We start from the raw sequence: 72,089 nt of genomic DNA, 5'->3' as shown, positions 1-72,089 counted from the left end.
CAAAATTGGAGTCTCGGATGGTTGATTTGGTTGATGGAGGGGAAGAATTTAAGAGGTGTTTTGTTCTTCATGATATGTCTAGTTTTTTAGCTCCTACTACTAATAGGACTGTTTCATTGAAGTTGCTGAAAGCTGTTGAAGAAGTTGATGAAATTAAAGCTTTCGATTGGTGTTCATATATTTTGAAAAAGTTAAAGAAGGCTGTTCAGAAGTATAAGAATGATGAAACTGCTCAAAATGTTAGTGGTTGTTTGCTGGCTTTGCAAATTATGTATTTTATCGTTTAAATTTTCAAGGTGAAAAGGAAAGTAGTACTCTTCCTTTGAATCAACATTGGACGGATGCTAAGATTAAGAAGCGGATTAATTTAGAGATCAAAGCTGGTGGTTATGGGCAGGGACCGTTGGATACTTTTACATATCCTGTGTCACAGCCTAATATTAGGAAAATTATTGTTAAGCAACCTTGTACTTTGGGATATGATCAGGGTGCTTCTACAAGTGGTACAACTGGCCGCATTCTTACATTTGAGCTTCCGGAAGGTATTATGACTGTTGAAGAAATTAACGAAATTTCACCTGATGTAAGTGTTCTGTTTTTTTTATATATGTTTAGTTATTATCCCTTTATGTGCACAAAAGTTACCCTTTATGTGTACAAAAGTTACCCTTTATGTGCATTAAAGTTACCCTAAATATTCAGTTAAAAGGGTTACTTTATGCATATAAAAGGGTCACTTTATGCATTTAAAAGGGTCACTTTATGCATATATTCTGAATATTTACTTTTTTTTATTATTTTTATTTGTAACATTTGTTTAGTTTCTTATTTGTTCATATGTTTGTAGGTTGTTCATGAAACATTTACTTTGGTTAAAAGAAATATGGATGTTTTATTATTGGTTCATTCAACTGGTTTTCAAACCTTGAATGAGATGGTTTCTTCTCGCGGAAGTGTTTCATTATCTTTTGATGATGCTGTTTCAGTTTCTCAAACTGAACAGCTACTCTCTGATCCTCAGTATCTGAAGATTTTAGATGGTTTAATTGATGAGTGTAATAAAATGAAGTCTATACATGAGATGTTTCGTGGTTTTTATGAACCTACAGAAGGTGATAAAGAAGTTGTTCCTGAAAATGAACCTGCACAAGGTTTCAATGAAGATATTCCTAAGGATAATGGCAATGGTCATGGAAAAAGTGTTAATGAAGGTCGTAATGGTGCTGGACCTTCTGGTATTATTCCTGGTCCTACTGAAAATGAACCTGCGGGACGTATCATCAGAACGAATAAATTTCTATGTTCACTGGACTGTGGGCCAGTAGGTGTGCATGTGCCTTTTGTGACTCTGTTTTTGCAGGGTAATGCTCGGATTTACAGGAATTAGCCTCAGTTACATTTGGAAGTTCTCGATTATTGTTTGCTGAAGGATGATTCAACGAATAGGAAGTTAAGTGTCATTTTTTATGATAATTATTTTTTTATCTGTTTTTTTTTTCCTCTATTTTTTTTTATGTTGATCTTATTTTTTATTGTTTTAGTGAGAGCCTTGTTACTTTTGGAATGATTTTTTTAATTCCAAGAGAAGATATGGTGTCCCTTGTTGCTCCACTTAGGATTCGATGGTGCATTATTGATTTCTACTGTCTGTATTTGAATTAGAAAGCATGTTTTAAGGCTTCTGGTCCTCAAAAATTCTTCTTTGGTGTAAGGCAAAGTGTAAGTAATTTAACACATTTACTTTATATATATATATATATATATATATATATATATATATATATATATATATATATATATATATATATATATATATATATATATATATTAACGAGATCTTATACTTTAATAGTTTGCATTCTTGCATGTTTGTGAAAACATTGGCAAAGGTGACATTTCTAGTGCTGTTAAGGATTTGCACGATCTATGGGAAGGTTGGGTGAGCTATGAGAATCCCGAATGTGATATAATGGATGCTGAACCGGTATATTCATGCTAAACTTAATATCATAACTTTAAAAGAGTTTTGTTTATGATATGCTCTGTCTAAATCACTTTTAATTTTGTTGTTTCAGATCTATTTTCCTATTCTTATTGAGAATCACTACATTTTGTTTGTTATTGATCATACAAAAGAGTTGGTATATTATTTGAAAACATTATCTGTCGTGATTCTGGTCTTGATTATAGAAAAGAATTGTCTTCACACTTGGTATGTTTGTGTTGATTTATTGTTATGTTTCTGTTGATTCATTGTTTCCATTTAAACTTTTTTGATTTTAATGTATTCTAAACTTTTATATTTTATGTCAGTGCGTGTTTTCAAATGGGTGCTTTTCTTGGCAAAAGAAATCATCCAAAGAGTTCTCAGCTACCTTCTTATGGGTTTCAAATTGTTGAGTTGGAATGGAGAAAAGATAAAGTTGACAATTTGGACTGTGGGGTCTTTGTCATGTATCACATGCTCCATTTTGTTGGCAAATCGTTCAAATTAAATGCACTCAAAACAGTAATTATTCATATATTTTGTCTGTAGTTTTTTTCTTTTCTAATGCTTTTATTAATTACATATTGATAATTTTTTTCCTGTTGTGAGATTGTTGGAAGGAAATTTTTGCAAGGAGTGATCTGTACCACACTAGTGCTGTGTGATTTGAATGAATCTAGGAATGATGTGTTGTCAGAATCACCCAAGTTCAACAAGAAAAGGAATGATTCTGCTTATGTTAAGGGAATTGAAGAAAGATTAAAGGCTGCAATTGCTGAGAAGAAGAAGAAAGACGCAGAAGAAAGAAAAATGGCAGCAGAAGCAGCAGCAAAGGCAGAGGCAGTAGAAGAAAAGACCAAAGGAAAAGGGCAAAAAAGCAGACAAAAAAGTACACTCCTTCTAAAGAGTTAAATGATTGTTAACTATTAGTTGATTAGATTTAGGAGTACTTTTTGAACAATGAAAAAACTTAATGTATGTGCATACATTAAGTTCAATGATGTAATTAAACTTAGTGTAAAGTTTTTGGTTGGTTTTTTGGAATACTGATGTATATGCATACATCAAGTAATTGAAAGGTTCATTTGTATGTTTTTTATGGGGTCACTTTTGTGCATAATTGGTGAACTTTGTAGCACAAAAAGGATTACTTAGCTTCTGTGGGTAGAAAGAATAACTTTATACATGATAAGGGATACTATTGTGGGTAGACAGGGTAACTTTTATACATAAAGATGGTAACTTTTATTGATAGGAAGGTAAATTTTATTTATAGAAAGGTAACATTTACGCAGGAAAAAGGTGGATTTAGTGGGTAAAAAGGGTAACTTTAGCCATGAAAAGGGTCACTTTTATGTATAAAAAGGGTCACTTCTATTCATGAAAAGGGTAACATAAGTTCATGTGCAAAGCTGTGTAAATGGTCACTTTTTTATGTTAAAAGGTTCACTTTTTTCTGTTAAAAGGGTCACTTTTTGCTTGGAAAAGGGTCACTTTTGTAGTTTGGATCCTCTGATCTTGATTTAAAAGGTTCACTAATTAAAGATATGCTAATAATAGTGTCAATCACATTTTCATTAAACTAGTCATAGAGTAAAAAAAAGAAAAAATAGTTTTACAATACAAAGTATATTAATTTTGAAAAAAAAATGATCTAAAAAAGTTCCTAAAAGAGTCTCAAGTTAGGTGTTTTTGTTCTAAATTCTGAATGTGGAGGTGGCAGTGCTGGTTTTCTTTTTCTCTTGCTTTTTTCAAGACCTCCTTTTGCTCTCTTGCTTCTTCCTTTTGTTACAGCCCTTTTTGGATCAAATATTGTTGGTACACTTGTGCTTGTACTCGATGCCGAACAAACATCATTATTGCTGTGAGTGTTGTCTGCCACATAAGGAATATAAGAAGCAGCTTCTGCACTTTCTCTCTGAGCAGCACTAGCAAGTAAGTCTTCCACCATTTTAAGACTATTTCTGAAGATTTCTTCCATAAATGCTCCTGTCTCTTCATTTTCTTGACTCTTTAAGATTAGATTGTAGAATTTCCTCATCATTGTTTGCCTCCATGGTATATATTGTTGTGTAGGATCCTGATCCTTCAACCGATCCCATGCCTCTGTTTTTGCAAACTTAGTCCATCTTTTTGAAACAAACTTGTCTGGTATTCTTGTTAATGAATGCAAGTGTAGAATTCTAATGCAATGATAACATAACCATCAAGATGCTTCAAAATTTTTGCAAGTACACCATACACTCTGGCTCTCATGTATATAGTTTACTTGATGTGTAGACCATGACTTGTCTTCTAGGGCTACCTGATAAAGTAGGCCTTCTTCATTTCTTCCTATCATTTGAACAGTTGTTGCCATAGAGTATCCAAACTCCTCTTCAAAATCTCTAAAGAGTGACAAAGTGAAAACCTGTTCACCAAAATCATTTAGCAACATTTAAACTGCTATAACTTATGTGTAATTTATGTACTTATCAATCAAATTTTTACCTTTGCAGCATGCTTTAGCATTCCAGACAGTGGCAATGAAGTGAATGCTATTAACTTGCTACAAGTAAACTCATCATATTTATCTGTGCTTCTCCAACGATTGGTTGTCTTCTTAAATATGGTATAAAATTCTGTCAAGGTATTTGCTTTACTTGCTCTGAATCCTATAGCATGATTTGTGCTTTCACTCCTTTGTGACGATAAGATTCTTGCTGAAAAGAAATCTCTTCTAAGGGCAGGACACTTGTAGGCGTCGTTCGAAGTGCGCCTACGTTAAAGCATGTGGTGAATATGCATGGCACTCTTAGGAAGTGGAAATTGACATATACGATTAGGGACAAGGAAAGTAGGGAGCCGCCAACAAGTTTTTAAGGAACTTGTAAACCGTTCACGGATCATAAAAGGCAACCACGAATAAAGGGACAACGATAGGCAACAACGATTGAACCATGAAGGTTACACCCCATTCATAAAACATGAGATTACTAACTCCATATGGTTCGGAACCACGAAAGGAGGATCGGGGATGATGGTACAAAGTGAGTCATGGAGTCACATTTGTCCGTATTGGCCTCTACTCGATTCTTATAGTGAAAAGTGATTCCTGTGATCTCAAAGACATACAAACAAATATTCAATTTGCTCCAAATTATTATTAAGATAAATTGGTTGAATATTAATGAAACACATTATTCTAAAATATTGTGACCACTTGAATTATAACAAGATTAAAAAAGAACCTAAACCGGTTGTCCAAATTATCTTATTAGGCGTGATTTTCAATTACATATTCCCTTTAACATGCAATATGGTGATCATAATAACAATAATAGAATTAACATTAATATTGGAAGCAATTCAACAATAATATTAGTCAAATAAAATCATAACCCTAATCATGATAATAGCAATATTAAAATAAGAGTAATTAAGCGAATCAATTACTCACTTTTCCGCGTTTCCTTGAATTGCTACATCATGAATAAACTGTTAGTAACTTCAATTAAAATATAAATAGAATTGAAATAATTAAATTAAATAAATTTAGAGTTGATTTGGTCCAAACCCTCACTTAATTATAACTTTCCCGCCTTGGTTTAAATATAGAACTTTGGGTATTGTATGGACTCCTTAGAGCGCTTAGGGGAAGTATTATGAGAGAATAGGATGGCTAGTGTTTAGGCTAAAGAGGGAGAAAAGAATTATTTTGTGATCAACCTTGTTGATGATTGAAAAAAGGGGAGATATGACCTCTATTTATAGAGATAAAAGAAGGGTAGAAAAAAGAAGGGTCGAAAAAACAAGATAAGATCCGAATTAAATCGGATTAAAACTCGATAGACTGCAGTTTTTACGGTTTTTGTTTTTATCATATCTTTTGATAGAAATCGGAATAAGATAAATAAGATATCGTTGGAAACCTATTGAAGTCTACTTTCTAAGACAATTAGAATCAGATTAAAATATTTTGTAGAAGAAAAGATATGGCCGAAATAGTGAGACGGTGTCAGTTTAATTTGGATAGAGTTTGATATCTTATTCATATCTTTTCCGTTATAGCTCGGAATTGATATTATAATATATCATTGCACATATAGTTTCAAGGGCTATCCAACCATATAAAATTTGGATAAAAACTATGAGGCACAAAAATCATATCTGACTATCTTTGAACGTCTTTCAATTCAGATAGAAATAGGATTTTCAAAAAGAAAAGTTTTATTCAATTTCAAACTCTTTAATCTTATCTTTTCAAAAAGGATAATTAAGATCTTTTAGAAACTTATAGAAGCTTCTATTTAATACTAATTGGTTTAGTAATGGGATTAAATAATTTGGACCCTCCACATGATCATTGGGTCGTAGGTAAGGTGGGCTTAGGTTTGGTTTGGGCTCAATTTAATATTTTGGCCATAACTTATTCGTTATAACTCGGATTTGGGCTTATAATATACCGTTGGAAAGCTCTTTTCAATCCTCATCCAATTATTAAATCACTGGACCCATATAATGGACCAAAATAAACTGTACTAAACGTTTTTATAAAAGGACACGAAATGAATGATTTTAAAGGACACGAAATGAATTATTTTAGGTTTAAAGGCACGAAAAGAGGAAAATAAGTTATGGTTTGGGGAAATGGGCTAGGAATTGGGATGTTTTTATGAAAAGGAAATATGGATTTAAGCACTCCAAGATCAAATACTCAACCCGGCCAATAATGGCGGTGAAGGGTTGTTCCTCATCGGGTTTGGTTTTGGGGAAACATTTTTAGGTGTCTACAACTCCATTTCTCTTTCAACTCGTACACTCTTTGGTACCAAGAGTGTGCTGTCAACTCATATTTCTGCATCATTGCCTTCCATTTTGCTTCAAATTCTTGTTCTGTCACACACATCTTTAAGCACTAGTTGAATGCATACTTGAATTCTTTGTCTTTTTTAAGAGCCCCAAATCTGGTTATGGCATTTTGTTCCAAATGCCAGATACAAAGTCTATGCCTTGTATTAGGAAGCACCTACATTGAAAATAAAGGGGTCACTTTAGGCTGTTAAAAGGATCACTTTATGCAGTTAAAAGGGTAACCTAATGGGAAAAAGGAAAACATTATTGTCAGAGTTTAAAATATGTAAAATGTCAATATAAATCTTTTACCTGCTCAATTGCATTTGCCATTGCTTGGTCCTGGTCAGTTAATATTGAAGTTGGTGTTCTATTCTCCATAACTTTCAAGAAGGTTTCTAGTAGCCACACAAATGAATTTGTTTTTCCATCCCCAATAAAAGCACATGCAAACATACAATTATGCCAGTGGTTATTTATGCCAACAAATGGAGCACATATAATATTATATCTGTTGGTTATGTATGTTGTATCAAATACAAGCACATCTCCATATATCCTATAGTCTTCTAGCATCATTGAATCTCTCCAAAAGATATTGGAAATTCTTCCTTCATTGTCAAACTTCACTCTAAAAAAGAAGTTTGGATCCTCTGATTGTTCCTGATTTAAAATTTTCACTAAAGTTTGAGCATCTCCAACCTTAATTTGTTCCATTCTTAACCTTGAGCAGAAATTCAGGTGATCTACTACACTATGACCTACATTATGTTCTCCTCCACCCCCTGTAGCCATGTAATTGTAAGTGTCCATTGTAGTTAGACCTGAAGATTTCATTATTATAACTTGTAGACACCCATTTGTGTCTCCCCAAAACCAAACCCGGTGATGAGTACCTTTCGCGTCGAATCATAATCGAATGAAGTGAAAGTGTGGAAAGTCTAGTGTTGCGGATAGTTTTAATTTCTTTTCTCTTCTCTTTGTTTTTGAAAACCTATTTTTAAAAAAAACCAATCCAGTTTGGTTGGTCCATGATATGGGTACATTAATAGTGTAGTTGGATGGGGCTTGAAAAGAGCTTTCCAACGATATATTATAAGCCCAATTCCGATGAATATTGAGAAAATTATGGCCAAATTACTAAACTGGGCCCGGTTTGAGCCTTATATGCGGCCCAATGATCTAGAGGAGGGCCTAATATGGATTTATCATTCCTACTGCAATTAGGAATGGTTTTAGTCTTCTAGATTCTTCTATAAGGTTCTTTTCATTCCTGATTCAATTAGCATTGATAAATTGACTTTTGTTGACTTTTTGGAATTTTAATTAGAATAAAAGAGTGTTTTTGAGGAAAATACGATTTTATCCTCCTGTACGGTTAAATTTTATCTGATTTTAGAAAACGCGTTGAAAAACTGATTAGCACCTAACGCCAGCATTAGTGCCTGGCGCTAAGCTTGGCGCCTGGCGCTAACTTCATTTTTTCACGTCAGAACTCTGGTTTATTTTTCTATCTTTTTGGCTGATTTTCTCTATAAATAGCCTCCTAAAAACTCTGTTTTCAATCATTAATTCCCATCTCTAATCTACAATCAACAACCTCTAATCATCCCTATTCTCTTCTCTCTCGAAGCTAAAACTTTCTTTCTCTCTCTTTTCTAAACCACCCTTTACACAAAATTCCGCATTCACAAGACCTAGAAACACCTAGCATAATTCGAAGTTGCCTTCGCCCTAGATGTGAAAGGTTTAATTTCTGAGGGTTTGGTCCCAAATCTCTCTTTCAATTATTTAATTTAATTGTTTTAATTATTATTTTCCTTGAAGTTACTAACGAGTGTATTTTGTTATTAGAAAGAGGTACGAGGCATCCAAGTAAGTGCTTTAATTGATTTATTGATTTTATGATATAGAAATCATGCTTAGATTGTTATTTTGATTCCTAGTATCATGTTAGGATGTTTTATTGATTCCTAGTATCATGTTTAGGATGTTCCTAGTATCATGTTAGGATGCTTTCTTTAGTATGATATTTAGGGTGATTTGCTTATATCAATCATGATTCCTGCGATGCCTCCTATTTTCTTTCCTAATATCATGTTAGTATCATGTTAGGGTTAAAGCTTTGATCTTTGATGTTTAGTGACATGCTAGGGTTTGTTATTAATCTTGTTAGTATCATGCCTAGGATCTTGCTAATTTTATGCTTTATTTTTAACATGATTATTTTAATTGTGATTATTATGATTATGATTCTTATTATTATAATCGTTATAATTATTATTTTTTATTATTATGTTGCTTGATATATATATTTATTGCTTGATCATGTCTTTTATGCATGTTTAAAGGGAATTGGTACTTGTAATCACGCTTAAATAAGATAATTAATAATCTTGTTTAGGGTTAATATGATTATAATTCAAGTGATCGCCAATAGTAGATTTATTTGTGCATTAAATTCAACCAACATAGATAAACAGGTTTAGGGTTAACCTAATGATTGCATGTCAGTCAGAAAGTGCACATGAATACGATCAGAATAAAGTAGAGGCTTATTATTAGGGCAGGTTCAATCTCTTTTAGGTTGGATTTGTACCTTCATCCCCGAGCTACCAGTCATGGTTCCAGACCTAGTGGAGTTAACGATCTCTTGGATCGTTAAGGGGTGTAACCTTCACCTCGTGAACGGTTTACAAGTTCCTAAAACTTGTTTGCGACTCTTTTGCTCTATCTTCTTTCCCTTTGGACGCCACCGTACTTTAGTGTATGATTACAGTGGGGTTCAAGTTTGGGGATAATGCTTGAAATATTCCCTACATAACTATTTCAGCTTTTTCTTCTGTCATTTATCTTTTAGAACGATGCAAATAATGTCACTGTGACCTTGTTAGCTCATGGTTATGCTGAATAACATGAGCCACTACCTCAAACTGTCCTTCTTTATTCACTTTTGCTCTTATGCATGCCTTGCAATTCGATCTTGTAATGGCTACTTGTCTTGGCTTTCTTGTTTTTACATTCACATACTCTTCATCAACCATTTCAACTAAATATATAACTTTGCTTTCTTGTCACCTGAATTTCTCTTTCCTTTAGCAGAACACACATAATTTTTCTCAGTTACTATTTTTGTTTTTGTTCTGTTTCTAGTTGTATGCTTTCATATTGAAAACACCAGTATAGCAGCATGTTTTTCATACAATTCCAAAATTTCTTCAAAAGTTTCTCTTACCACACCAAGAAATGATCCTCTAAGATCTAAACCAGAAGCATGAATTGGATTTGTATCTGTGATTTAATACAGACATATCAGATAATAACCAGAGGCAGCATATCATTCAAATTTGAGGCAACAAAAGGGTAACAATTGTGCAAAATAGGGTCACTTTTATGCATGAAAAGGGTAACATCAAGGATACAAAGGGTTACTTTTTGCATACAATCTAATTCTCTGCATACAATCTGAGGGTAACATTTGTGCATAAATAGGGTCACGTTTATGCATGAAAAGGGTAACATTTATGCATTCAAAGGGTTACTTTTTGCATACAATCTCAAAAGTTTATAGAATTTACCTTCAATTGCATTTGATTTGGTTGTTTGTTCCGAATTTGAATCAATTGATTTACCAGGAACCACTTGATTTTCTGCATTGTCTTGCTTCTTCAGCATCGTCTCCATTGTCTGGATTGTTGTTATCGTCAAATATTGGTACGAATTCATCTCTAAAACTCTTAGTTTTTTCTTCTTCTATAATCAATTGATTTAAATCGATTTCAAATTCATTTTCAATTTGCCTATGTTTTTATAGCAATTCGTGGATGAGATTGCTGCAATTTGTGGTATCGAAAGTCGAATTCTCCATTGATGATCAAATTCTGCAATTTGTACGTTGTGATCAAATTCTGCAATTTCTCTCTCTTCAATTGATGATCTATCTCACTTTCTCTCTCCTCAATTGATGATCGAATTCTGCGTTATCTCACTTTCTCTCTCCTCCATTGTTGGTCTGCGTTTTTTTTAATTTTGAGGTATGAAATTCCGCAAGTTTTGTTATTTAAAAAAAACAACAAATGGGTGGCACGTGCGGGGTCCTCGATTTAGAATAAATATATTGTAAACCGGGGGCATGCAAATGGGATTGATAAAAGTAAGATGAATACTATGAAAGAGAAAATATGTGAGAAAATAATTATTTTTATTGGGGACCATAGAAGAAAGAGAATTGATATAATAAGTAGAGTGGGGTTTTAAAATAAAAGGGAGAAATGATAAAATATAGCATAAAGTTACCAAATACAGAAGTAATGCATTTAAAAATAAACACCCATAAAAGTAAATGATGCAAATTTTTTTAAAAATAGAGGGATTATTACGCTTGTCAATGCATGTTTATTTTGGGATCTTTTGACTTTTACCATAAAAAAAATCATGAAATTACTACCTAAAATTTTAAAAGTTTTATTTTACCACCAAAAAAATTTCTAAAAATTGTTTTTTTTACCACCTACCGTCAAGAAAACCATTAAATTTAACGATTGATAATTTTTTTTTTTTTATTTTTGTGCACAAAACATATTGTTCATAAGTTTAAGGGGGCATTTTGGTTCTTTGGGACCAATTTGAATTCAAAATTGACAAATAATAATCGAAAATGCCTCATTTTGCATGTTTTACGCAAACCGAGGTATTTTTAAACACGCAAAAGGAAGAATTTTCGATTATTTTTTTCAATTCTGACCTCAAATTGAATCTAAAGAGCCAAAATGACTCCCAAAACCCCTAAAAATGATGTGTTTGGCACGAAAATCGAAGAACTTAAAATATTCCGTTAGGTTTTTGACGGCATGTGGTAAAAAACAATTTTTAATTTTTTTTGTAGTGATAAAATAAAAACTATTAAAATATTTGGTAGTAAATAACAATTTTGTGATTTTTTTGTGTGGTAAAAGTAAAAAAAATTCTTTTTTTTTTTTTACACAGTCAACGCATGTTTTTAACGATTAACATATTTAATTATTAACATTGTAATTTGACTAGATTTGTTGTTTATCTATAAAGTCATATCCCTTTGTTCTCTAGTAATAATTGATATATTTGACTCATAAATTTTTTTAATACTTATATACTCCCCCGTCCTAAAATATCTGACACAGCCACATAGACAACATTGCACACATGTCAATACACTAATTCGACTTTATTTTAATAGTTTAAAATAATAATAAATAAGAAAAAAATTGTCAGGAACTACTTGCTTAACATGTCAGTTTGTGAACAACTATTCGCTAAAAAGTTTTATTAAAAAAACTACCCCTAAATTTAAAAAGTTTGGGTAGCACTACCCTTTTTTATTTTCCGAAAACTAATTCCGATGTGTGGGGCCCATCTATTATTGTCTCTCCAAAAAAACATTCCGACCCTCTTATATACTACCTCCGTTACAGGTTATGTGCAACGATTTGACATAAAGTAGAGAGGGAAAATGTCCAATCATTGCACATAACCTGTAACGAAGGTAGTATTAATCAACTCTCCTTTTCTTTGCAAAGAATCAATCCAAAAAAATAAATCTTTATGAAAATCACCACTTAAAGAAGGAAACAAGATTGAATTTAACAAATATTTGGTTTTCTGGATTGAGTTTTTGAAAAGAAGAAGGTTGGTTAATATATACGAGATAGAAAATATTTTTTTAAAGGATAAATAACATATGAGCCCCACTCGTTGGAATAAATTATCGAAAAAGAAAAAGGGTGGTGCTACCCAAATTTTTTAAATTTAGGGGTATTTTTTTTATAAAATTTTTTAGCAAGTAGTTATTATAAATTGACCTATTAAGCGAGTTGTTCCTAACAACTTTTCAAATAAATAATGTACAAAAATTAACTATCGTGTACATAATAATGTGCTTTTAAGTAGGTATTAATGTGGTATTTAATAATGTACTTTATTCCTGGGATTGTGGACGTGATGTCTAAATTGATTTGACAGGGTCTTCTCATTTGACGCAGTCGGGCTTCTCATTTGACGCAGTCGGGGCTATCTGACTTTGTTCCCGGACGGGCTGTGGTTGATGCTGCTCATCGAAAGTGGGTCAAGTATGAATCTACACTACAAGAAAATAACCCTTTTCGTAACGATTATTTTAACCTTTATCATCTATTGTAATTACAACAAAAAGCTTTCCCAACGAATGGTCATTCGATACAATATCCCCCGTTGTCTTAGCCTTTAGTAGTGGTTTTCAATATCGCTGGGGTTGGTCTCAATAATCGATACGAAAAACTACATCCAATTGTGCTGATTATTATAGCGATTACAATCGCTATAAATGTTTAACTCATTTTCTTCAAAAAAAAAAAAAAAAAAAAAAAAAAAAAAAAAAAAAAAAAAAAAACATGCATATGATGTTTACAAGATTCGAACATGCAACCTCAAAATCTTATATTAAATGTTTCACCAATAAGCTATGACATATTTTATGTATTCTTTGTCAAACAATATTTATATATCTAGTGTTGAAAAGGCTTTTCGTATCGATTTTTAGGATTTAATGGTAATTGTAAATGATACGATTTCTCAAAATTATATAAATGTGTAAAAATAGTGTGGATATGTATTATTATGGTTTCCGTATCGATTTTATATGGGAAAACCATGTCGATTGTAAAATGATACGACTTCCTTAATTATTTCACAAACATACTTGCATATTGTAGCGAATGTACAATCGCTACGAAATAATCGCTACGAAAAGACATTTTTCTTGTAGTGCTATTTTTCGAGCAATTGGATATGGATTCATTCCCTTCTCATTTTATTCACTTGGGGAATTAGACAAGGAGCTTGTTGCATTGCTGAAGCGGGTTCATAAGTTCTCGACGACTCAGGAAATCGGGGCTCGTGCTGTTGCTCATATTTTTACCATGATAGGTTTTTCTATAGCTAGAGGAGTGGAGGCCCAGATTGTATCTCGGCTTCCCACTAATTTTTTGAAGGTTGTATGAATTTATTTGTTTTTGAGATGTAATAATAATAATAATAATAATAATAATAATAATAATAATAATAACAATAATAATGTGGTGTTTAATTTCTTGGTGTTGTAGGGTATGAGATAAAATAACCTAACCAACCCCACCCACCCGGCCACCACTAGCACCCCTACCTTACCCAACCACCGAAATCCCCCTCCCCTAGCTCAACCATGTTTTCTAGGGTTTCAAAATGTCACTGTATAAACTCAAATTACCTTGCTTTTTACTCCGTTTTGCTTAATACAACAAACAAAGTCCTCATCTATTCAGAGATTATCCATTTATTCAACAGGTTTGGGATTGTCATCCTTGGCCTTTTTCTTTACTTTTAGCTTTGGCTCAGCCTTTCGAGGTCTGGTTTCCAAAGGTAATTTCTCAGTTTGGGACTCTTAAGAACTGGGGTGGTCTGGATAGTATCTTTGGTTTATTATGGGCCATTTGGTTAACTAGGAATAATCTTCGATTCCGGTCGAAGGTCTACTCTCCAGCCTTATTGATTTATTCCCTCGCTTTGGATGGGAAAGAGCGGAGTTCTGAAGCTCGTGCTCTTTCGTCTACCTGGTCTCCTTCTTCTCCTCCGAGTTTTTCTACTGCTTTTCTTCCTATGACTGGTAGGAATTCCTTTGCGGGTACTTATGATACTTATCACACTATAGATGGGGCTTGGGATCCTTATGATCACCGCTCAGGGGCAGGTTGGTTCTTCTCTAATGACTATTCTCTTCAGTATCTTGGTGGTGGGGCTCGGGTAGGATTCTGTAATTCTGCTATTCAGCCTGAGTTGTGGGCTTGCCTATTGGGTCTTAGTCATGCTAAGGATCGGGGCTTGTGTAACATTTGCATTATTATAGACTGCGGTTCGGTTCCACGGTTAATTTTGGGTAACCATATGGATGACATTTCTGTGGCCTGCCTTCTTGAATATCTCCGACATACCAAGTCTTTGTTCTCTGCCTGTGGCGTTAGGAAGGTTTCAAGATTCTCAGTGGCTTATGCTCATTTCCTAGCTGGTTTAGTGCGGACTCGTCAGCTTCTTAGACTTCGTTTTTAGTTTGTTTGTTGTTTCGTTCTTTGTTCTCTTTGTCAAAAAAGAAAGTCCTCCTTGCCTTGGTCCCCCTTTAACGATGTCGCTTTTCACCCAGTTGTACTCTCCTACTGCCTGGAATGAGGTACAAATTTGGGAAAATTTACAACTTTTTTGACCAGGAATTAGGAGAGAGAAGGGAGACAGGAGAGTGAGAATACTACAAGTGAGAAAGAAGGAATGGGAGGGAAAAAGAGAGGGAAGGTTTTTTGTGGGGCCCACATGGCGTCATAAGGTGTTTGAGAGCCAACTAGGTGGGAATTTTGAGTGTTTTAAAAAACAGTTGGTGGTAATTTAAAAAAAAAATATAATGTAGGTGTTAATTGCTAAAATGGAACCAATAGTAGGTGTTAATTGTCAAAACTTCCTAATTTTAAAGTTTAGTATTATGCAACATTTTTTATTCTTTACTACTAAACCTTTTAATTTTATTTAAATTATTATTGTTGTGCATCATTCCCTTCCTTAAATATAAGGCTAAACTTAAAAAAAAAAAAATTAATCACCAAAAAAACAAAAAAAAGTAACAAACTTTTGAGTGAAAATATTTTTATAAGGTAATGACATTACTTTTAAAATTTTAGTATATAGTAAATGAGGGAGGTAACGGAATCTCCTACTCCCAAGCAAATGTATGTGATGACGCTCTGTGACCTTATAGTCACAATGTGAGTCCCTCATCACCAGCTCCACCAAACAAAGCTTGATAATCTTAATATTATCTATTTGTCTACATGTCCAAGAGCTAAATAAAAATACAGTGAAGAGTTTAACGACAGTGTTGTGGATGGATTGGACCTACATACATCATGTTCGGCATTTTAGATCATGGTTTAAGAAGGTAAATAGTCGATACGGAGTAATAACTAACATATATTATTTTTTTGGTGTTTAGAGAGTCACAAGGACGGTTGTAAGAATCGATCCTAGAATCATCTAAAATCAGATAGAGCTCTAACCACTTTAGCTATCCCTCACTCTCATAACTAACACACATTATAAACATGTATTGTATGTAAACATGTTTAGTACCAAACCAACCAAAAGAAGACCAAGGAAACTGTGTAGTATATCGACTACTGTATGTAAACATGTTTAGTACCAAACCAACCAAAAGAAGACCAAGGAAACTGTGTAGTATATCGACTCTTGAATAATTAATCAATAACCTTAGCTTGTTCAAAGTTCCTAATTTGCTATATTTGTATACACTTTCTCCATTTCACCATATATGTATCATTCAATAATAAAAAAGACTTTTGACCTATAACACTAAACTATATATTTTTAAAATATTACATTGAAATTAATCTAACAATACTTAGGGTCTGTTTTTTTTAGCTTATTTTCATTTCAGATCAGTTGAATTCAGTTCAGCTCTAATAAATTCATTTCAGTTCATTTCTTAATTTCCTTCTCTCATAAAATTTTCAATTTAGTTCAGTTCATTTCAGTTCACTTTAGCTCAATTCAATAAATCAGAACATGCCCTTAAAATTGAGAAAATAAATGAAATTCCATCTCTTCTATCGGGTACCCTATGTCCCTACCCAACATTGTCTTAGCTGATACCAAAGACCGTGCTCAAGGAATGCATGACCAATAGTTATATCTTATATCCTTCTAACTTTTATTTAATTTCCTATTTTTTTTCTTAAAAAATATTTTTATTAGTGATCTACCAGTATTGGATCAACATACTAGTAAAGAAGTAATACAATATCGTTCTACAACGTTAGTGACAGTGGATTGGATCAACAGAATACTAAGAGAAGCCATCAAACAAACAGTATTGACCAATTGAAGCTAATTAAATAGCACAGAAAAACAAAAACAAAATCACTCAATTAATAATCCTCTAGAAATTACCGAGTACATCGCATAGCCACAAGCTTACAATTATTGGTACATGAGTTGATAAAAATAAAGACCAAAACACTCTTTAACCCAAAAACATACAGAATTCATGGCTCTTTATATTACCATGATTTAAAATTTACTACATTTAGTTTTTATGTATAAAAGAGTACAATAATACCATAGAGATAGAAGGTGTAGCAGAGGGAATAACACATAATCTGCCTTGCCCTTTTGAAAATTTCCTCGAGGCCCACTTCATTTGAAGCATGAAGAGATAATAAGATTAGAGAGATAGATAAAAATCGTCGGAGGAAGCGAATAATGCCAAAGGATCCAAGTTGCCCTATATAGAGTAGGAAAAAAGTCGAGCTCCTCACCAGATAAGGCTGGTGAGAAGCACAGTTCTTTATTTGAATCATTTCCAGCTCAAATTTCTCCTAGTCCATTACATGGATTAGGAGAGGACAAGAAAACATCAACACCGTCACCAGTACCATCCTCCGAAGGAGATAATACCAATACCTCCATCGTACACACACCCCGGCCAAAAGAGGCTTTGGCCAGGGTGGGACGACGGAGTTAGTTGTACGTGGTGAAGAGGTGTGTGTTAGAGGGTTTCTCCATAGAGGGATTGAGTGAAGATATATAAGGGAGGGAGTCTAAGTCTCCCCCTTGATAGGTCATGACAATGAGAGCAATGTAAAAGAGGGTGACAGGTGACTTATGTAGTGGTGTATAGACACTTTTTGGTTTAAAGTAATACATGAAAAAGCAAAGTGTTGAGAGAAGTGGGGTTTGCTACTTAGCATCTTCCCAAGCATATGCCATGTCCTATGACAACACCATTCTTCCCCTCAACTTAGCATGTGTACTTTATTTCTATTATTATAATTATTAATATTATCATTACTCCATATTACAAGTACGGAGTATTATAATTTGGGTTTTTTTTTTTAATTTTTAATTATTATAAATATTTCAACCCCCATCTTATTAAATTAAGTACTAGGAAGATAATCTTAGGATGAATTAGTCCAGGTCCAACATCCATACTATTTTGTTCATTCAAATTTTTTGTATCTTCATATAAACTGTAACAATAATTAAAACCCTAAAAATGAGAAAGTTGGTAGAAGTGGGTCTTATTTTGACTTCCAGTGTTAGATGACTCTATGACAGTAATCCTTAAAATAACTACCATGTAAATGAGAAAGTTAATAGAAAGTAGATTATTTTAAAGATGTCTACCATAGAAAGTGGGTTATTTTAAAGAGTCTTTATACGACGGTGATAGAAAATTTCGTTTGGAGACATTGGTTTTATACTTGTCTACAGGGAGTAGGATTTTCTTTGTTCACCACTAGATTAGTTAATTGGTGATATTTGAAGTTGTAATATTAGGTTAGAACGAGTTTATTAATTGGATTAGATTCAGTTAATGACATAATTGGATAATTCTCCGTAAATTATTCAATTTGGTTTTCATCGTACAAATTATGAGTTTGAATTTGGTCAATTGGGTGCCCAATGCGAGTTGGACTAGTTTTATCAAGTCTATTTATCACTAATAAGGAAAGCTAATAGAGTAAAATTTCATGATGATCAAGTGAAGTGGGGACTAGGACAAGAAAGCACAAGATGTGGTCCTATAACTGCAGCATCATATATATAAGTAAAACTAATCATCAAATAAGCTAGAGTATATAGAAAAAAAAACACATTTCATAAACTTTCTGGCTAAATATAAAATTGTATTTAAACCCTTTTCATCAGCATATTTTGCTGTTTTTGTTCCATTGAACAGATTTTCTCATTACTTAAGCATATTTTCTGTCGGAACTTTTTTTTTTATTACTAGTACGAGGGTATATCCTGTTAGTATTTAGTGCATTTCTTGATTACGTAATGACTTATTAATTAACAAAACAGAAAGCCCGTGCATTTTCATTAGAGCTTAGACAGTCCATGTGATATAATATATACTGCTCTCAAAAATGTCAGAAACGGCCCTGTAAATCTTAATTTGATGACTGATGGCCAATCCAAATCCGGCAGATTATGTGCATCTTTCATTCATTTTTTTATATGATAGTACATGTTTTTTTTTTTTTTTTAACAGAAAACGCGATCATCTAACCACTTTGTTGCCCTTTGGTTAGCACCATGAGTCACCGTCCAGAAGAAGCATCATCATTCCCTACCTTAACTGTTTGAATTTGAAGTTTAAACTGCATTTTTTAATATAGCTTTTGCCATGTTTCATGACTTTTTGTTGCTTTCGTTTGACTCATTTGTAAACTACTCTAGCTAGGTATATTCTATAACTACATATAAACTACAGAATAATTAACGTGCAACCTGTGTGTAACAGGGTTAATTTTGCTTTGAAAATGTGTTAGTTCAATAGGATTATTCTCTTTAAAAACAAATGTACTAAGACCATTTTGTACCATCAACTGCGGTACATAAGGTGCTTCTGGATGGACCATGGTTCACAATTGAATATTCTAGTTTTTGCTTACTATAAGAGACTAGAACAATGTGACAATGGTTACGAAGAAGGGGACACCGGCCACAACTATTTCCGAATAGAGGGAAGTCACATTAGATCCAAAGTCTGAAAACAAGAAGAACAAATTATTGGGGATATTACAAGTTAAAGATGCTATACAGACATATTTTAGTGAAATTGTCAAAGAAAAATCTTCGAACATTGAAATTAACAGTTAAAGTAGGTAAAAGTGATCTTTTTTTTTTCTTTGCAGTACAAATTGAGTGCAGTACTGACAATTGTGGCACTATAAAGAGCGAAAAAAACAGAATTTGCTAGTACATGCACATTTATTTAACAATTAAGGAAGGAAAACAGGAAGAAGAAAAAAAAAAGTTCAAATTTTTTATATGGTAGTAATTTATAAATTGAAAAAGAAAAACAAAATTCAACAAAAATTTCAAAAAAGAAAGAAATATAGCATCTTTAAAAGTTGGGTGAGATATACCTTGGTACCTTAGATGGCATATTACTTGATACCAGTGGAACCTCTCTGCTTATTCCTAATTGTATGCTTTATGAACCAAAAATGTTAAAATTAATCCATCAAAAAATGTTAAGCAAGATTATCTTTGAACCGTCAGCTAAAGGTCATTTTCGATTACACATCTTACAATATACTACTGGTATAAATAAATTACTTCTAGAGTCATTAATTAGTTGCAATAGCAATTTGACAAGGCTTAAAGTAGGACTATATGTGCTCTTTTGGCAAAAGCCAAAGGCCCAAAACGTCTTTTTTTTTTTCTTTCAAATCGTCACTAATATGAATAATACTTAGGTCCCGTTCTTTAGAGTTGTTCTACTCTGCTTTGCTGTGCTGAGCCCTGCTCTACTCAAATCAAATCTGATCTGCTCTGCTCAAAAGAAATCTTCTCTGCTGTGCTCGGCTCTGCTCTGCTGTGCTCTGCTCTATTTTTAAATAATAATTAATAATAACAACAATAATAATTAATATTGTATTGATGATAATAATTTATTATTTGAATAATTATAATAATTATTAATATTAAAAATAATTTTAATAATTATTAATATTAATAATTATTAATATTTATTAATCATAATAATAATATTTAATAATTCAAACTATTAAGAATTAATATGTAATAATATTATTATTAATAATTTCTAATAATTATAACAATTCTTTCAAAAAAATAAATAATAATAATAATAATAACAATTTCTTTTATAAACATTTGATATTAGAATCACAATGTGTAGAAACATTTTATGTGGGTATTGATTGTTAGTTTATTGAGTTGAATTATTTTTCAAATCTTTTCATACATATTAAAAAAAAATTTAAAAAAAGGTTGTTTTTAAGTAGTACTTTGTATATTATTATTATTTTTAGGGTAAAAAATATATGATTAAGACAAACTTATAAGTAAAATCATTATTACTCATTAAATCATTTTATTTTAAAATTTTTGTGAAATTAATATAAGTAAACCGTTGTCTTTTATCTTTCTACTATTAACATATGTTAAATATTGTACACATATATTTATGTTTTCACTCACCTAAATAAATGCACTTAATAATAATAATATTAATTTCTTCAATAATAATAATAATAATAATAATAATAATAATAATAACAACAATAACAATAATAATAACAATAACAATAATAATAATAATAATAATAATAATAATAATAATAATAATAATAATAATAATAATAATAATAATAATAATAATAATAATAATAACAATAACAGTATTAATAATAATGTTGAAATCTGCTCTGCTCGGCTCTGCTATCCTGACATCTGTTCTGCTCTGGTTTGCTGAAATTTAATCTGCTATGTTGTGCCCTGCCTAGAAGCTCAAAAGAACAGGGCCTTAATCGTTCCTAAATACTGTTTTACAAAGGCTTGCATGACAGGTATTACATGTGTGTTTTGATTTATGTAAAACTAGATTAGGTCATGTTTCATGCACGGTTATTGGGACAAAAAAAATTATGTACTTATATACTTATCAGTGAGCATATATTGTAATATTTCGTTTTTAGTCATTAACTTTTGTGGATATTATGTTTAATTTACCACATAAAAACTTATAGTAGATTGTTGTATTTTTTAAAAATATTTACAAATATTATATTTTGCTATTCTATTTTCCATATTAATTAGTTAATTGAATGTGAATATAAAAAAAGGTAAATATCATTTCTATTTATATAGTAGTTAAATTTTACAAATAATTTCCTTAAATAAATTTTCTATTAAATATTTAAAAAAAAAAATACTAAGAACACATCAGAAACTGTTGATTGATATTTTCATAACAATTATTTTTCCATTCTCTCTCATTTTCTGTTACATGGTCGTGAAGAGATGAAAACAATTTTCAAAATAGTGAAAAATCACACTATATATGGTGGAAAATATTCCATTTTTGTACATTTCCTCCTTCCTCTATACTAACATTGTACATCCATTCTCTATCGCTTTTCTTATAAAGAAACAAATAAAGAAAATTTGTAACTCTGGTCTTCCATAAAAATATGTTTTCTTAAAGAAAAAAAAAAAAAAAAACATGTTTTATCAAAAATGTGTTACGATAAACCAAACGAACCCTACATAAACGAATAGATTAATTAAGTTGGAAGTGGAATTAACATACATGGATATTATTAATTGTTTCCAGAAAGGAAAATGATGCAAATTATTAGGCTATAATTCTGATTTTGTTAGCAACAATAAGTCTATCTACACGTTAGTTAGTTAGTCACATATAGATAACATCGTCTTCACTGTCATCTTCATCGTAGAAAATGTCCAAATACTCATCACACTGTAAGCATTCAACATGTGGACAATGAAAGATAAATACATCTGCAGGATGAATTTCACCTGTAAATAGAGGCATAAGAGAATCAACTAATCAAATCAGCAAGATTAAAAGACAGATACTCCGTAATATAGATAAAAAGAGACGAATAAATGATTTCAATAACATACCGAAAATATAGGGTGCGGGAGTCAATATACAACAGTGTAAAACTTCATCGGGTGCATGTTTTAGATCAGCGAAAAAGAGTTCTGGAGAAGAATTAGTACCCTTAAGCCGAGCAAAAAAGTTAATATGAGTACCCCAACCAACTGATCTTCTAATAACGGTTTGTCCAACAACTTGCACTAACTCATAATCAACACCCTAATATAATTTAGAGGGGAAAACACAAGAAATAAACCAGTTAGGATTGATCCATATAAACTATTGTACAATACAAAATAGAGGATAATAATAAATAAATAAATAAATAAAAAGAATTGAAATAAATGAAAGAGAATAAACCTTCTCCTCTTTATAATATGCCAAAGCCAAGGTAACGAAGTCACTTTGATGAGTTGGTGATCTTGTAGTAGTTTCTTTTTTCATGTCCAAATCTTGAGGACTAACGATGGAAGAGATGTCAAATCAATAAGTTGAATAAGAAAGCAAGGCAAAAAATTTATATCTTAGTTGAGTAAATTTCTTAGATGCATCCTTAAGCTTCAATAAGATATATAATTAAATACGGTGTATACGGGAAAGCAAGTGAGAATATTTTATATACTCATAAAAGTAAAGGGGTCAAGGTTTAAACCTCCAACTTCATAGTCAAAACAAGGCACAAAAATATTATGTCAAGTTATTTTATTATATGCTACTTTGGACAGTAAAAATTTTATAACCAATAAATTGATAAGTCCTAATTTGTACACAATTTAGGTGCATATATATCTAAACCTTTTTAGCTCGCTCAACGACCTCAACTTATGTCTTCAAGGCGAACATTGAACTTGAGTTAGAATGAAGCCATACATTGGTCAAGGAATTGATGAATATGTTATTATTCCAATGTTTTGCATAATTGATTACATAATTAAGGGTTTGAAGTTATCCACAAAGTATGTAGAACATATTGTTAATTAGGAAGTTAGGGTGTTGAACTTAATGTCTATAATTTGCATAATTCTATATATGGATTGAAAGTAGGTTTGATTGTCGATTAGGTCAAGAAGCCATTGAAAACTCATAAGAGATTTTGGGTATTTTATAAGGTCTACCTTACCTTATGAGCATATGAATTATTGGTTGGGTAGGAATTTGTTGTGAACTACGAGTAATTATAGTGGTGATACTTAACTCTAAATGTTTTTATTATTTGATTTTCTTTCTTTAGTGGTTTGATAATTTCAAATCAGCCTATATTTGATTGACTCAACTACTTAAAATTCATAGCAACTCATAGTGATACTACCTTCTTTATGGATTGACCTAACTTACCCGAGTTAGGAGGATTTGTTAAATTTGTGTTTATATTATTTTTGTAAGGTGTGCAACTGCCCATCTTAAACAAAATTAACTATTTGGGCCTTTGAGGTCATGGACTTCCATGGAAAATCCACCCCTAGTAGTCTAGTACTAAGCATATAAAAAAATACACAATTATATTTGTAGTTCTCAACTTCTCATTGCATCTGTGTTCAATTGTTCATGAAAGATGTTCTGACTAGTAAAAAACTAAAAATTGCCTTCTTGTTAAGAAAAATATGCAAGTGTTATCAAAGAATTATAGTTATTATACTAAGTAATCAAATTGTTGAACTCACGCTTTGCCTTCCTTAGAAGGATGCTGCTTCAATGGAGGGACATTAGATGTAGCTTTGCTCGCCCATCTGAAAGTACAAAAGACACTATATTTCAGTACAAACAAATTTTTTTAACCAATCATGCTACGTTATTGTACTACTTTTCTGCTGCCCTAATTATAGGCTTATAGCTGATGTTGCTACACTTTTAATTTTTTTTTTTTTTTTTTTTTTTTTTTTTTTGAAAACGGGTTGCTACACTTTTAATTTGATGATATTAATGATAAGCAAAAAAAAAAATAAATAAATAAAATAAAATAAAATGAAAACCAGTGTTAGAGGACCAAGCTTAAGCCGATGGTTGAGGCCCAAAAATATGTTTTATACAATGGGTTTTCCTCATTCCTAGCGCTTAATATTCCACTTGAAAGTGATGGTGAATGAGATTTGAACACGTGACTCTTGTGTCACGCAAGCTCTGATACAATGTTAAGTGGACCATCTCAATCAAAAGGTTAAGTTGATGGTTGAGGCTAGAGCTATCAATTCAGGTATTCAAGTCGGGTTCGGGTCGGGTTAAATCGGGTCTTGGGTCAAATCAAGATCAGGTTGTGTCGGGTCAATCTAGCCTCAGATCAGATTCAGGTTTTGGTCGAGTCAATTTTGATTCATGTTATTCCGGATAGTTCATCCTTTCGGGTGTAGGTCGGGTCCGATTCGTGTCAAATTCATAATGAGTTCAATTTCAAGTTCGGGTTGTATTGAGTCGGTTTGGTAGGGTTAATAGATGGTACATTCGGGTTCGGGTCAAGGTTGGGTCAGATAATTATTTGGTCGGATAAACTTAAAGTTGGATCATTCTTGGTTTTGGTTCAAGTTCAATTCGAATAAATTCGATGTGGTCAAGTTAATTTATTTAATTTAATTACTAACATAATTTGTTCAAGCATTATCAAGATTTTATTACACCTATATACGAAGTAATAAAGAACAAAAGGTATATAAAATTTTATTAAACCGTCCATGCATGACTCGCTTCAATAACATGTTGTGTTGGGTTATAAACGTTTTCAGGTTCTAATAGGGTCGGGTACTAGTTCGGGTTTGGATTGTTGTCGGGTTAGAGTAAATCGGTTGACGGTTACTATCGGGTTAGGTGCGGGTTCAAATTCAGGTCATAAAGTGTTGAATCAAATTAGTTGTCGGTTAACATCAGGTTAGTTCAGGTCGGGTTACAGGTCACTAGTTTCACCCTATTGTTCAGGTACACGTCAGGTTCAGATCATTATCGGTTCAAGTCGGGTTCTCGGGTCGGGTCAATTTTTGACAGCTCTAGTTGAGGCCCAGAAATATGTTTAATAATCTATCAAAATATATTTTATAATATATCACCTAGTAAGTTCATAATAAATATTATCATCATTTGATCATATATATCAGATTATTAGTTGTGTTAGAAATATTACTTTGAAGAAGATGGAGAAGAATTGGGTTGTTGGCCTTGCTGCCAATGCCCATAAAATTCCTCCCTACAATAATTATATCAAATTAGACAGGTTAAATCGACAAATAATGAATAATTAGCAACGTCAATTCAATGAGATTAATACTCGTACCATATATCCATGTCAGTATGTCACTATCACTATCATTCTCGTTCTTTGCCATGTCTGAGGCCGATGACGAGGGGTATGTTGGGCACTTGGGGGTGTAAGCTCTGTTTCTTTAGGGGGTTTTTACCTTCGGTAAAGTTTACCCACAATCATAATATTGATAGGGATTAATGGGAGAAATAGGAAATATTTAAGGGAATTTGGAACTGTTTTTGTCGGTTTTCTTTCCTTCCATAATATAAATCAAGCCCAAAGTGCTAAGCCCAAATATTTTATTTTTTTTAATTTTATTTATATCGAATTAAAAACGATTTAGTTTGGTTGGGAACGAATTAGAACTAGAGCATATCCGTGCATTGCACGGAATACATTATATGCGAAAGAAATCTATTTAAAGTGAAATATTGGTGGTTATTGCTTATTGGTATACCTTGAAAAAAAATTACAAAAAATAAAATCAAAAATAGTGGGATGGGTAGGGTAGTTATGAGTGTTTTAAAAAAAAAATTTAAAAAAAGTGTGATTAATAGAATTTTAGGATTGGGAATTTGGGTGATTGTGGTGAATTGACTCTACAATTATAATATAGATTTCAATGGCATCAAAACAAATGACAATTTCACATACTCATAAATCTCTTCACCTTAATTTTGCTGAACTGAGATTTTTTTTTTGCTGAAATGAAATTATTTTTACTGAACTTAAATTATTTTTGCTTAACTTAAATTATTTTTTGCTGATTTTCTATTATAATTCTTCTTTAAGAAAGCTGAATTTTACTAAACTCAACTTATTTTTACTGAACTGAAAATAATTTTCCTGAACTGAACTTATTTTTATTGAACTGAATTTTTTTTATTATTTTTTTTGAAGGAATTACTGAACTGAAATTATTTTTTACTTAATATTATTTTTTGTAAGGTGAATAGAGTTATATACTTTCCAAAAAAAAAAATAAAGGAAAAAAGTTCTATACTTTCAATGTAATCCGTCAAAACAAGTAAACAATAACAAATTAATCAATTATATAAGTATCCAATAATATAATAAATCAGTAATTTTAAATTAATTACCCTACAAATTATGCTCGAATTACTCACTTCAATCCAATCATCCAAGTAATCCAACAATAATTGAACAAAGCCTATCAATTTAATACTTAAATGGTTTCAAAAAAAAAAAATTAATACTTAAATCATAAGTAATTAAACATTAAAGGGTTGTGCAATAGATTAGCAACCAATTTTGATTCAATTATCAAATAAGGCTCGAAAAAACACATAAATAATTTTAGGGATATTTGATTCAATTATCAAATTAGGCTCATAAATTTCTTTTCATAATCTATCTTAGAATTCAGAGGCAAAAGTTAAGATTTTCGAACCCTAAACTTATTGCACTGACAATTAAATTAAATTAACCCTAGATTGTGAAATTGATATGATTATTACAAAAAGAGACAACAACTTACCTCAGACGCTGCTTCAATGGGAAACCTAACGTGAAGTGCACTTCAATGGAGAACTGAGAGGAGGGAAGACTATGCAATCATCCGTTTTATATGTTGTAATATAAGAAGAATTTCCAAGGCTATAATGAAATTAAAGAAATAAGATCGAAAAGATGATCTTATGACAATGAAAGAGTACGGTGTGTCGTGATGCAAATCACTGACTTGAAAACGAAATTCCGGCGCAACCGAGGTGCACAATTGTATTCGCCGGCACGTTCCCTAAGGTTAACACACCACTTCCACACAAAGGCACTTTTGGGTGGAAGGTTGGAGCCAAGTAACTTATGCCCAATATAGAAAATGTGTTTAAGCTATTGTGTTTGATTATTATTATCAAGTGTCTCTTCTCAGAAAAATGATTCTTCAATATATAAAGATGGATGGAGGAACATGAAGAATCTCAAGCATCAATAAAGGGTGAATAAATCAGAATAAAGATGATGATTTAATCACCATAATCATCTTCTTAAGTGTGGGGGTTATAAGGAATCAAAAGAGTGCAAGAAAGGAATCCAAGAAGAAGGCTAAAAGACGCTCAAGAAATCGGTATCCCACGTGCCCGGACCGGGCGCCCAACCGGGCGAGATCGCCAAGCAAAAATGCTTCTCGCGCCCGACCGGGCGAGCTTGCCCGGTCTGCCCGGGCACAAGAGAAATCTTCGTTTTTCTTGAAAATTAGGAAATAAAAAAACTACTCCTTTAAACTGGTTTTTTTCTTCCTTTATTCCAACATTATATTTCTAGTTTTTGACAAGCAATTCACTGGGTTGGAGCCCTATTAATAAAAGTCCTAAGCCGTCCCAATTATATATGGGTTAGTTACATCCGTTAAATAAATATATTGAGGATATATTTACTTAGCATAATTTGTGCAAGGACATCTTTTTGGAAGTTTTCTAATCCTATCACAATAGGGTTTGCTTGTATTATATATTTATAGAAGAACACTTATTATGAGAATTAAGCCTTGTGTTTGATTTAATTTAGCATGGTATTTATCTTTTTGGTAGGTCTTTATACAGTACTATCTAATTACAGGTTCTTAACGGGACGGGTTATGTCTTACAAATTACAAGAACTAGAGCATATCCGTGCTTTGCACGGGATACATTGTATGTGAAAGAAATCTATTTAAAGTGAAATGTTGGTGGTTATTGCTTATTGGTATTCATTGAAAAAAAAATTACAAAAAATAAAATAAAAAAATAGTGGGATGGGTACGTAGGGTAGTTATGGGTGTTTAAAAATAAATTTTTTTTAAAAAAGTGTGATGAATAGAATTTTAGGATTGAAAAAAAAATAAAAAAAAAAACCTCTAAATGCATGAGAGTTGTGGAATGAGGTTTTGGAGGCTCCTCATTCACTTACTCTACAATTATAATATAGATATATCTGTTAGAAAAATCCTAAACTGAATTAATACGGTTTGGTTTAATTTGGGTTCTAAATAAAACGGTAAACCAAACTTTTACCCCTAGATATGAGTTTGCTACTTTGGTAGTTTGGTGAAGTTAGGGAAGCTAATTGAGCAGAGCAATCCTTAGCAACTCAAACTCGACTCGAGTTGCCTTGTGCTTGCTCGAATCAGCTTAAAAATTGACAAGTGTACAAAAAAATCAATATCGTTATGCTCTTGTATCTTTACAAACAAAATTTTACCTTGACACTATATAAACAAGCTGTGAGACACACGCAAATTGCGTGTGCAACATAAGAAATTAATATGCATGACTCGATTCTTTTTTTTTTCCTAAAATATTATCTACCTTATTCTAATTAAAAAAAAAATATTAGTGGGTTTATAAATTGATGAAATCATAGAGGTTAAAAGTAAGATATGAGTACATTATAATGTTCATGCAAAATATGATTTCCCTCAAAAAAAAATTAAAAGGTGGTAGTTTTTTTTTTTTTTTTTTTTTAAATGGTAGTTATATTTTTTAAATTATGGTAGTTTTCTTTTGAAAATTATAAAAGAAGAAAGGGGTATTTTGAGAAAGTGAAATTTATCACCCAAAATCCCCTTTCACTTTATATATTACTATAGATTTAAATTGCTACATTTTAATAGGAAAACTTTATACTCGTATAATGACAAGAAAATATACTCCCCCCACCCCTCACCCCTTTTTTTTTTTTTTTTGGCCTCATAGTGTAAATAACTTTACAATATTAATTTTTGGTTGGACGAAAAAGTTATGAGAGAAAAAATGGTTGGGTTAATGGGTTGATTGTGAGAGTAAAGTTACGGACCCAATGTCCAAAAATATAATAGGGTGAAATTAAGGGTGTGTTCTATTCACCTGATTTTCACTGATCTGAACTTATTTGAACTTATCTGAACTTACCTGAACTTATCTGAACTTATCTGAACTTATTAAACCTTGTTAAAACTTATTTTAGTTGTAATTTGTACTTGGGTAACCCTTATCAGAACTGTACTTATTAAACATGATATGAACTTATCTGAACTTAACTGAACTTATCTGAACTTATTACACCTGATATAAGTGAAAATAAGGTGAATAGAACAGACCCTAAATGGATAGACTAAGGGTGTGTTTTATTCACCTGATTTTTACTTATATGAACTTAACTGAACTTATCTGAACTTATCAACCCTTATCTGAACTTATTACACCTTATTAACACTTATTTTCACTTATTTGACCTTATTAAACCTTATTAACACTTATAAAACTTTATTAGACATTATTTGTCATTCTTGAAACATATTGTGTAACATATTGGTAATATGAGTATATATATAACAATATGTTAAAATAAAAGCAATAAAATATGAAAATATTAGCATTTTGATAATTTCAAATATTAAAAAAAAAATAAACACTGAAACAAGCAAAAGTGTATGTTGCAATAACACCAAATAAAATTTTAATCTTTTAATGCTTCATCATCATCATTCTCATCATCTCCTTCTTCTGTATCATCCTCTACGACACCTCCAACCGACTTCCATATATCTTTTGTTATTTTATCCCGAATACGGTTCATAGCTTTTTTCCTTTGGATATCATACAAATTATAATCTACTCTAGTCTCCATTTCTTCAACCTCTTAATATTGGTATCCCTAATTCGTATAGATGGATAAAATTGTGAAGCGTAAATGTTGGAACAATGATAGACAATTGAAATGCTTCATCCATCGGTGGCATCATCTTTAAGATTTTCCATTTTTTCTTTAATACGCCGAAACATCTTTCAATTGTTGAACGTAAAGAGGAATGTCGATAATTATAATGCTCTAAGTTTCCAATAGGTGGACCCCTTTCTTCAAAATATGGCAAATGATACCTCAAGTCTTTGCCCATATGCGGGCTTAGATATCCAAGAGTATTTGGATATGCTGAGTCAACTAAAAAGTATTTTCCTATTTATTCAGAAGAAAATATTAGTATACACTAAAAATAAGGTAGCATACTTATCTAAGTAACAAAAAATTTAAACTTTAAATAGTACCTGAAGGTGGATGGGGGAATTTCTTGGTTACATCACCTAAACAATGTGTCCAAACTGTCGTGTCATGTGCACTTCCTTCGAAGCCCACATTAAGAAAAGTAAATAACATGTTAAACAAATACGCAACCATGACATTCCATGTTTTGTTTCCTTTACGTCCTCTATATGGCTTACCACCAACATCATCAACAACTGCTTCTATGTGGGTACCATCTAAAGCTCCGACACAATTCTAAGAATGATTTTTAAAAAAATAATATTAGAATGAAAAAATGTAGCATGTTAGGATAAACATTTTTACTAACTAAATACAATAGAATTGTTACCTTGAAAAATGGCCAATATAATGAATTGTTTTTAATTTCTGGTGGTGATTCATTGAAACTCTGATATGGTCGAATAATATCACAAGATAATGAAACCAAAGCTTTCAACACTGCTCTGAAGTAGATAGAAATGGTTGATATCGAATGTTGAAATATCTTTGCAACATCACGATATGAATCAGCTTTAGCCATCATGAATAGACATATGCCGACTTGCTCTTCCACGTGTATAAATCGACCATCAGATAATAGTTCTTTCCATCTTAATACATCAACAAGCTTTATGAAGATATCTTTATCAACCCTTAGTTGCTCTTTGCACAAATTAGGATGTCCAGTCAATAACCTATGTATCCACTCACTTCCAGGTTCACCCCCTACATGTAGAGGCATTCGTTCTATTTGAGTAAGTAATCTCTTCAACTCGTGCAAGCCAATGTTGACAGGGTAAAGTCGTATCCCCTAATCAAAAGTAATTCCTAAATCCTCTAACTAATGTAGATAGGGAAGTAGGGTCGAATCCACAGAGAAACGAGTCTTTCTATTCCTAATTAATTAATATAATCTAGATTATAAAGTAACCAAAATATTATAATCGAAGGGAACTAAACTACTAAGAGTAAAAGTGGGAAAGAATAAAAGTAGGAGGAGAAACAATAAATAAAAGGCCTAGGGCATAGGTTCACCAATAAATAATATTCCAGGGTAAAACATAATAATCAATCATCAATGCATACATTAATCAGATCATAAAGGGCTTTCGCTACGTATTACAATCACACAATTTATTTACCGGTATTAAATCTCATCTCTCGAATCTCGACTTAACCATTTATAAATTAACCTGCCTATTGAAACTAGACCTAAACATCAATTCTCATCCGTCGAATCTCGAATCAATATTGTTAAACTCATGCATAAAAGATCTGCGCAAATCTAGTCACATAGCATTAAATCAATCAATAGGAAATTAATCTAGCATTGACAATTAACAACAATAAATTATCCATTCATATTATTTATGGATCCCCACAAACCCTAGAAATAAAACTACTCAGACATAACTAAATATAAACTAAACAAAGCAATTAAAGGAGACATGATTAAGATCAAAGCAAAGATAATAAGTAAATAAGGAGGGAAGAGATAATACCAAAAGAAAGAAATATAAAATTGCATAAACCAAGAGTTTAGAGAGAGAAACAAGAGAGATAGTAATACTAAGAGTTTAATTAAAAGGAGAGAGAAAAGTTAGAGAGAGAAAGGGGAAAGAAAAAACTAAAAACAAATTAATAAAAACTAAAACTAAAACTAAACTAATGAAAACTCAAAACTAAACTAAGAAAAACTTCCCCCCTAACCTACGTACTACTACTCCTTTTATAAGGAACCCACAAAGTTCAAGAATCCCAGGTAAACAAGGCTTAATGTCAGCCGCCTCACTAACTAAAGCTATTGGGCTTCTTGCAACAAGGCCCAATCGGCTAGCAGCAACAACAACCACTTGCCCGATCGGGCCATGATCTGCCTGATCGGGCCCGGATAATTGGCAGCGAACTGGGCTCCTTCCTTGGGCCTTCTTGCTTACTCTTGGACCTTTGTAGTTTGTCTTATGATTTGTGGCCTCATTATTTATCCGTAGTAGTAGCTTGTAAAACTTGGACTTCTTTACTAATCGAGCCCTTATTCACCGAACTAAATTTTGTTAACTCGGTCTTGGGCTTAAAGTATCCAGTCATAAAATGCGATCCAACTCCAATATCTTTGTAGTGGCTCAATAAGCTCGGGAATTATCATAATTATGCAAATTCCTACAAAATGATACCAACTCTACAAAAACACTAGAAAACGTATATTAGTAATAAAAATAGCTCCGTAGAGCTCAAATAAGCACAAATATGACCGTGGGACGGGGAATAAAAATATATATAAAATAGACTCATCAAATATACATCATACAATTTGGTGCAATGTTTCGTCCATTCTACAAATCAAAAAAAAAGTTAATTTCTCAAAAAAAAAAAAAAATCAACAAATACGTAATTAATAATATGTGACTCTTCTTACTTGTCATTGAAACATAATAAAATAAAGTTTCACATATCACAATAAAAACACATTAGTTACCAAAATTTAACTTATTCCATATTGGAAAAATGAAACTTACACACCCAAACTTTAAAATAACAAGTGCTAAGCATCTTAGACGACTTATGATAGTTTAATAATCATCATCCAAGTTATCATCGAAGCTAGGCCTATAGCAATCATCTGGGAATGAGATTTTTGTCTTCAAATACAAGATTCTAAACTCATTAAACGGAAGAGACAAAAACAAATCACTTTCATCTGGATCACGTAAGAACTCCAACACTTGAAGAATGAAAGGCTTTCCGTAGTTGCTAACTACCGGCATTCCTTCCAATATTGAAATCATTTTTTCATATTTTGATGGAGATGGTCTAGGTTGTGTCTTAGAGGAACCAAGTTGCATGTTTCTTCTTAAATAATCCATGCAAGTTTCAATGTCATCCTTCACACTCTTTCTAGAGGCCAGGTAGCACCGCAATCTGAACTCTTACGTTTGCTAAAGATATGCTCTTGGGAGGGGACCTGCTTTCGTAAGCTGACCTTTCAGTATCTTCCATATCATCATCTTTGGTTCTAAGTTCTTCATCAGAGTCCCCAGCTCCTTCCTTAGAATCATCTTGAACAAGAATCATGGGTTGTTTGTGTTTGGTTTGTATGGTCGGTCCTCCAACGGCGGGAGACCAAGATTTGTTACTTGTTGCATACGTCCCAACAAATATATATCATACAACTTATCCTCAAACATCAAGGGTTTCTTTAGAAAGCTTGAAGAGTTCTTATGTTTCTATAAGGCAATACAATAGAAAAAAAAATTATTGATATTATTCCAAGTAATAATAACAAAAATATAAGTACAAAAAGCAAAATTCATAACCTAAATACCTTTATAAATGACTTCCACTTTTCATCTTTTGGATCAATCACAGGGCAACCCGTTTCCTCATTCCAACCAATTCCTGTCCAACTTTTAAGTTCGTTCCAAGCTTTAAATTTTCCTCTAATGTCACTATAAAAGTTTTCCAATTGTTTCTTTTCGAACTCTTTCCCTGTTTGTGCATTCAAACGTAATACAATTGTGTCCCAATTATACTTTCCACCTCTTGAGTTTTTGTTTTCTTTTATTAAATCCAAAAATATCTCAATATCCTCATTGTTCCATGATGTCCTTTCCTTAGAAGCCATTGTAGTTTTGCTAATAAATAAAAATTTCAAAGCATTATTAACTATATGAAGTCAATAAGATACTAATATGGGTGATGTTGGGACTTACAAATATAGGTGCTAAGATAAAAAATGCACAAAACAACAAACACTCTAAAGCTATAGTTTAAAAACCAAGGTACACGTACTACTCCATTCCGAAATTCGTATAAGTTAGCAAATCATGTCCTTGTATATGAAATAAAATATTGTAGATAATATAGACTTACGTATGTAGCTTGGTTGTCGATCAAGTATACTTTTTTTTATTGAAACTACCTCCGCAAAACCTGAAAAATATAGTATGAATATAGTGTATTAGTATCAAAATAACGAAGTTATCTACAATACTCATAAACAAGCTCTCGTACCTTCTTGGTGTTTTGTGAAGATACACCTAATTAGTTGTTGAATAAGAAAAAGCATGTGCGTGCATATATATATATATATATATATATATATATATATGGTAACTAAACGCATGCATGAAGAAACTAAAACCACTATCCCTACAAAAAAATGTCCATATAGAAACGGAATTTTATCTGTTTCTAAATTAGAGACGGAATCAAAAAATCCGTCTCTAAATTAATTTAAAAATCCGTTTCTAATTAGAGACGGACTAAATTTAGAGACAGATTTTTTTTCCGTTGCTATGTTAGCAACGGATTTTTTTTTTCCGTTGCTAAGTTAGAGGTGGAATTTTTTTTTTCCGTTGCTAATATGAGCAAAGGATTTTTGATTCCGTCTCTAGATAATTTTTGAAACTAATTATTTAAATTATTACATACATTAGATACGAATTATGTAAGTTAAATTCATCTCTAAACTAGAAACGGATTTTCAATCCGTCTCTAAACTAGAAACAGATTTTTAAATCCGTCTCTAAATTAGAGAAGGATTTGAAAATCCGTTTCTACATTAGAGACGGATTTTAAATTCCGTTTCTAAACTAGAGACGGATTTTAAATTCCGTCTCTAATATTTCTTTCATTTATTATCAATTATGTGCGTAAAAGTAAACAAATAATATTTGGTATAGTTGGTACGAGTTTCACTATTTGACATTGAGGTCACGGGTTCGACTCCTACTAACAGCAATATTGCGATTGGAGATTCAAGGAAAGTCGAGTCGGGTTGACCCGAGTGAGGTCGACCCAAATAGCAGCTCTTTTTTGGATTCAAAATATTTTTGTTGATCTGACTTTCATTCTCATTAATTTCCCTTTGTTTTTTTTCACAAAATAATAAACTTGTTGATTTGCTTAACTTTTATATAAGCAAAATTTATCTAGTCTTACCATAACTTATGAGTATAACGTTACTTTAATTTTATTTTTTATGCAAATGTTACTTTATTCTTATATGAAATCATGATAATAAAACACATAAATTTTACAAAAAAAAAAAGGAAATTTGCAAATTGTAGCCATTTAAACTTCGTATTTTGCAAATTGCAGCCATTTAAATTTTTTTTGCAAATTGCAGCCCAAAAGTTTGTATAAATTGTTAATTGCAGTCTGATTCAATTTTTTCATCGGTTTACATGTTGAAAAAATTTCGGTATGGTTTTAGGGGTCATTTTAGCCCTTAGGGGCCCGAATTGAGCTCGGAATTAGCAAAAAAATAACGTAAGTGTCTCATATTTACAGTTTCCCACAAATCGATACACTTTTGTATTACGCAAAACGAGATACTTGCGTTATTTTTTTGCTAATTCCGAGCTCAATTCGGTTCTTAAGATCTAAAATGGCCCCTAAAACCTTAATCGAAGATTTTTCAACTTGTAAACCGATGAAAAAGTTGAATCGGGCTGCAATTTACAATTTATATGAACTTTTGGGCATCAATTTGCAATTTTTTTTTAAATGGCTGCAATTTGCAAAATACGAACTTTAAATGTCTGCAATTTGCAAATTTTCCAAAAAAAAAAGTTAAAAGCAATCTTGATTAGTAATAACTCTATATCCCTACCTTATAAAAAGTGGGAAAAAAACTCTTATGAATAGTGTGAAGACCACTTTAACCCTGAAAATGTTAATTTACATTTTTACCCCCATTTCATATTTTGATACTTTTGACTTGAATTTTTGACCTTTCCTTTCTTTCCTCGGTGTATTTCTGCCTAATTATTCATCTTCTCCTCTCAAGCCTCAATAACGTTTTTTTATTTCATTCACTTTCCTCCTTTAATACCCGACTTCTCAATAGCAATCTCATTTTTCATCATCTTATCTTATATATATTTGATCTCCTTCTTTCTATTTCAGTAGATGATTGTTAGGTGTAATTAATCATTAGGTATAGATTGTCCAAATCAAGATTATAGTCGATTTGTATTCTTGTTGTTGATTACCTAAGCTTCAAGCTTGTTCATGTTGGTGATGGTGGAATTGGTAATTATTCTATTCCGTTTTTGTTTATAATTTTATAAATTTCTGGGAGTTATGATTTATTTATAGAGAAACACATGATCTGGTAAATTTGTTTCTGAATTTTTTGGGTATTTTATCTAGGCTTGATTTTACAATTGTAAATTGTAATTATTTTTAGGTTGATTGCTTTAATTGTTTTTTTTTTTATTATAAATAAACAATTTGGAGGAAGGATTGATTTGTTGTCGTCACTTCATAATTCAGAACCTAATAACTTTTCTTGCAAATTTAGTAATTTATGAAATTACAATCGTTTTAGGCTGAGCTTGTTCATTACGGAGGTATGCTTATTAACAAATTTTGCAAGAAATTCTTATCATACAATATACAGTTCCTTCTAGAAAGCTCTGACTCTGAGTTACTCCGTCAAATCTCGCGGAGTTGAGCTTCCGAGTCACCGATTTTCGAATTCAAACTCTGCTGCTTTATCTACCAAATACCAATGGTAGATAAGTGTTTCGATTATGATCTTGTTATTATTGTCGTTGGTGTTGCCATTCACGTCGTTGAGAAGGTAGATAAATTTTGTTGCTTTGTGTTATTTGGTAATTGGTATCTAATGATATAATGACATATTATGCAATGTGTTGGAATTTATGTTATTAAGGATTAATTTTAGCTAATAATGGTTGTGATTTGCATAGCAATTTAGTAGCGGATGTGCCGAATCGCCGATAATTGTATGTGTTTTGACTATTTTGAGTGAGTTGTAAGCAAATTTGGATATGCTAGCTAGGAAAGACTACATTTGTTAGAAGACATCTTCTTCGTGAATTAGAGGAGAAATTTGAAATTAAGTTTTGTTAGTTGTTAATTGATTTTTGAGGTGAATAATTTGATGGTTGAGAGTGTTTTGATTGTACAACCACTTTAATTGTCGAAGTTCATCCATTGGATTTTCATAATTTTTCCCTCCATTGAAATTATGTATAACAAAAATTAACCATCACTACGCAGTAACAGTAAAAGGAATAAGTCAATTACTAATAACTAAATAGCTAATACGAACGCCCACAGCATTGAACAATGAAGATCTTATCACAAAATGATATTTAGATTTTATCATTTACTTATGTAATACTAATTTTCAATCTCATTATAGAGCACCTAAGATGGAGATGAATGAATGATAAAGACAAGTGTATTCATTTGTTTAAGGATGAGTCTCTTACGTACAAGGTAATCTTCCACTTCCAATCTAAAACTCTGGGTACCTCATATTGTATTTTCGATCCGAAATGATTTTTTTTGGAATTTAATGATTATTATTTTCTAATTAATTGTTTATTTTTAATCAGCTTTGAGTTTTTAAATTATTATTAATTGATAATTGATTTTGGTTGCAGAGAGATTATTGTAATCAATAATGGCTAAAGGTAGATCATTTCAGCAGATTCTTAAGAAGAAGTTTCAATATCGTTCCATTGTAACTATAAAAAAAATTGTTGATTTATATATTTAAATCATTTTTTGATTAATAAAGGATTTTTGAATTACTTAATGTACTTAACAACTAGCTTAGCTCTCTCTCACTTTTATCGGAGCAAATTTAATATCAAGAACAATGAAGTAAGAAAAATAATTGTAATATATATAGGAAGGACTTATTGATGTATAATTTAATCGACGAATATTAATTTTACACCATTGTTAAATACCCATTACAAGTTTGTAAACTCTGAGGTCCGATTACATAACTTTCCTATAATGGCTAATCATACCTCGCGCATCGCGCGCGTGTGCTCCCCTAGTAAATATAATAAGTGGAAATAAGGTGAGGAGAACGTTAATTTAGAACTTATTAACTCTGAACTTATCTGAACTTATTAACCCTTATCTGAACTTAACTGAACATATCTAACTTATTAAACCTGAAATAAGTGAAAATAAGGTGAACAGAACAGACCCTAAAAAGGAAATTCAGGCAAAAAAAAAAAAAAAAAAAAAAGCAACGAGGGGAGTAATCAACAAAATATTTGAAATTCAAGAGACCTAAACCTTTAAGCGAGTAGCTCGTGATCGACTCAGATCAGCTCAACTCAAAAACTTTTTTTTTTTTAGCTCGTGATTAACTCAGCTCAACTCAAAACTTAACGAGCACTAGTTGTGATTAACCTGGGGGAAAGTTTGATTGTTGATATGAGTTGTCTCATACAAAATTTTTTGTTCACTTTGATTAATAACAAGTCGTGTTCTCAAGTCCTCGGATGCACCATGCGGATCGTGCATCCGCCTGTAGGAACCACGGATTGTCCGATCATATTAATCATGATTATTGAACGATAACAAGTACCGATGTACGGACACAAAATACAGAAGTGATTAAAATTCAGACCCAAAATAAATTGCATAAAAGGCCAGAGATTGATTTCATACATTTCACATATTGTATACATAAGCTGGGAGTGTGATAGAGCCAACTAATCAAGGTACCAATACTCCAATAGTGCTATGAAAAGATTTATGACTAATGAAGAGGATGACAATACATCTGATCTTATTTAGGCCATTCCACTGTGTATGTAACATCTCTAAACATGAAATGTAACCAACCCCAATTACCTATTACAAGAATCATTTTTGGAATTCAAGAACGGTGAAGAAGTAATCAATGTGTACTGCCCTGAAATGTGGAAAACCTGCTGAGATTCCGAGCTGTCGGTACTCTTCCTCCATCCTGTGCCTGCCTTTAGCCCCATAGATCGTCATGACAAATATGTCTCCGGAAAGAAGGGCTCGTGTCCGATGACTGTCATCTGAGGTATCAGGTAACACTGGCTCACAGGCAATCAATTTCCCTCCTGCAGGAAGGGCCTCGTAGCAGTTTTTCATGATCAACTTGATTTCATCGTCACTCCATGTTGTTAGTACCCACTGCACAACATCAGCTTATGTCGTCATATTCATATATCATATTCCAGGCCAAGGTTGATCCAAATTAGGAGTATCTTGCTTAAAGCAGGTTATATCATGCCGAAACAAGGATCATATGTATAAAGGGAGCAGGCAAAACTATCAATTGAGTTACAGAGTAAGTGAGTTTGTACAAACACCAAAATTCAGAATCCAAATCATACAACAGAAATTTGGTGCCTTTTCATGGAATAAACTAGATCAGAAATAAGTTAATCACCGCTATAATCTATAAGTACAATATTTTATACAGATTTGTGGTCCTCATTCCTACATCATGAACTCACTACTTTTACCATCAAAACTAGCAGCCGCGAAGATAAGATATTTAAAGGCAACAATTCCAACACAAACATGTGATACTTCGCAAGATTTTCAATTTTCTAGTCTCTTTATGTCAGATACTAAACTGTAAGATTTAAAATAATGCAGGCAGTGTAAGTATGAGCATCTAGTTCACCAACGTTGTTGTCAAACAAACCGGTTACACATTTACACTACACGTTCTATCAAATCGAATATCCTATATTGATTGTAAATGATAAGCTTCAAGTTTATAACATCACTACCCTATAGAGCCGAAGTATTCCATTTATATTATGGTTGAACTTACTCGAGTATTAAAGAGCAAAAAGCATTATAGCTAATAGCCAGAGCAGAATGTTAGCAAATGGCATCATCCTCACAGAACTAGACTCATTTATAAAGATTTACCTTCTAACATGGATAAATTGGTGAAGCTCCATAATGTCTGAGATAGATCAAGAGCGAGAATTATCTTACATTAAGACTCAAACATCATACAATAGTGGTAGTAAGTTTTGAAAAGATAAACATAAACAATACACCCTATAGTTAAGTAGTTCCCAAGACCCCATTACTTTAAAAGCTTGTCACTTTCCCAAATTGTCATACCATGGACCTCACTAACATGCACAAGTCTAATTTCAACAATAAATGTTGCAAGGACCATGAAATAGGGGTAGACAGTTCATATTAACAAATTTGTATAGATGTAGAAATTCATACAAAACAAATTTTACTAGTCTGTAAAAAAATATTTGAAGGGGACAATTGATACCTTCATGAAGATTGCATCACCCGAAGGAATCGACTTGAACATGTCTCCGCCTACATGAGTCACACCTACAAACTCACAAGTAACAATTATCACTTCTTTCGTCGCTTCAATGTTAGTTACAAACAACATATTATTAAGGTTTAACTATATAATGTACAATCCCTTCTTAACACTGCGCAGTGAAACTAAATTTTACTCAGTTTTTGTGATCAGTAACCCAAAATCGAACTAAATGATTCTGTCATCTGATTAAGACTCAAACGACTCCATCAACATACATTTATCAACCAATATTAAGACTAATCATCAATATTTTATTTTCTATCAATTCAAAGACTACAATTAGAGAACTAACCTGGGATTTGAGGAGCTTGAGCAACGACTTCAGGAAGTTCAAAGTTAATTCCTTCTTTAATACAACTATACTTGCTCATAATCATCTTCAAACAATCACCAGCACTCCCACCTACATCCACCAATCTCACCACCCCATCAAACCCATCATACCCACCACTAACAACCGCCTTCATAAACGGTACCGACACCCCGGCCATTGCCCGTTGCATCAGCTCATTCATCTCATCATTCTTCCCGTAGTAATCATACGCTGGCTCCCCATTCGCAACCTCGAACGGGGTCTTCGATGTTGGCCCCACCACCGCATGATCCACCAACGTCCACGCACGCACCAACGCATCCTGGTGGTGCTGCAGCACGTACTCCCCGTACGACAACCCACCACCGCCGCCACCACCACCGCCTCCACCGCCGCCGGGGACCAAAGTCCGGCCGACGTCCGTCAATGAATATCTCCGGCGACCGTCGCCGGCGATAGGTGGGTGCTCGGAAAACACGCCATAGGTGGTGAGAAGGCGGAGGAGGCGGGCGAGGTTATCGGCATCAGCGTCGGGGTTGTTGGGGAGGATAAGAGGGATGATCTCGGCAGCGGTGAGAGGGGTGTTGGCGCCAGATGACCAGATTGCGGCGGGTACTTTGAGGCGTACGACGGCGTTTAATGTCATGGGTATGCTTATCATGTTAGCTAGCTCCATGATTTTTAGTCTAGCTTCGTTTCGAGCGTCGGACGTTTCATCTATTTCCGGCTGTACTACGGCGGTTGTGGATTTTTCAGGCGACATTATGTATTTTGTGGAAATAGTGTAGGATAAAGAGTAGTGTGAAAAGGGAGTGTTACTGATGAATGAGGGAAAATAGGAAAGAGAATCTTTAAATGAGATGATGTTCATGGAAAGATTTTCGCTCGTCTGAGAGAGAGCTGATACACATACAACTAGGGGTGTTCAAATTCGGGTACCCGGGTTTTCGGGTACCCGAAAACCCGGGTACCCGGAGTTTCGGGTAGTTGTTAATCTGTCCCATGTCCCGACCCGAATATCTCGGGTACCCGGGTTTCGGGTACCCGAATTATTCGGGTCGGGACATAGGGTACCCGGATTTCCTTTTTTTAAAAAAAAAAAACACCATTATAATTGTATTAATTTTAGGTATTTATAATTGCTGTAATTTAGTTTTTTTTGTTAGATAAACACAAATTATAACCATTAATTTTCCAAAAATAAAATCCAAAAAATTACATCTGATTCCCAATTGAATTGCCAAAAAAAAAAAAAAAAAAAAAAAAAAAACAGTAATGTCGTAATGGAAGACGACTGGTGCGATAATGGGAGACAAATTCTTGCTTGGAGGAAGAGGCCATGGCAATGATGGAATCAGTCGCCGGATTTGTCACCTGAGCTAAGATTTTCCGACAACTCACGATTAATCGGAGGAGATGTTGTAGGGTTCTTGAGGTAGACATTAGAGATTTTTGGTGGGGTTCAATGGGGGTGAGAGATTCGGGATACAAAGGAAAGGAGGGAATGGAAATATTAGGTGAAAGTGGAGAGTTGAAGATGGGAAATCGACGGGAAAGGATTGAGGAGCTCAATTCAAGGAAGAAGAGAGAGAGAGAGAGGAGATGCAAGAAGAGAGAGAGAGGAGATGCAAGAAGAGAGAGAGAGGAGGCAGATGCGGGAGGGGGGTGAGAGGCGTGTGAAAGAGCCCTAATTTGGTGGGCTGGGCTTAGTTTGAGGGAGGTTTTTTTTTTGTTTTTAAGATTTCGGGAAATCGGGTACCCGGATATTACAAAATTCGACCCATGTCCCGACCCGGATAACATGCATTTTTCCCGGGTCGGGTACCCGTCCCGAAAAAACAGCTTTTTCCCCAAATTTCCCATCGGGTATTTACCGGGTCATCGGGAAATCGGGTCGGGACATTCGGGTCGGGTTTTTTTGAACACCCCTACATACAACCATTGTATGTAGGGACCACATACAACAATTGTATGTGTAGCCTTTTGCCTCTGAGATGTGTTAATCAAACAAAATGTTGGGCCTCTGTGTCAGGTTGCCAGCCAATAAACGTCACGGATTTACAGTTGGTACAATTTATCCAAAAAAGCTATAAAAAATATCTTCATTAATGAGCTTAGAGGAGAACCTGGAGAATAAATTACTCCCTCAGTTATTGCGCACCCGTAAACTAAGAGAGTGAGTCCACTTCACAAGATCGAAGAAGGTTCCATCCCAAAATCATATGACAATAGGAGTAGTAGTCCCTTAGCTTATAAAGTGTTTAACTCTCTCTTTTTTAATCAATGTGAGACACTTACATGTGGTAACACTTGATAGGTTTGTTATTCAACATGAATTGCATAAATTTTTAAGAGAGTAATATAATATTGTGAGTAAGTGAATAAATTATTATTGTAAAAGTAAGATGGGACCATGAAAGAAAAAGTATATGAGAGACGATAGATATTTTTATTATTTTAGTGGAACCATGGAAGAGAGTGAAATGATAACATAAGTTGAGTGGGGCTTAAAGTAAGAGATGGAAATGATAAAATATACTCCGTAGTATAAATTTATTAATTATAGAAGCGATACATTTAAAAAAAAACACCTCAGAAATGAAAGTGATGCAAATAGAAAAAACGGAGGGAGTATTAATTATCCAAATGTAGCTTTACTTTGAGAATATGGAGAGCAAAATAATTAATCTACTTGCATACAACTGTAGTTTAACAAAGCGGAGTGCAAGTTTGAAAAAAATAAAATTCAAAAATAAAATCTAACGCGGATTTTTACATACAACCTACAAGGAGGAAGTATAAATGGAGGGGTGTGAGACATGGTGAAATGTCTATTAAAAAAATAAAAAGGTACAATGAAGAGAGAGAATGGAGGAGAGAGATAGGAAGAGTGAAAAAGGTAATATGGGTTCCACTAATACTTTTCAGACATATGTTCACGTGTAAAACGACAAAAATTTATAGGGGCACCTACCACCGAGTCTATATTTTGTTCCACTTAAACTTCAATTGAATTTTTTTTTGTACCACTGAGACTATATTTTATACCACTAAAAGTGTATTTTGTTCCAGTGAAACTCCAGTGGTACTATTTAACAGCTCAATGAGACATTTCTAAAATGACGTCTGAAATGCCAACATTGCCTTTGCGAGACATAGTTTTATTGTCTCACTACCCTCCGTTTGGAAGCCCTTACCTACAAGGTATGGTAGATTAGTAGTCAACCAATGAGAGCATTTGTAGCTTAGAATACTTTAATTATCTAATGTGGCAAGCCAAGACTGTAACTTATAGTCGAATAGTCGAGTTGACTTGAATGTGTCAATAAGAATGGGCCTTGTCATATAAGTTGGCATTTCATTATGAAAGCTACTTGAAACAACCCATTGAAACTTTGAAAGTGCATTTTCATTTAAGAGTAGGAAACAAACAGCGTGAAAAGTCACTGCCTTAAATCTTTCTACTAGGATGAATCTGCCACCATAACCACAAATTGTGTCTCAAATCTTTGCCCTTGGTGAGTTCAAGCTACTTTCGTTATCTCACTCCGTTTGTGCGTAGTCATTAAAATTTGAACGCAGATAATGACTGAATAATTTTATAATGTACCCTTTATCTCCTTAATTTATACAAAGAGTATGTCACATTTCTTTTTATGCTCCTTGACTTGGGATAGGGAAGACTTGCATAGTCGCATATGATTATGTCTGAACTATTATGTATGTAAAAATATGTGTACAAGAATCTAATACTACCTCCATTACAGCCTTTACAGGTTATGTGCAACGATTAGACATTTTTGTTACGGAGGTAGTAGTTATTTTCTATTTTTCACACATCTAAACCCGTTTGAGGGGATGTAATCTCTTATTGTTCACTGATTCAACAGTTGGCAATTGAGGTTACTCCGTTTTGCAGCAGCAATTGAGATTTGAAAGCTTCAAACTGTCTTGATAACACGGCAGAAGACCACTTCAGTTTGCTAGATGGCACAACTAATGCATTCCGCAGCATGAAAAAAGCCTGCTCATTTGATGCTGAACACCCAAGACAATGACAAGCTTAGTAGCTATAAATTTCCTGATACCTTTTCCCTTTATATTGGCAAAAGAAGCAGCCTGACATATACTGATCTTCAGCAGAATTGAAGAAAGCAGGGAATAAACAAAATAAATGAAATGAGAAGGGGCAGAGGGGAGGTGGGGGGGGGGGGGATTAGGCCGGATAGCAACATGGCAAAAACTATAGTTCTAAAATGTGAGGTGCAAAAAAATTCCATGCAGCTCATTAAACATAATATACAAGTAGTTGCACAAAAATCATAGCTGCGATTGTTGAATATAAATGGAATAAGTATTTGACTGAACGGCCCATGCATGTAAACATCAGTTTAAATATTATGGAATACTAATTAGCTTCATGCCCAGCAATTGAAACTCTTTAGCAGATCAATTGGCAAGGATTTTAAACTTTCGTGAGCCTTATTGAATCCAATCAAGAAATAAGTGGAATCGAGAAGGATCTAGTGAAATATAATTACAAGTAAATAAGGGCAAGGAATAACTACATTAGGATTCCAGAACTTTTCCCCTAGACATATGCATATTGATTACTATCATGCAATCTGACATTTATACACTCCATTACACAACAGTATGTTGTTACCTATAATCATGTAGCGAGTACAGGTTCTTTTGCACGTTCAGTCACTCTCATGTACAAGCCCTGCAACAAAATCAAATTACGTGTATTAGTCCTAACGCAAATTCTATGAATATCAAGAAAAACCACATGGTTGTTTTGAGAGGTTTACACCGAAACTCCACATAAAATTTACTTGAATTTTTAAGATCTTATGAGCTCTTCTATAGATCTAATGCGTCAGAAGTGTCAAAATACAATTAAGTTACTTTAATGCTCTTTTCCCAACACCAGCAAAAAAATAAGACCCCTTATGTTGAGTAAGTGAATACCATCCCACATTTAGATACAAGAATAACATCTTTTGGCAGGCAGGCACAGACAAGGAAGAGCATGATGCTTTATAGGTTACACTGTTAACAGACCATAATATTTCAGTAAGATATTGACCAATCCATGGAGAGGTAAGAAACAAACTGATTTAAATAACTAGATAAGATAACGCCAACTTACAAGGTTTTTAGATGCTGCAACCACAATATTATGGACATACACATGTGTAGAGTGCCAAATTTAGTGTCTTTCACTTGGCAATATTGAAATATATCAAGCAACGTTAAACTAAGTTTTCCCCAACAATGATAGAACATCATCATGCATGAATTAGGTTTTTTAGGACAACAAATGACTCAGTCACAAAATTCCTCTTTTCTTTTGAATATGAAATTAAAAAAAAAGAAAAAAAAAGAAATTTCCCAAAAAGATTCCAGCATGAAAATATATCTATGGAAGAAGAGAATTACATTTGTTGTATGGATAGTTGCTCCAGTGGTCATAGTAATGTCCTGATCTGGGATCAGCTCAAAATCCATGTTCTGGAGAAGGATTGCAAGGGCTACAATTGCTTCCAACAAAGCAAACTGATCACCTACACATTTACGAGGTCCTCCACTAAATGGTATAAACCTGAAAAGAAATATCAGAAAATGTAATTGCCAAATGTCATCTGTTACGACCAACAGATTTTGATGTGAAATATACTATATTCTGCTAGCTAATTTTTCTGAATTTTATAAAGCTATAAGAATTAGACCCATTTCAATGAAACAGCTAACAAGATGTGTACCTGAAATCAGTGTTTGTTTCATTAGGAACTGGACCCTCCAAATCAAACCTTTCTGGAACAAACTCTTCAGCCCTTTCCCACACCTTTTCAGACAGAACACATGAAACAAAACCAATAAGCAGGAATACTGGATTGCTAAGGAATAGCTACCCTAATACAGTATAATTCGCACAAAGTTATAAAAATCACAATTTCACGTTGTTACCACACATTGTTCAGAAGCAAAGCTGATAGAGTGATAAACGTGACCAACTGACCACAAGGAAACAGAAGTCCATGTGCATAAGAAGTACTTAATTCCGAAACAAGTAGTAATTGTTTACACAGCAGCTAAAACTTCAAAAAAATAACAATAATAATAAAAGTGCTTCAAATTGGTTCATATACATGGGTTTGCACTTTGCAGTGTAAATATGAGAATAAAAAGGAGGTTAAGGCTCAATGAATTCTTTCATGATTGAAGTTATAGCTTATCATGCTGAATGTAACTAACTAAAGCTCAGATCTGGAAAGGCTTGATATTTTAATTTCTTAACATCCAATGAAATGGTGTAGCAACTACTAAAACAGTTAAAGATAGTCCATTACATTAAGTTTTAAGTGTGCATTTTCCGGAGAAAAAAGAAAAAATTATTGCTTAACCATGAAAAAATAAAATCATATAACTAATATATAAAGCTAAACTTTTAGCCAGGTCACGATTTTGCGACACTTGGCGTTTCAACTTTTCGCCAAGTGTTGCGCCACGTTGGAGCGATTTAAATAGACTTCATAAGATAAAAAAAAAATATATAAAATTTTAGGATAAAATTTTAAGTTTAGAATTTTATTTTCGATAAAAGAACAATATTTTAGAGATACAAATTGAATTATAATTTTATTCAAAAAAATTATTAGATTATAATTCTTAAAAATTATCATATAAATTTAATTTTTTATGTCATAATATATATATATTCAAACTTTGCCCAAAGTTTTGGTTTCGGGTCAACCCAACATGCTTTGAACATTTATCTTATTTAATATATTATTTGTTTTTTTTTTTTAATGTATTAAATCGAACATTTCCACCAATATTAGTATTAGTCATTACATGTCTACTACTCCGTAGATAGCAAATCGTCACAAAAGCACATCAATAAACTAATTTTGTATCAATGGTATATTTTAAAATTTGACATATAGAGTAAAAATTTTATCTTTAAATTCAATAAACAACCCGGGCATCGCACGGGCGCAAAACTAGTAAATAATAAAAGCGAAAAATTAAAATTATTGTTACTGTGTACCAAGAGCAACTGGGAAAGCATGGTCCACAAAAAGAGTAATGATCTATACCTGAGATGAATGATGGATATTGTATACTGATATCATTATATCTTGACCAGGATTGACCTTGTAATTACCAGGAAGGGTGTCGTCAACTTGAGCTCTTCTTATCAAAACCTTTACCAACAGTGATGCAGAGAATTCTTTAAGTAGCCTATTCACATATTAGGAATGAGTCTATATTGCATGACCAAGATTGAGGACCTACTGGAGGATGTGGATACAGACGCATTGACTCTAATATGCAACGTGTCAAAAACTTGAGTTCTTTGGTATCTTCGTAGGAAGGAAGCCTTCCTTGGAGAACACTGTCGACTTCTTGTTTTGCTTTTGACAAAGATGAAGGATTCTGAAAAAGATTACCAGAATAATTTCTTTATTGACCATTCAACCAAGTTCTGTTTATAAAATAAGTTTCATGCCAGATCTGTCTTAAGATAAACAGATGCAACTTAATACCTTACTTAAAAGATACGCTGTCCATGTTAACACTGAACCGGTAGTTTCATGCCCAGCAACTAGCATTGACAAGAGGTCATCTCGCAGTTGTATGCTTGATACCTGCAGTCATGTATCATACATGAAACTTGAGAACGATTGAAGTCCGAAGAAAATGGATTACTCAACTGATGCGGGCTTCCAGATGAGCTCGAAACAATATAGACGAATACAGCGCTGTCCTTAGTCCATGCATACAAGAAACTAAAAAAGTTTCTTAATACAAAAAGATATCTTACCATAGCATTTAAAATTGTCATACTCACATTCACCCTTCAACAGGAACATATTAAATCTATTAACCTTAAGCAGAGTGATGACATGACACTGAAATATCTACTGTGAGGACTCCAAACAATATACCCATGCAGCCATGCCTATAACTTTAATGCTCATAGATAAGTAATATATGAGAAGGGTGGGAAATGAAAAAGTAGTTTACAGCATTAGTTGGCGGCTTTTCTAGGCTATATGTATCAAGGAGTTGAAGAAAGAGCAGCATGTAGCAGTGAATAACTTTTTAGTATGTTTGGCTCCTAAAGTAATCACGGAGTTCTGAAAAGAAGAAACCACAAGAAAATGGCATATAGCCTCTAACATTGAACTTATGCCTAAAACATTTCAAGCAACAAAGGTTCTAGCCATAATTTGGAAATTCATAATCTGATGCACAAAAAATATTTTAAGCTTCTACAGAGCAATACAGACGTGCCAAAAGTGGCATAAGCGTGCTGCAAGAAATAACAATCCATTGGGGAGTTTGATGCCTTGATAAATGTCTGAAATTAGAGTGTATTTTGGCCTTTATTTTTGTGAGACTCAACCTCTTCAGACCATTATTTTCTCTAAGCATTTTGTCTTAGTTTGTGGTAAGAATACTTATACTTTAACTCATTAGTAGTATTAGTTTGGGAAACTTGTATTTAATCACTATAAAAAACGATTTCAGTCATGATTCAAGCTAACCCTTCTAGCTCAAAAGGGTGTTTGGGTATCTTAAACGATACTTCGTATTTTCTAATCTATCCCCTATAATTCTATTTCCCCCATATCTAATTGCAATCTTGTGATCAAATTGAGTGGTGTAGCCCTTAACTTAGGCTTTCTTATCATTATAATTCACATATTTTTTTTCTCTACAAAAATTGCTTTGAATTTGTACTTAGAATTAACAATCCTTTTCACACCTGATTTGAGTTGTCTTTTTTACGCAATTGTGTTTGGTGGTTATTCAATGTTTCATGGGTTCGACCCTATCTTGCCCTTACTAGTTAGTGAGACCAAGTTAGGCCATTATTCACTATGTTGGCGATGCTCTATCAAGGAAATAGTATTTTAGAAGCTAGGTAATGTAAGCATGAAAGTAATTTAACATCAACAAACCTCCTCCCTGCTAGCCAGCAAGAAACGTAATATACTTGGATCGGCTTCATTGACATATTCTTCATTGTCTATCTTTTCACCTTCAGCTTCAACGATTTCCTTACACTTCGCAATAAGCTCTTCAACAGTGTCTCTGATGATTTCAACTGCTTTCTCAGCTTTTATTTGTCTGGGAACAACTTTACACAATGCTTTGACCTGTTAGAAAACAGCATTAATTTATGGTGGCATACAGTATCCAGGACAGAGGCAAAAGACAAACAAGTTGCGCAAACAAGAACTCACCTTCCAATATGGTAGAATATCAGTAGAACGATTCTCTGCCTCTTTTAGTGCAGTGTAAACAGCATCAATGACTGGACTATCAGTAGTCAGAGACTCAAAATTGTAGTTGAATAATGATAGGCCAATGACATCAAGCGTAAGTTGTGAAAATACAGCCTCCATGTTCACAGATGTACCACTGGCTGCACTGGCTTTTAGCTTCTCCACCATCCTTTCAGCACATTTACAAAAAACCCGCTCAACTATCACTGATAGATACCTCTTGTGAAGTGACGGAACAACAGCCCTGCGCCTTGCCTATCAAAAAATTAGACTTCCATGCTCATGGGTTTGAATACTTTCTTGAACCAACATTGCCATAATAACATGACTATGTAATAGTTGCTACCTCAATATCACTCACTCCACATCCCTCAAAGTAAGCAGAATTTTAATGAGATCAAACAGCATTAAATAGCATTAGCCGTGTGTATGTTAATTTCCATACCTAATTATAAAAGCTAAGTTCAGTATGCTTCGACAAAGGACAGATCAATAAATTCAATAAGTTGAGCAATGCAGGTTATGTAAACGAAATCGGTACCTTAGAGCCATCCTTGGAAAAAATAACAAAGGAAGCTCGTTGTTTATAGGCTTTTGGACTCTTTAATTTACCTAAGTACCCGTGTCAAATCCTCAATACCCCGACATTGGTATGAACACTCAACACTTCGATTTAGACCATCAAATTCTATATCATCTGATTATATACGCAACAGTTTAAATGTAAGTCCAAAAAATGATCACAATTCTCATTTACGGACTACTAGTACTAGTACATGTTTAACAAAAGCAACTATATCTGTAACATTAACTGATCAACTGTAAACTTTTGAAATGTCAAATTTTACCAATACTTTCAATATACGAGCAAGATTAAAAACAATAAACAAATTAAACAGCAACTCAAAATCATCTGAACCAAAAAGTTACCGTCCAAAGCGAGCCTTCGGCAATGGCGAAACCGGAGCCAAAAAGGAACTCAGAAACCTCAGCAACAAGACCCTTAGCATATTTGGTCCCATAATTCCTCAAAACATGCTTAGCAATAGCAGGATCACTGACAACCACGAAATTCCGGGGGCCAGCAGCTAAACGGTAAATGGGTCCATAAGTGTTCATCCATTTAAACAAAGGAAGAAAGAGGGCACCACCAAGAAGCTCAGAAACATCCTCGAGCTTAGCACTAGCAATGGGTATGCCGGAATCGTCTTGGGTGAAGGTTAGTGTTCGGGATAAGGATGTGAGCCAATCTGGGCTGACCCATGACTTGAATTTGGGTTCGGGTTTGGTGGGTTTTGGGTTGGGTGGTGGTTGAGGTGGTTGGGAGAGGGAGAATTTGATGGGGTGGAAACGAGGTGAGGTGGGTTTGGGGAGGAGAGAGAAAGGGGTGAAAGAGTATGAGAAAGAGGAGGACATTGCCTGAATTTTTTTGTTGTGGTTTGGATTGGGTTTGGCGGGGTTACATAGTACGAGTAATATTATCACTATCTTTATCAATTCGAACATCTAAATATTTATATGGGGGTTGCCCGGTTGGACATTCATGTACCACCAACATTTCGATTGTATTAGGGCATGCACAAGTGCACAACAATAGTTGGACATTAATCTCTCCTATGTCCTATCTATTTTCTCTCTAGTCTCGGATACACATTCAGTTTTAGATACGAATTGGGCTTGTCAGATTATGACTACTCAATGCATAATAAAACAATTAAAATGGAACATGACTACTTTTTTTCAGGTATGACAAGTCACTCAAGATATGACTCTTCAATGCATAATAAAACAAGCCAGCCTACTAATAATGACAGTTCATTTGTTAGGAAAAACAAGTCAATAAAATCTTCAAACTTACAAATTATATGGATTATGAAATATGATAAGATTGGTGAGCGGCTTGTTGAAATTAAATTCTTAATACAAAATTTACTTAACACATTATTGAAATAAATTTAAATTCAAACTTAGATAGTGTACTTAAAATACTACTAAAATACATATCAAACTTAACTTAACACACAACTTGAGCTTTAAACAAAGGAAAATTTGAAAATTACCACCATGTATAGTAATCAAAATTGGAATTACCACCTCAAGTTGTTGTTGTTGTTGTTGTTTTTTTTTTTGTTTTTTTTTTTGTTTTTTTTTTGTTTTATTTTTTTATTTTTTATAATAATCTTACCACATAGTTTTTTCCAAAAGTTTTTAAACTCCCACCAGTTTTAGAAATGACATCATCATAGGTCTCACTTTTGCGTTTTCCCTCCCTTTCCCTCTCTCTTCCCTCGAATTCCCTAATTTCCCTTGCCTTCCTTTTCCCTTGTTTCGATTTCTTCTTTGAAATTCGATTTCAATTACACAAATTTCGCAAATTAGGTTTAAAAGTCTGCAATCTAACCTTTTTCAAATTGAATTGATTAGTGTAATTACAGTTTGGGTAATCAATTTGGGGGTTTTGCTAAAATCGAAAAATTAAAGTTTGTGAAATGAAAATTAATTTTAGCAAAACCCCCAAATTGATTACCCAAACCTCCAAATTGATTAACCAAACCCTAATTACACTAATCAATTCAATTCGAAAAAGGTTAGATTGCAGAAATTTAAACCTTATTTGCGAAATTTGTGTAATTGAAATCGAATTTCAGAGAAGAAATAGAAATAAGGGAGAAGAAAGGCAAGGGAAATAGGGGAATTCGAGGGAAAACACAAATGTGGACCCATGATGACGTCATTTCTAAAACTGGTGGGAGTATAAAAACTTTTGGAAAAAAACGAGGTGGTAAGATTAATAATAATAAAAAAAAAAAAAAAAAAAACTTGAGGTGGTAATTCCAATTTTGACTACTCCCTCCGTTTCATAATGTTAGCCCCATATACTATTTTGGGCGTTTCAAAATGATCTACCCATATTGAATCTTTTCCTTTTTTAATTTAATTCTATTTTCCTAATTTGGTCTTATAATTTCTAATCCCATTAGTGGATTGATGACATGGCAGTAATTAAATATTCTGATTGGTCATCAATTCCATTAAACAAGCATTGTAATTGATGCTTTCCAAATAAAAAAATCACAACATTTAATAAGATAGAATTAATTAACCAATTTTTGTACTAAAGTGTAAGATTCCAAATATTATTCATTCTCTTATTTTTTTGTGATTGATTCTATATGGGACTAACAAAGTGACACGGAGGGAGTACTATACATGGTGGTAATTTTAAAATTTTCCTTAAATAAAACCTAAAAATATGATCACAATACATATATACTTACATGACCCTTCGAACATAGCCTTGTTAGTGTTCAATAGGCTCTTCAATAGGATTCTTATTTGAACGAAAATTCATATTTTTGTTATTAATACAAACAACCCCTTCTTAGTCCTATATGCTTTCCAAATAGGAGGCAAATATACTTTGACTTAAATTTGAACGAAAATTCTTATTTTTGTTATTAATACAAACAACCCCTTCTTTCATTAGTAGTACTAAATATATTACATAAACAAACGATTCAATTAAACTAAGTTGGGTACAAGCAAATATACTGTAAAATCTTAGGATTAATTCTAATGAAAGGATGTTAGGTATAATAATCTCATACATTGATGCGCAATGTTATATAGCATACACCATCATCTTATATAGAATAAACGACAGGATTATCAATTTTTAAATACTTTAAAACATATTTTTATTTCTCTTCATGAATTACTGCGGTGACTGGTGAACCCGAGAACACACATTGCATGTTTTACTTATTATGTTGTACCAAATGTGTCCTTGAATTCCCTCCTAACACCATAACTTACATAAACTTCATTATCATAAGATTTGTAAGCATAATTTGAGAAAAGAACCAAAAACCTGTCCATGATTTTTCAAGTAATCATAATCTTTTTTCAAATGATATTTTCGGTTTGGGTATTCGCTGTTTAATCCAAAATAGGTACATGACAGGCTAAAGTCGTATTACCTAATTAAAAGTAATTCCTAAATTCCTCTAACTAATATAAATAGGGAAGTAGGGTCGAATCCATAGGGATTTGGAAAGGTATTCTTCTATTCTTAATTAAATATTATAATAATCTAAATTACCAAGAAATAAATAAGGTTTGTATGAATTAATCTAAGGGAATAATCAATAATAAAAACATAGGGTCATAGTTTCACCAATAATTAATCCTACTTCAATATTATTTGGTAGGCCATTTCTTTTTCTCCATCCATTTTTCAAACTTGGATTTTTTTACTTTTGCGTTGAGTTTCCCTGTTGATGAAAGAGGGACTATGAATTTAGTTGTGGAGTATTTTTACAAGACGTATGGGTTTGTCATTCAGCACACACAGTGGCCATGTCTACAAGTTAAAAATCAGTAGAGGCCAAATTATCTACCCATGGAGGTTGTTAAATGTGTCATTTACTTCTATTAGCTTCAAGGAAAAGGCATTATATCTTGCTGTGAATGACTTATTGCTAAACTATACTATTGGTTTGCAAGATTGTTGAAGGGCGTAGCGATATTCTAAGAGGTTGAACGAAAGACAAATCACAGCTTTGCTGAAAGTGACTTGCCAGCGCCCCCAAGAACGGGAGCATACATTGTTCGAGTTTGTCTCACAGGTGGTCATGTCTGGTTTGGATTTTTACTTCCTCATTTCCTTATTGTTTTTATGTTATTCTTTCATTATGTGGCTTTGCTAAATGCTTGTATTTCATTTGCGTGTAATTATTTCATAGCCATTTATGTTTGATTGGTTGTCAACTAATGATATAAAATTTAGGAGATTTGTGAAGCATTGGAGAACTCAATTTCACATTTTGGAAGAAATTAAATTCAAAAAATAACATTTGCTAGTTGATATTGCAAATAGGAAAGTGTATAATTAGGTTCAATTTACTTTATTAAGGCTTAATATAGGTGGTTGTTAGTCCTACCTTGTGGTATGTGCCGAACTCCATTTTGTGTTGTTTGTATTAGGGTGTTTTCATTATTTTTACATTCTTTTTTTAATTTTACATTATTTTTTTAAGAAACCGTTGTTTAGGGTAAAAATACCCTAGACATGTGGACCAGTGAGAAAAGGCCACGTGTCAAGCCCGGGCTGGTCCAAGTGGACCAATAGCCATCTGACACGTGTCCCCTTCAAATATCTCCTGAAATTGCGGCCTTCAAGGGCCCAATTTCCAAGAGCGCCGTAAAACGACGCAGCCCACTAAAATCTAGGTCAAGTGACCTAGATAGGGGCACACCCTCCAACGACCCTATAAATAGGGAGATATTCCCCCATTTTGGGGACACATTCAATCATTTATTACACCTACATTCTCTCACATCAGAGAAACCCCTGATCTCGGAATCTGAGAAGATCCCATTTAATTTTCCGTCCTTTTGTCTCTTTTTTCAAGTTACTAACTTGGTCATCGGAGGCGGAGCTCCAATCACCCGGAATCTCCGTTTATTTTGCAAGTATAACTCAGCCGGACTAATCTTTGTGACACCCAAAACATTTGGCGCCGTCTGTGGGGAGAGTACCTCAAGGATGGTTTAAGAGTCTGTACCACCTCCTGACCGTCCGATTGACCAACCGGAGGTCTTTACTGGCCAAGAGGATGATGATCCTCAGGTCGAAACTATATAGCCAAAGATGGCTCCCTGATCACTAAACGCATCCGTCCCAAAGACACTCTGGAGTGGGGCGAAAGCCAAGCGGGTACAAGTCGACCTCGTGATTAACCGGAAGGGGAAGCCCGTACGGCCGGTGGATCTACCCCAGTCACCCGGGACGAACTCATGAAATTCATGACTAGTTTCAAGGATGAAATTAAGGATCTGATCACCAAGAGCCGGGCTGGCCCAAGTAAGGGTAAGTCGGCAAGGAAGACTCTTCCAGAAAAGAGGAAGCCAGTTAGGGACAGGCAGCCAACTCTGCATCCTAAGGACAAGGCAACCGGGACCCTTGACTGGTCCAAGATTCTTCTGCCAAAGATGAATACCAAAAATACCCGCCAGAGTGAACAGTCGGCTGAAAACAAAAAATCAACTCTTGATGCCCGGGAGATCATCACCCGCAAGAGGAATCAACAGTTGTCTGAGTCAGCTTCCACTTCAAGCTTTCCAGACAGCTTTAAGAATACATCCGTAGGGAATGTATAATCCCTGCATGAGAGCTATACAGGAGGTAATATCGTCCACTCTGGCCCTCAGATGATTGGGAATGCACCGTACGTATCGTCTATGGTCTACGGCCCGTATTCTCCCCACTTCATTCAGCCGGCTCTCTTTGGAGGTCAGGCGGCATACAACAATGTCCAACCACTGGACTGGTAGCTTCGTCTGTCGCCTGGGTGAACAACCTTCTGCGTTCACCCGGGAAATAATTGAGGCGGCGTAGCTGGCCAATGTTAAAAATGTGTTGGTAGGTACTTATGATGGTACCTCCAACCCGGAAGATCACCTCATGGCTTACACCAATCTCATGTAGTTACAGGGGTTGGACGATGCCACTTGGTGTCGATGTTTCCCGGCTACATTGAAGGGCATTGCCCAATAATGGTTTGGCAACTTGCCAGTCTGTTCCATTGATAAGTTCAAGAAGCTTGCCTTCTTGTTTGCTTCCAACTTCTCAATGAACATCCCTGCGAAGAAAACAAGTCTTAACTTGAGCACCGTTAAGCAGGGGGAGAGAGAAGGATTACGCTCCTATATCAGGTGGTTCAATCTGACCAGAATTCAGATTCAGGGACTGTCTGACAAAGTAGCTTTCACAGACTTCTTTAAGGGTCTGAGAGACGGGTTGACTTTTAAGTTCGACCTTGTTAGAAAAGGGGAATTTACCCTACAGGCGGCCCCGAGGGAGGCGGAAAGCTATATCAAAGCAACCGACCTCTGCTCGCCTGGTAGCCAGTCGGACTCCAAGAAGTCTGACAAACAAAAAGACAGCCGACCAACTCAGCCGGCAAAGAAAAAACAAGATAGCAAGAAGAGAAAAGAAGTCTGGGCGGTGGGTGGTTCTGACCAGCCGTCCCAGAAGAAAAAGAAAGAATTTAAACCGTACGTCCCCAAGTACGAGTTTAATAAGGACTGTAACTCCATCATCGTGGAGATCAAGGACCGGCTGTCTCTAGAGAAGCCGAATCTAATGAAAAGTTCCATTCAATCAAAGAACAAAAATAAATTTTTCCAATACCATGAGAAAGTTGGCCATGATACCAACGACTGCTTCAGCTTTCAGCGGGCGTTGGACCGTCTGGCTGACAAAGGGATGTTAAAGTCCTACATTTCTAAGTCCAAAGGGACTAATAAGAACGAAGAACCCGGGGCAGTCATCTAAGACACCCCAGCCTGCTAGTAGCTCGGAAACTGATAAAGAGCCGGTCTACACTATAGCAGGCGGGTTCTCATGTGGTGGCCCTACCATCCGAGGCACCAAGAGCCATCTTCGAAAGATGGACAATGATGATGATGAGCAGGTGTAGACACCTAAAAATGTCTCCCCAAAACCAAACCCGATGATGAACACCTTTCACCGTCATTATTGGTCGGGTTGAGTATTTAATATTTGGAGTGCTTAAATCTATTTTCTATCCAATATATTTCATGAACCAATCCAATTTATAGCTCATTTCCCTAAACCATAACCTATTTTCAACTTTTCGTGTCCACATCACAAAACCGAGAGAATTCGATTTTATGTCTATATAGTTTTGATCCAATTATTATTTTGTTTGATAGGCCTTGAAATAAGCTTTCCAACCATATATCATAATCCCAATTCCGAGATATAACGAAAAAGATATGAGCAAAACACTAAACTTGGCCCAAAACCGACACCCTTTCACTAAAACAACCATATCTTAAAATTTACAAACTATTTTGACCTGATTCTAATTGGGTTGGAAAGTATACTTGATAATATTTTCAATGATATATTATATGCCATATTCTAAGTTACGGATCAAAAGTTATGATGATTTTAAAAACGGGTAAAAACTAGAATCACCGCGCACAGTGCAAAACCACCGTGTCACGGGAGTGTGCCCCGTCTTACGGTGCCTTCCCCCTTCTGAAGGTGCCTGGTGCCGTGATACGGTACTGTAAATCGTGTCACGGTGCCATTATTAAAGCTTTTTCGCGTCAAATTCCACCGTGGCACGGTACCTATTGCCGTGACACGGTACTTGCTACCGTGACACGGTACTTGCTGTCGTGACACGGTATTTCTCACCGTGTCACGGTGCTTTTTCAGTGTAATTTCCGCATTTTCCCATACCACTTCCGTGTCACGGTACTTGTGCCGTGTCACGGAATTTTCTCGTGTCTTTTCCGCGTAAACCCATCACGCATTTTCACTTCCCGTAGGTCAAATATTTCCCGTGTCACTCCAGTTGTGCACCGCGTCACAGGATTTTCCCCCGTCTAACGGTGCCTGGCACCGTGTTACGGTTTTTTTCAGCCGTGTCGCGGTGTTAATTTTTAAGGTTTTTATCTTTTTAGGGTTCCGCGTGTTCCCTCTACTCAATTTCCCTATAAATAAGACCCTCATTTCTGCAGTTCGGGGCAAAAAATCCTTCTCTCTTTCTCTCTTTGACAACAAAAATCATTCTTCTCTATCTCTCTATCTCACATATTCTAAGCCTAAACCTATATTCTTAATTACACCATTCTTCCCCTAAGTACTCCAAGGAGTCCTTACTTAACCCGAGGATCCGTCCTTAAACCAAGGCGTAAAAGGTACAAATAACTAAGGGTTTGGACCAAATTAACTCTACTTTTTATTTAATTCAATTTAATTTAATTTTCATTTGCTTTATATTTTTTTTATTGAAGTTATAAACTATTTATTCATGATGTAGCAATTTAAAGGAACGCGCGAAATGTGAGTAATTAATTAATTTAATTACTCTTATTTTATTTTCTTATTGCTAGTATCATGATTAGGTTATTTTATTATTTGATTTGACTAAAGTTATATGATGAAATTGCTTCCAATATTAATATTTATTTTATTATATTTATTGATCACAACATTGCATGTTAAAGGGAATATGTAATTGAAAATCATGCCTAATAACATAATTTGGACAACCGGTTTAGGTTCCTTTTTAATCTTGTTATTAATTCAAGTGGTCACGATATTTTAGAATTATGTGTTGCATTAATATTCATCCAATTTAGTCTAATAATAGTTTGGAGCAAATTAAATCTTTGTTTACATGCCTTTGAGATCGCAGGAATTACTTTTCACTATAAGAATCGAGTAGAGGCCAATACGGGCGAATGTGACTCCATGACTCACTTTGTACCATCATCCCCGATCCTCCTTTTTGTGGTTCTGAACCTTATGGAGTTAGTAATCTCATGGATTATGAATGGGGTGTAACCTTCACGGGTTAATCGTTGTTGTCTTCGTTGTCCCTTATTCGTGGTTGCCTTATATGATCCATGAACGGTTTACAAGTTCCTTAAAAACTTGTTGGCGGCTCATTACTTTATTTGTCCGTAATTGTATACGTTAATTCCCACTTCCTAAGAGTGCCAAGCATATTCACCACATGCTTAACGTAGGCGCACTTCGAACGACACCTACATCAGGCGTCAGCTAGCTCCACCTTCCTAGACGTTTTAACCACTAAGAAGGACAGGGGCAGCGTCCACCGCCCTCATGATGACCTGGTTGTCATTGAATGTAAGGTCGCCAATTAGCTGGTTGGGCGAATCCTTATTGATACCGACAGCTCGTCGGACATAATCAGCCAGAGGTGCTTGCAAAAGCTGACATAAGCCTAGCAACATGCACCCGGTAAACCACCCCCTTGGTTGGCTTTGGAGGGGGGATGGTGTACCTAGTCGGTAGGATTAATTTACCCATCCGGCTAGGAGAGAAAGGAGAAGGACGACACCTGGTCGTCAAGTTCTTGATAGTTGAGGAGCTGACCGGCTATAACATTATTTTAGGTCGGCCAACTCTCAACGAGGCCAAGACGATAATCATTCTTCCATCATGCTGATAAGTATGAGAAGGATGACGGTTATGTTGGTTCCTTGAATGGGGATCAGAAGACGACCCGGGAGTGTTATCACTCAGCCGTCAAGTCCACAGTGGCCTCATACGGTCAAGGAAGGAACCAATAGAACTTGACAATGTCAAGGACGTCAGCCCACCCCCACCAGCAGCCGAAAAGAAAAGAAAGTCTCATCAGCTTGTGGAGGTGAAGAAAGAGAAAAAATAGCAATCACTGACTGATGAACGGTTAGATGAGCTCCATCCCCAGCCGGCTAGTGAAAATATTGATATACCTCTGGATGACAGACGTTCAGAGCGTACTGTTAAGGTTGGGACGGTTGCTTATGCTAAGTTGGGTGCAGATCTGCACCTATTGCTGAAAGAATTCAAAGACATTTTTGCCTTTGAAGTGGATGAGATGCCAGGCGTCAGCCAGAATCTCGCTGTCCACAAACTCGTCGTGGATCCAAAAAAGAATCTCATCCGGCAAAAGAAAAGAAATCACGGCGAGGAAAGAAGTCAGGCGGCAGCTGCCGAAGTTAAAAAGCTGCTGGATGCTAGGTTCATTCGGCCATGCAATTTCCCCGACTGGGTGGCAAATGTTGTGCTTGTAAAAAAGCCAAATGGTACCTAGCGTATGTGTGTTGATTACACAGACCTCAACAAGGCATGTCCAAAGGACAGTTATCCGCTTCCAAAGATCGACAGTCTAGTCGACTCTACAGCCGAACATGCCTTGATGAGTTTTATGGATGCTTATTCCGGCTTCTATCAGATACCCCTGTGGAAAAAAGATCAAGAGAAGACGATCTTCGTCTTTGATCAGGGGTTATTCTGTTATACTGTGATGTCGTTTGGCTTGAAGAATGCACCGGCTACCTTCCAACGGATGATTAATACAGTCTTCGTTAATCAGATTGAGCGGAATGTAGAAGCGTACATTGATCAGGTTAAAGAAATACAAAGACTAACTGGTTGTCTGGCGGCATTGGGGAGGTTCCTCAGCCGGTCAGGTGACTAATGCCTTTACTTCTTCCAATCAATCATGAAGAAGACTAGATTTGAATGGGGGGATGATGCTGAGGCGGCTTTTCAGAAACTGAAAGAACACTTGCACTCTTTGCCAAGGCTTATTAGCCCTTTGCCCAAAGAGATGTTATACATGTACCTAGCCGTCTCAGACCATGCCCTCAGTGTTGTTCTCCTTGCTAAGAGAGACAACATCTAGCTCCCGGTCTATTTTATTAGCCATGTTCTAAAAAATGCTGAACTCCGGTACCCCATGGTTGAAATTTTTTGCCATGCTCTATATATGGAATTCAAGAAGCTGAAGCCTTATTTTCTGGCACATCCGGTTTTAACTACACCGATCAGCCCCTCAAGCGGCCAATGTCCACCTTGGAGTCATCCGCCAGAATGTTGAAATGGGCTATTGAAATGCAAAGTCTTGAAATCACTTACGAACCAAGAAGGGCAGTGAAAGGTCAGGCGTTTGCCGACTTCATTGTTGAAATGACACGACCGGTTTCTCCGGATAACATTGAACAGGTTTGGAAAGTGTATGTAGACGGGAGCTCGACAAAAAACGGTTGTGGTGCAGGAATTATATATGAGTCTTCTGAGGGGGATAAATTTTTTATTATGCACTACGGTTTAAGTTTTAGGCCTCGAATAACGAGGCGGAATACGAAGTCCTACTAGCCGGAATCCGCATGTGTAAGGCGGCAGGGGCAACAAAGATTGACGCCTATTCTGATTCACAGTTGGTTGCAAGCCAGTATGAGGGAAAATATGAAGCAATTCATCCGATTATGATCAAATACCTTCAGGCAGTTAAAGAAGAGGCTGGGGCACTTGAAGAGTTCCGTCCGAGTCAGGTTCCCAGGTCAGACAACAACCAGGCGGATGCATTGTTTAAACTGGCATCTTCTGCCTGCTGTGATACGCCTCAGTCAGTCTTTTGGGAAATTCTGGAAAAAAGAAGCATACATGAAGAACCCATTGGAATCCTGGTGATATGTCCATTTTATATAGTAATTTACCCCCGTCCCTTGGTCATAATTAGTGGTGTTTTTGGCTCTTTCGAGCCACTTTTATTACTAATTTGTGTTTTCTAGTGTTTTCGTAGTTTTAGTTGTATTTTACAAGAAATTGCGCTTTGGAGCATTTTCCCGGGTTTTATGGATCAACTACGGAAGCTAGAAGGACACGGCCACTTTTGAAGCCCATGATCGGTGAGAGCCGATGATTAAGGGCTCGGTATGAGATACCGAGGCTATTGGATTGTTTAATCAAGACCCGATGAGGAAACTTAGATTGGGCCGAGGATTTGAGCCTAATCGAAATCCGAGCCTCGAAGAAGAAGACCGGGTCCGATCGGGCAAGCATAAGCCCGATGAGGCGGCTGCGCGCATAAGGATCCTCAAGGGAGAAACGCGCCCGATCGGGTGAGCATAAGCTCGATCGGGCGCGGCACACCAGCAGCGGGCAAAGCAAAAAAAGGCGGGCCCGATCGGGCGGCCCTTCGCCCGATCGGGCGCGTGTTTTCCTCAGACCTGATTAGTTTAGTTTTAATTTTTGTTTTGGAGAATGCTTAAGTACGAATTATGTACGTAATTTTGGGTTTACCTTCTTTTTTAGACTTTCTCTCTCTACTTAGGATATTTCTCTCTCAAAAATTCTCTCTCAACTTTTGTTCTTAATTACTTCCATTAATCCAGTTTTCTTTTGGTAACAATTTCTTCTCTTTTAATTTCAGCTATTATACTTACTTCTTTGATCATGTTTTGCTTTATTTATTTGATTAGTTTAGTTATGATGATGCTTGAGTAGTTTTATTTCTAGGGTTCATGGGTATCTAATAAATGATATGAAGGGGTAATTTTGTGATTGTTAATTATCAATGCTTGGTTAATTTTCTATTGATTGATTTAATGTTATGCAATTAGGTTTGGCCAGATTTAATTGTATGAGTTTAGCAATATTAATTCGAGATTCGACAGATGAGAATTGATGTTTAGGCTTAGTTTCAATAGGCGGACTAATTTATTAATGGTTAAGTCGAGATTCGACAGATGAGATTTAATACCGGTAAATTAACTCTGTGATTATAATACGTAGCGAAAACCCTTTATAATCTGATTAACCAATACTTGATGATTACTTATTATGAATTGCCCTGGAATATTGTTTATTAGTGAACCTATGCCCTAGGTCTTTTAATATTTGATTTTCCCCTACTTTATTTCTTTCAACCTTATTCTCCGTAGTATAGAATTTATTCACAATAATATTGGTTACTTAGATAATTTAGATTATAATAAATAATTAGAAGTAAAAAGACTTGTTTCCCTGTGGAGTTCGACCCTACTTCCCTATCTACTTTAGTTAGAGGATTTAGGTAATTACTTTTGATTAGGGGATATGACTTTACCTTGTCAAAATTTGGCGCCGTTGCCGGGGAAACGATTTTATTTTTGTTTTCTGATTATTTTTTGTAGTCTAGATTATCCCCTTTTGTCTCAGAGAACGTTAGTTCTTTGAGGAAATTCTTTTATTTGTCTTTTAGTTCTTTGTTTATGCCCAGGTGTTTCAGATCAGGTTACATTCCATTCGATCTTGAGATCGAGCGCTCTTTTCATAGGCAAAGGAAAATCTGTAGACAAATTCTGGCGGGTTCTGAGGAGGACAACAGTCGAAGAGATCCTCCCTCTTATTCTAGTGACACAGATATTCCCTTAGATTCAGAATCAGAGATGACGGCCCAGAAGAAACTCAGTGACTACTCGCAGCCGAAGCTCACAGATTTCCCGCACCTTACTCCCACTCCGGCACTAGATGGAGTTCAATTCGAAATCAAGCCCCAATTTATCACTATGATAGAGAGGAAGCAATTCAGTGGAGCTAAGGGTGAAGATCCTAATCTTCACATCGCAGACTTCTGTCAATATTGTAACACCATTAGACAAGCTGGGGTCACGCAAGACCAAATCAGGGAGATTCTTTTTCCTTTTTCATTATGTAGAAAAGCTAAATTATGGTTTAATGGTTTGAATAGAACTGCACTTGGTATTACTGACTGGGAAACTCTTGCTTTGAATTTCTATAATAAATACTATCCTGTAGAGAGAACAGCGGTGCTAAGGAGTGCTATTCAGAACTTCGCTCAAGAGGCCGACGAAACGCTATATGAGGCTTAGGAGAGGTTTAAGGATCTATAGAGAGAGTGCCCCCACCACAATCTAGCACAATGGCAATTGATCCAAGCATTCTATAATGGACTTGGAAATTCTTCTAGATCAGTGCTAGATTCTGCAGCTAGTGGGAGGTTCATGAATTTAAATGTGGACGATGCAGGACAGGTTATCGAAGACATGGCAATACACAATTCCCAATATGGGAATCCGAGAGGGTTTGCAAATAAAGGAAAACATAATTTCGATTCCGTATCCTTTTTGCAAGCTCAATTAACGTCTATTTGTCAAAAATTAGATAATCTTACTGTTGCTCCTAACTCTGTAGCTAGCTAATGTTTCTGTTGTTGCTAACAATGAAGCTTTTTGTGAAAATTGTGGAATTGTAGGTCATTGGGAGAAAGATTGTAGGAGCTCTATGGAACAAGTTAATGCCTTTCAAACCTATAGGCAGAATAACCCATATTCCAATTCCTACAATGTCGGTTATAAGAACCATCCATATCTTTCGTACCGGAGCACCAATGTACAAAACCCTCCCCCTCCACAACAACCACAACAGCAACCCCCACCACAGCAAAAATATTATCATCCTAATTCCGGTCAGAAAAGCCAAGCATCACCCTCATCATCTTCCGACCCTGCCATGATAGAAATTAGAGCAATACTTGCCAATATGCAAAAGCATATGGAGAGTAGGGATGCTCAAATTGATTCTATCCTAGCCCATAATAAAATCATGGACAATCAAATTGCACAACTTTCATCTACCCTACAATCCCGTCAACAGGGAGCTCTACCATCACAACCTATCCATCCTACAGATCATGCCAATGCAATCACTCTAAGGAGTGGTTCACTTTATGATGGACCTCCTATGCCAAAGGAAGATAGACCAGTTCCTGATCTAGATTCCTTTATACCAAACGCTAATCCTGCTAGCCCTGCAGGGCTACAAATAGATACTAACTCTACTAATGTTTCTGTGCAGGGTAAATCGCAGGATAAGGGAGGAGATGTGCAGAGTCCAGTTATCAAAATTCCATTCCCTAATAGACAACTGAAGAGTAAGTTTGATAAACAATTCGGTAAGTTTTTAGAGGTTGTGAAAAACCTGTAGGTAACAGTTCCTTTTACTGACTTAATCACTCAAGTTCCTCCTTATGCTAAATTTATGAAAGAAATTCTGACTAGGAAAAGGGCCTTTAATGAAGTAGAAACTGTAGCTTTCACAGAGGAGTGTAGCGCTTTATTGCAAAGCAAATCCCCTCCTAAATTAAAGGATCCCGATATTTTTTCTATCCCTTGTCATATAGGGAATGTTTTTATTGATAAAGCTTTGTGTGATTTGGGTGCTAGTGTCAGCGTCATGCCATCGTCTGTCTGTGCTAAACTTAATATGGGATAATTAAAAGTTACTAATATAACTTTGCAAATGGAAGATCATTCGGTAAAATACCCTTTAGGTATTTTAGAGGACGTTCCTGTCAGAGTTGGTAAATTTTTTATTCCTGTTGATTTTGTTGTGTTAGACATGGCAGAGGATACACAAATACCCATTATATTAGGTAGGCCTTTTCTCCATACTGCAGGAGCAATTATTGATGTTAAAAATGGTAAACTAACCCTTTCTGTAGGTGACGACAATGTTACTTTTAATTTAGGGAAGGTTTTGAAGGGGCCTATGCTAGAGGAAAATTGTTGCTATATTGATGTAATTGATATAATGGATGATATTTGTGATGATAGTTTGCCACAGGTTCTTGCGAAGGATCCCCTAGAGGAAGTTCTCTGCGGGAATTTATCTAAATGCAAGCGTTTGGGGTAATGAGGTACAAGATATTGAAAAGGCACTTTCCTTAAAAGAGTTAAGCCCCAAGGAAACAATGAAGGTAGTAATTTAGTTCAGGAATCAAAACCTGCAGAGGTCAAAAAACCTGAGCTAAAACCTCTCCCTTCTCATTTAAAATATATTTTTCTAGATGAACAAGAACTACACCCTGTGATCATCAGTACTGCACTTACTGACCTACAAACTTCCCAACTTCTAGGGGTTCTCAAAACCCATAAGAAAGCTATTGGGTACAGTATTGATGATCTCAAGGGTCTAATTTTTGTATGCATAGGATACATCTAGAGGACAACTATAAGACTTGCATTCAACCCCAACGAAGATTAAATCCCAACATGCAGGAAGTAGTCAAGAAAGAGGTTATGAAATTACTTGATGCATGTATTATCTATCCTATTTCTGACTCCAAATGGGTAAGTCCTGTGTAGGTAGTGCCAAAAAAGGGTGGGATGACTGTGATAACCAATGGGAAAAATGAATTAATTCCCACTAGAACTGTAACAGGGTGGCGTATGTGCATTGACTATCGTAGATTAAATATCGCCACTAAAAAGGACCACTTCCCTCTTGCTTTTATAGATCAAATGCTTGAGAGGTTAGCCAATCATAAATTCTTTTGCTATTTGGATGGGTATTCGGGATTTTTTCAAATTCCGATTTACCTTGAAGATCAGGAAAAGACTACTTTTACATGCCCTTATGGCACTTTTGCATATTGTAGAATGCCCTTTGGTTTATGTAATGCACCCACTACCTTTCAACATTATATGATGAGCATTTTTTCTGATTTCATAGAGTCTATTATGGAGGTCTTTATGGATGATTTTAGCTTATATGGTTCTTCATTTGATTCATGCTTAATTAATCTCGCTAAGATTTTGAAAAGATGTGAAGAGTGCAATTTAGTTCTTAATTGGGAAAAATGTCACTTCATGGTGACAGAGGGAGTAGTCCTAGGTCACATTATATCTGATAAGGGCATACAAGTAGACAAAGCTAAGATATCAGTGATTGAGCAATTACCTCCCCCAGTTAATGTTAAGGGAGTTAGAAGTTTCTTGGGTCATGCGGGGTTTTATCGCCGCTTTATCAAAGATTTTTCTAAAATTGCTAAACCACTGATGCAGCTTTTGCTCAAGGATGCTCCTCTTATTTTTACTAATGAGTGTCTTGAGGCTTTCAACAGGATTAAGCAGACTTTGATATCGGCACCCATCATATGTGCTCCCGATTGGAACCTTCCTTTCGAGATCATGTGCGATGCAAGTGACTTTGCGCTAGGAGCCGTACTCGGACAGAGAAAGAACAAGGTTTTGCATACTATTTATTATGCTAGCAAAACTTTAGATGAAGCCCAAGTCAACTATTCCACTACGGAAAAGGAGTTTCTTGCTGTTATTTATGCTTTAGAAAAATTTAGATCATATCTTGTTGGTTCTAAAGTCATTGTTTTTACTGACCATGCAGCATTGAAGTACTTGATAGCCAAGGCGGAATCAAAGCCAAGGCTACTCCGATGGGTTCTTTTGCTCCAAGATTTCAACATAGAAATAAAAGATAAAAAGGGAGCAGAGAACGTAGTGGCAGACCACTTGTCACGTATCAGGTATGATGAGGGTAAGGATTCTCTACCTATAGATGATTCTTTCCCTGATGACAACCTTTATGCAGTTGTAGAGCAACACCCATGGTATGCGGACTTTGATAATTATTTAGTGGGTGGTACTCTACCTCTTGACTTGTCCTACCAACAAAAAAAGAAATTCCTTTCTGATGTTAAACATTATTTTTGGGATGATCCTTTTTTGTTTCGTGAGTGTGCAGATGGATTATTCTGCAAGTGTGTTCCCGAATGGGAAGTCCACGGTGTGCTTACTAGTTGCCACACCTCACCATATGGAGGACATCATGGCCCCACTAAAACGGTGGCCAAGATTAATGAGTCAGGTTTTTATTGGCCTACGATGTTTAAGGATGCTAACATTTTTGTGCAGGCTTGTGACTCTTGCCAGAGGACTGGCAACATCTCGCGGAGGCATGAGATGCCCCAAACAGGAATTTTAGAAGTTGAAATTTTTGACGTTTGGGGTGTTGATTACATGGGACTGTTCCCCTCTTCAAAAGGGAACCGTTATATTCTTGTCGCCGTCGACTATGTATCCAAGTGGGTTGAGGCCATCGCCACTCCTACCAATGACGCCAAGGTCGTCCACAGACTTTTCAAGAAGACCATCTTTCCAAGATTTGGTGTACCCAGAGCTATAATAAGTGACGGAGGATCTCACTTTCATGAACGAAAGTTAGACACCCTCCTCAAAAAGTATGGTGTCTACCATAGGATAGGTTTAGCCTACCACCCCCAAACTAGTGGCCAAGTTGAGGTTTCTAACCGTGAGATCAAGGCCATTCTAGAGAAGGTGGTGGCAAAGTCAAGGAAAGATTGGAGCGACAAGTTGGACAACACCCTTTGGGCGTACAGAACTGCATTCAAGACCCCTATAGGTACTACTCCGTATAGACTCGTGTACGGAAAAGCATGTCATCTCCCGGTCGAATTGGAATATAAGGCATATTGGGCTATTAAGGAGCTCAATCTAGATGCTAAACTAGAGGGAGATAAGAGGTTACTTCAACTTAATCAACTCAATGAGTTTAGGTTGACGGCCTATGATAGTGCTCGAGTCTACAAAGAGAAGACGAAGAAGTGACACGACAAGATGATCCTTCCGAGAGAATTTAAGGAGGGTGATAAAGTGTTACTATTCAACTCACGACTTAAACTTTTCCCAGGAAAGTTAAGGTCAAGGTGGTCGGGTCCTTTTATCGTAAAAAAGGCCAATAAATTCGGTTCTGTGGAGGTTTTCGACGAACATGGTAACGAGTTTAAGGTTAATGGCCAAAGACTCAAGCTATATCATGAAGGGGCTACAATCGGTGCAGTTGAATTACTTCACCTAAGCGGTTCCGATTCACTCTGAGTTCACTGTGGTAAGAGGGTCGTGCGGGACCTAGATAAACCAGCGCTTTGCGGGAGGCAACCCGTATTTCTTGCTTTCTAGACTAGTTTTCCTTTTTCTTTATTTTTATTTTTATTTTAGAGAGGCGAGGAGAGTGAAATTTTACCTTTTATAAGTGTTTTTGTACAGGTATAGGTTTGAGAGGTAAAGAGACTTAGAAAAATTTGAAGACGAAAAGAAATCGAGGAAGAAGCTAAGGAAATCTGACTGGGCACGAGCCCAATCAGGCGGAGCTCGCCCGATCGGGCGCGAACGCAAGGACAATTTTCAGCTCTTAACCTGCCCGATCGGGCGCGAAAATGGAGTTGGAAATTGGAGCTTAATTCGCCCGATTGGGCGCGCAACTGAAGTTAGAAATTCGAGCTTAATTCGCCCGATCGGGCGCACTTTTGTGAAAAATCGAGTGAAGGAAAAGAAATGTCGGGCGAGTGAAAGGGCGAAATTTTACTTCGTATTCGCGCCCGATCGGGCGGAGCTCGCCCGATCGGGCGCGCAACCAGACATCTGGATTTCAGCTTAATTTGCTCGATCGGGCGAGGCTTACCCGATCGGGCGCGCCTATTTTTGGTCGTCCCTTTTAATTCTTTCCCTTCTTTCTTTCCTCACTTTCTTCTTCTTTCATCTTCTTCATTACTACTCTCTCTCTCTCTAAAACCTCCATTTTTACACCTTCAAACTCCCTTATTTTCAAGATCTCCTCCAATTCTTCCATCAAAACTCAATTATTTTCGCATATTCTTAATCCTTTCATCTTTCTCTACAATCTACACCCAATTTCTACCACTTTCTCTCAGTTTTTATCAAACCCTAAGAGAGAGAAAGCTTCAATTCCTACATTTTTTTCATCAAAAATGGCTCTCAAAAGATCTAGGATCGTAAGGGGGGAAAGCTCAAGGCAATAAGAGCCTAGGATTGACCCGGAATTGCAGGTTCTGGGATGGGAGAGGGTGGTCATCACCACCCAAGAGCAAAAGCAAAGGATGATCAATCTCACGTCAAGGCAGGTAATTCCTACACGTTTTGTTCATCACCCCACCCTTGCTAAATTAGGAATTGATAAAACCGTAGAAAAGTTGTTTAAAGGAATTGGCATGAGTGGTTTGTTTAACATGCATTATGATACTTATGATTACTTGACTTTGGAATTTATTTCTAGTTTTAATGTCATAAAATCTAATGCTTTGATTTCTCATGTTCAATTTAGATTACTTAATAATGATGTTAGATTGTCTTTGAAAGAATTTGGCAAATTATTTGAGTTAAAATCGGATAGGCCAATTGAACCTCCTCAAGACAACATTGTCGTTGTCTATCAATCCCTTACGGGGGATGCTAACTTGAACCTCCAACATGCCAAGGGCACTTGGGTACAACATCCCGTGCCAAAGTTTTGGCAACGGTTTGTTGGCCTTACCATCTTTGGGAGGCATGAACCCGCCAATGTTAGGCGGGATGAGCTAGAATTGTTAGGGTCATACATGATACCTAGGAGTGATAAGCTCAACATTGTCCATAAGATGGCCAACCACTTCCAAAGGGTGGCCAATGCGGGCCGAGGCGGGTAAGTCTAGGGTACCCATTTATTTTGGTGGTCTAGTAACTCACATAGCGGTCAAACACCTTAACTTTGTCCCTAACAACGACGGGAAGGTAGCCGGCCCAACTATTATGGACCTACCCTATTTAGGTGGCCTAAATTGGATAAATGTCATGGGAGGTGAGACTTGGTGGGTGATTCAAAGGGAATCGGGTAGAAGGGACAATGCTTTTACTTTGCCCAACCCCACCTTGACCAAATTTGAGAAGGGGAAGCCTTCTTATACTTTCGAGATTAACGGTCAAGGTGAGGTTCAACCACCTCACCCTTCACCACAACCCCACCAATCTCCCCTAGACCACTCCCCTCATCACCATTCACCACACTACCCACCACCTCCACCCTTCACATATGACATTCCCACTTCCTCAACCAACTACAACATTGACCCCAACGCCCCTTATGACTTTTCGGATTTTAGGATCCAATTGGATAGGATTGAGATGGGGCAAAGGAGAGTCGAGAGTATGGTTAGGGAGAGGGGTTTGTACCCCATGTATGATGATTATGCCCGTCGGGGGGCTATTCCCCCCGATTCACTTGTCCCGATTGGTTCCAATATCCGCAAGGTGGATACACGGACCCAAGTGCCTACGGTACCTATGTGGACTACTCATCGGTCCATGGTTATGGGACCGATGTTCCTTTTGGTGGTCTTGGGGGGAATGTGGACCCTAACTACTTTGCAGGTGGTTCGGGTTATGGAGGTGGTGGTGCAAGCCATGGAGGAGCCGGTTCTAGCCATGGAGGGGGCTATTCGAGGATGGACGAGGATGAGGAGTAGGCTACACTCCCAAGTCAATGAGGGCATTGCTTGATTTGGCTTGGGGGGTGATCTTTCGCTTGGTAATTCTCTTCCTTTTCTCTTTTTATTTGCTTTTTAGTATAGTTTTATTTGCTTTCTAGTGTAGATTTTATTTGCTTTCCTATATGAAAAATATAAAAAAAAATTTAAAAATAAAAATTATCCAAAAATACGTCCAATGAATTGTAAATCATGCTTCCCTGTGCCCCTTACTTGAGAAAATTTGTTTTGATTCCTGGTTATTGATAATGAGCATTGTGGATTTGTTAGTCATGATTTGAAGTTTAATTGTTTGGATTCCTAAACATGCGTCAATTTTGCTAACT

At 35.1% G+C, this 72,089-nt stretch overlaps 2 protein-coding genes across 5 annotated transcripts; both read right to left on the bottom strand.

Moving 5' to 3' along the window:
- Positions 1-38,953: 38,953 nt before the first annotated feature.
- Positions 38,954-41,870, bottom strand: LOC145611718 (nicotinate N-methyltransferase 1-like). Its single transcript, XM_081667074.1, has 3 exons — positions 40,962-41,870; positions 40,607-40,671; positions 38,954-39,486 (listed from the first exon to the last, which is right to left on the bottom strand). The coding sequence occupies exons 1-3, from the start codon at positions 41,851-41,853 to the stop codon at positions 39,187-39,189; spliced, it is 1,257 nt and encodes a 418-aa protein (XP_081523200.1). The 5' UTR covers positions 41,854-41,870; the 3' UTR covers positions 38,954-39,186.
- Positions 41,871-44,568: 2,698 nt separating this feature from the next.
- On the bottom strand, positions 44,569-51,767 carry LOC145623841 (carotene epsilon-monooxygenase, chloroplastic-like). 4 transcript variants are annotated; one of them, XM_081676723.1, is made up of 10 exons: positions 51,218-51,767; positions 50,246-50,542; positions 49,961-50,158; positions 48,539-48,640; positions 48,288-48,428; positions 48,089-48,196; positions 46,751-46,833; positions 46,428-46,590; positions 45,649-45,708; positions 44,569-45,116 (listed from the first exon to the last, which is right to left on the bottom strand). In XM_081676723.1, exons 1-9 carry the CDS (start codon positions 51,701-51,703, stop codon positions 45,655-45,657), a joined length of 1,632 nt encoding a protein of 543 aa, XP_081532849.1. In that variant the 5' UTR covers positions 51,704-51,767; the 3' UTR covers positions 44,569-45,116; positions 45,649-45,654. The 4 variants fall into 4 exon arrangements, with proteins under 4 accessions (XP_081532849.1, XP_081532848.1, XP_081532847.1 ...); XM_081676722.1 differs by having other exon boundaries at positions 44,569-45,111; XM_081676721.1 differs by having other exon boundaries at positions 44,569-45,101.
- Between the last annotated feature and the right edge of the window lie 20,322 nt (positions 51,768-72,089).

Source organism: Chenopodium album, chromosome 3 (assembly GCF_948465745.1).
Source record: "Chenopodium album chromosome 3, dcCheAlbu1.1, whole genome shotgun sequence".
Taxonomy (NCBI): Eukaryota; Viridiplantae; Streptophyta; class Magnoliopsida; order Caryophyllales; family Amaranthaceae; genus Chenopodium; species Chenopodium album.
Note: the sequence above shows the minus strand (reverse complement) of the source record. Positions and strands in the feature narration are given on the sequence as shown.

What these genes read in the sequence shown, in the direction of transcription:
- LOC145611718 (XM_081667074.1), bottom strand. Translation starts at nt 41,853, where the DNA reads ATGAACATCATCTCATTTAAAGATTCTCTTTCCTATTTTCCCTCATTC. An exon ending in TCAAGCTCCTCAAATCCCAG is followed by an intron (nt 40,672 to 40,961) that starts GTTAGTTCTCTA and finishes GTGAGTTTGTAG; the next exon opens with GTGTGACTCATGTAGGCGGA. An exon ending in GTGATGCAATCTTCATGAAG is followed by an intron (nt 39,487 to 40,606) that starts GTATCAATTGTC and finishes GATGTTGTGCAG; the next exon opens with TGGGTACTAACAACATGGAG.
- LOC145623841 (XM_081676723.1), bottom strand. Translation starts at nt 51,703, where the DNA reads ATGTCCTCCTCTTTCTCATACTCTTTCACCCCTTTCTCTCTCCTCCCC. An exon ending in CCGAAGGCTCGCTTTGGACG is followed by an intron (nt 50,543 to 51,217) that starts GTAACTTTTTGG and finishes ATTTTTTGATAG; the next exon opens with GCAAGGCGCAGGGCTGTTGT. An exon ending in GTCTGTATCCACATCCTCCA is followed by an intron (nt 48,197 to 48,287) that starts GTAGGTCCTCAA and finishes CTGTTGGTAAAG; the next exon opens with GTTTTGATAAGAAGAGCTCA.